The 72,089-nt window shown below is 36.5% G+C and overlaps 5 protein-coding genes across 12 annotated transcripts in view; 2 read left to right on the top strand and 3 right to left on the bottom strand.

Moving 5' to 3' along the window:
• The window catches only part of LOC110093806 (protein RER1B-like), a 3,611-nt gene extending 3,071 nt beyond the window's left edge, over positions 1 to 540 (bottom strand). The window contains exon 1 of the mRNA XM_020818803.2: positions 1 to 540. This exon is cut by the window's left edge and continues 28 nt beyond it. Coding sequence (XP_020674462.1) covers positions 1 to 322 — 322 coding nt within the window. The 5' untranslated portion in view covers positions 323 to 540.
• A 7,012-nt stretch (positions 541 to 7,552) lies between these two features.
• Positions 7,553 to 7,935, bottom strand: LOC110093782. The gene has a single exon (XM_020818767.2). It carries the CDS (start codon positions 7,891 to 7,893, stop codon positions 7,615 to 7,617), a length of 279 nt encoding a protein of 92 aa, XP_020674426.1. The 5' UTR covers positions 7,894 to 7,935; the 3' UTR covers positions 7,553 to 7,614.
• A 10,294-nt stretch (positions 7,936 to 18,229) lies between these two features.
• Positions 18,230 to 39,910, bottom strand: LOC110093797 (SNF1-related protein kinase regulatory subunit gamma-1). The gene is made up of 7 exons (XM_020818791.2): positions 39,562 to 39,910; positions 39,295 to 39,464; positions 39,021 to 39,110; positions 38,413 to 38,574; positions 37,853 to 37,935; positions 37,574 to 37,765; positions 18,230 to 18,797 (listed from the first exon to the last, which is right to left on the bottom strand). The coding sequence occupies exons 1-7, from the start codon at positions 39,767 to 39,769 to the stop codon at positions 18,398 to 18,400; spliced, it is 1,305 nt and encodes a 434-aa protein (XP_020674450.2). The 5' UTR covers positions 39,770 to 39,910; the 3' UTR covers positions 18,230 to 18,397.
• A 9,386-nt stretch (positions 39,911 to 49,296) lies between these two features.
• Positions 49,297 to 53,894, top strand: LOC110093783 (mannan endo-1,4-beta-mannosidase 1-like). Of its 8 annotated transcripts, none has more exons than XM_020818770.2 (6): positions 49,297 to 49,694; positions 50,062 to 50,539; positions 50,666 to 50,860; positions 51,851 to 51,976; positions 52,869 to 53,074; positions 53,349 to 53,894. In XM_020818770.2, the coding sequence occupies exons 2-6, from the start codon at positions 50,222 to 50,224 to the stop codon at positions 53,770 to 53,772; spliced, it is 1,269 nt and encodes a 422-aa protein (XP_020674429.1). In that variant the 5' UTR covers positions 49,297 to 49,694; positions 50,062 to 50,221; the 3' UTR covers positions 53,773 to 53,894. The 8 variants fall into 8 exon arrangements, with proteins under 8 accessions (XP_020674429.1, XP_028551414.1, XP_020674434.1 ...); XM_028695581.1 differs by having other exon boundaries at positions 49,297 to 50,210; positions 50,282 to 50,539; XM_020818775.2 differs by having other exon boundaries at positions 49,297 to 50,215; positions 50,282 to 50,539.
• Positions 53,895 to 57,893: 3,999 nt separating this feature from the next.
• Positions 57,894 to 64,661, top strand: LOC110093800. Its single transcript, XM_020818794.2, has 2 exons — positions 57,894 to 58,241; positions 63,150 to 64,661. The coding sequence occupies exons 1-2, from the start codon at positions 58,235 to 58,237 to the stop codon at positions 63,776 to 63,778; spliced, it is 636 nt and encodes a 211-aa protein (XP_020674453.1). The 5' UTR covers positions 57,894 to 58,234; the 3' UTR covers positions 63,779 to 64,661.
• Positions 64,662 to 72,089: the final 7,428 nt, after the last annotated feature.

Below are 72,089 nucleotides of genomic sequence, written 5' to 3'. Positions count from 1 at the left end.
TGAAGGGCTTGAACTCATCCGAAACTCTGGTTGGAAGAGATGCTCCTTCCATGCCCTCGATCACCGGATCAACAATTGGAGACAGAAACCCTATCAGTAGATTCAGCAAATAGATCCCGAGGCCATATGTAACGATGTAGAACCCCTGAATCAAATAAACCCGCAAAGAATAGATCGCAACAATACCGAGCGTCCCCAGCCATCTGCTAACCGGATGAGGAGTGGAGCGGTCGAGGTAGAACTGAAACGACCTGGAGAAATCGCTCTTCCATTTCGCCAGGTTAGTCGGTTCACCTGGGTCTCCGCCCAGTGCTCCTTCCATCAGGAGCTAGGGCTTGATACTCTAGATCTAATCTAAACAAGAGAACGATCCAAACATCGGGCAATAACTCGATCTGCAGATGCAATATCTACCAATTCAGATTCTCAAATGATCAAATAGATCGGGTCAATTGGTGAGGACAAGGCTTACGGCATAGAATCCATTTAGCGCTAAGTTTTGGGGCCTTCGGGGCGCAGAATCGCAGAGTGATATGCCGGCCTCGTGTTGATTTTTATTTCCTATCATATAAAAATATAAATTTAATTTTTTAACTCTTTTTGGGGAAAATTTTTTTAACTCTTGTTACGTCTTAAAATATTCACGGCCGAATAGAAATATAAAATTTAATGTCTTAATTTTGTAAAAAAAAATTAACACATAAATAGGTGAAAGATTGAGGTATGCAACATTCATATAAGACATCAAAATTTTTATGTGGAACCCCTGAAAAGGGGAGCAGGGTTTTACACAGTTTAAATGAACCCACGAGCGTTTGCAGCTTATTACAAATAAGGCATTTCCTTAGGGGAAAAGTGTTGGCTCTATGTTGCCAATATACATTATATAAAGTGCATTATATGGTTGACATGTTCGCTTGGCCATCAAGATCATATTCGACGAGCGATCTAGGTCAGAAGAACTGTAGTTGGGCGATAGTGGTCGGAAGGATCATAGTCATGCGATAAAAGTTAGAAATGCTGTAGTCAGGTGACAGTGGTAGAAAAGACCAGAATTGATGGGCGACGGAGGTCAGAAAAATCGTAGTCGGGTGATAGTGGTCAGAAGGACCATAGTTGGAGGGCGACGGAGGTCACACAAATCATAGTCAGGTGACGATGGTCGGAAGGACTGTAGTCGGTCAACGACGGTCGGGGTGACTATAGTCTGGAGATGTTGGTCAAAAAGATTGTAATCCACTGGAGACGGGAGTCAGAAAGACCGTAGTAGGGAGACGTTGGTTGGAAGTATCATAGTAGGCAGGGGACGGAGGTAGGAAAGACCATGGTGGGGAGATAATGGTCGGCAGGACCGCAGTCGGGTGATGGCGATTAGAGAGATCGTGGTCAGGTGATGGCATTTGGAGTGACCATAGTTGGACGACTGTGGCTAAAGTTTGCATATATGGGTGATGGTGATTTGTCTAAGGGTGGCAGAAGTCTAAAAGTCTGTAATAGGATTACGGTGGTCGGAAGTATCATAGTATGCAGGTAGTGGAGGTTCTAAAGATCATGGTCGGGTGACAATGGTCCAAATGACTGTAGTCAGCGGGCGATGGAGCTCAGAAAGACCATAGTCAGGCGATTGTGGTCAGAATGATCGTAATTACCGGGCAACGAAGGTCGAAAAGACCATAGTCATGTGGCGGTGGTTGGAAGGACCGTAATCGAGCAACGACGATTGGAGAGAATGCAACTTGGAGATGTTGGTCATGGAGACCGTACTCGACAAATAATAGTGGTTGGAAAGATTGTAGTCATGTGACACTAGCTGGAAGGATATTAGTAGGAGGGCGACAAAGGTTGGAAAGATCATAGTCAGGTGATAGTGGTTGAAGAGAGTGTAGTCATGCGACAGTGTTTGGAGAGACCATAGTTAGATGACAGTGGTCAGAGATATTATAGTCATGCGATGGTGACCAATCTAAGGGGGACGATGGTTGGTCGGAGGGCGATGGAGGTCGAAAAGACTGTAATCAAGTGACGGTGGTCAGAAGAACTGTGGTAGGCAGTGATGGAGGTTAGAAAGATCATAGTTGGTTGATAGTGATCAGAAGGACCGTATTCGACGAACGACGGAGGTCAGAAAGACCATAGTCATGTGACGGTGATCAAGACTGTAGTCAGGCAACGACAGTCAGAGAGACTATAGTCTGGAGATATTGGGTAGAGAGACCGTGGTATCTAGGCTATAGAGGAAAGAATGTAAGCGAACAATGCTGGTTGGAAGGATCTAGTAGGAGGACAATGAAGGTCAAAAAATAGTAGTCAAGCGATAGTAGTCGGCAAGACCATAGTCTGGTAATGATGGTTTAAGAGAGCGTAGTCAAGCGGTGATGTTTTGAGAGACCGTAGTTTGGCGATAGTGGTTAGAGATATCATAGTCGTATGATGGTGGCTAATCAGAGGGAAACGGTGGTCGGTTGGATGATGAAGGATGTCAGAAAGATCGTAACAAGATGACGATGGTCAAAAGAACCTTAATAGGCAGGTGACATAGGTCGGAAAGACCATAGTCTATTGACAGTGGTCTGAAGGATCGTAGTCAGCGGGAGACAGAGGTCGTAAAGGCCGTAGTTAGGTGCTGGTGATCGGAAGGACCGTAGTTGGTGAGACCGTAGTCTGAAGATGTTGGTAGAAGAGATCGTAGTCGGAGGACGATAGAGGTCATAAAGACTGTAGTCATGAGGCAATGGTATTTGGGAGAAGATCCGATGTCGATAACATCCAGGAAGAATTCTCATGATAATCGGAGAATGGACGAAAGTCTGACGATGGCTGGTGGTTGGCAAGAGATTCGGTGGCAGCTGATGAACAAGAAGAAGTCTAGTGACGGTTAGTGGCCAGGAAGAAATCTGGAAGTGGTCGATGGCAAAGGAGCTCTCCAAGTTTTCTCTTTTCATTTCTCTCCTCATGTGAAGAATAGAGGGGTTTTTTTTTTTTTTTTTTTTTTTTTTTTTGCAGTGCGTGGCTAGTAAATATTGAGAAGAACAAGAGCATGTTGGGAGTGCTTCATCGGATGGCTCATAGTGATCCCCTTAATTATGTAGCATTTATCAAATATTTAATTACCCTAGAGATGTCAAAATTGAATGATCTTGAGCTTGTTGGATTTGTCTCATCGAGTCGCTCTCTTCGACCATAAGCATGTCATATTTGGACATCATTAGGTCATTTAATTAATGCTCTGAAGCGTTCAGATAGGCTTTGGTCCTTTGATTTGGTCCCATTTGGGCTTGAATTAGAACGAATTTGGTGTCGTTGGGTTCGTCTCTACGAGATGTTCAATTTGATTATAAGTTTATTGATATCAGAGTTTGGATGATATCGATTTTAATTTTTGAAGCATCGACCTTATATTTGCATCGAGATTAGTGTCTGGTCAAGATAAATTTTTTGTGACATATCAACTGTTATCCCACATGGTGAGATAAACACTTGGTTTTATTGTTATATTATTTAAATAAGATCAAATTAGTCATTCTATAAAATCTTTTAGAGCCCAATTTAAAAATTCAAAGAATTAAAAATGAAAGTTTTAAATAATTGAAAATTATTTTGTCCTTCTAAAAATAAGTGGGGCACATTTTGATCCCAACCTCTTAGGTGATATGAAAAAAAAGTATGGCATAAATAGTTAAAGTAGGTTATTTCTTCGAGCCATTAATTTAAGTCATATATTTAATAAAAAAATATCAAAATATTGTAATTAAAATTCAATCAAAATGAATTTCATTATCACTTAATTTATATTTATATTGAAATTAATGTTACCTATAATATTTAAACACTATACTAATTTTAGTGCATATCCAAGAGTAATGTAGCACATTCAGATCAAGTTTTGATCAGGATATTCAAACTTAATTTATTTATACTTTAATATTATAATGCATTTTCTAAATTAAAAAAAAAATTATAACTTAATTTAAATTATAACTACTAGTAAGTTTGGCGAGTTAGAATGAAAGAACCAAGTGAGAAAATTAACTAAGGCTTCATTTGGGACAGTTTTTTTGTTGCTTTCCAAAACAACTTTTTAGTACAAAAATTTCTTGAATTAGAAAATTTTATACTAGAAAGCCGTTTTGGGAAGCAGTACGAAAGCTATCCCAAATGAAACCTAAGTATGAAGATAGAGTGAGAAGCTTAAATATTGCGGCGAACAGTTAAAAATAGCATGAAATCTAGAACATCTCTTAACCTTTTATTTATAAAATTAAGGAGATTATAGATAAGGCTACACCTATAAAAGAAGATAGATGATATGTCAAAAGTACATGTTGACATAAACATATGGATTGAATTGAATGTTGCACAATAGTTTTAATGCAAGCCAGAAAGTATATATGATTGCCTACCCAATATGTCCATATTATTTTTTCTTTATTTTAAAATCTTAATTAGACATCGTATTTTTTAGGGGTCACGTGCCTCTGCTGACCCTTTTGAATCCGCCCATGGCCATGCCAAAACTATGGGGGCACATTTACCCTAATCAAATAAATCAACATGTTTTTGTCAATCCATATCTATCATTGATATATTAGTAAAAATTTATCTTGATCAAACATGGCTCTCGAGGAAAATTTTGAATTGAAAACTTTAAAAAATTAAATATGGGACCATTCGAACTCCGATTTCAGTAAACTTATATTCGAACTTAATGTCTTGAAAAGGCGACCCCAACGACATCAAAATTTGTCCCAATCCGAGCCCAAATAGGTTCATATTGATGAAGACCCGAAACACATTTGGAAGGTTCATATCATAAATTGGACGACCAAATAATTTCCAAATGTGATATGCTTATAATCGAATCGAGCAATTCAACGAGCCGAATCCAAAGGGCCTAAGATCGTCAAATTTTGATATCATTAAGATGCTCAAATGCTCAATAAATAGTCCACAATTAAGGGAATTGATATCGACCGTCCATTCAAAACACTCTCAACATGACTTTGATCTTCTCTATATTTACTGGTCAAGCCACTCTCTGAAAATTATAAATAGACATCTCATTCTTCACTAAAAGGGGACCAAACAAGGAAAAGAAGAAAGTAGGAGAAATCAGAGTTCTTTTTCCACCAAACTCCTTGACCACTACCCAACCACAAACCATCGTCAGACTTTCCCCAGGCTTACTCCCAGCCACCAACTACCGTAAGACTACCTCCCGACCACCAACTTCCGTCCGACCACCAACTAACGCCAGATTTTATCCCGACCACTAACCTTTGTCGGACTTCCATCCGATTATTGTTCATTACTAAATTTTAACCCAACAGTTGACTATTGTAATATTATCATCATCAAGTTCAAGAACAAGCAATCATTTGTAATCTATTCAAACACTAGTAGATTCATTTCAACTGGACTTGCCCCATGACTTTCCTTCCAGGATTTTCTACATAAAAAATTCTAGTGTTTATACTATCTCTGTTTGTGAGCTGGATACTTGTGCAACACTAAGACCAGTGGTGAAGCTAGAAATTTCGTTTAGGGGGACCTAACGAAAGCCATTCTCGAGGTCGTGACTCGTGAGTCTTGAGAGAGGAGTAAAGAGAAAAACGAACCATTGATGCCTTTCATGTGTCCAGAAAATAATATTGGTGGCTTCTCTAGATTAATAAATTGCTTTAAAAGGAAGAATTACATAAATTGGAGCATGATTTCTCGTTGGTAAAATTGTTGCTCTATAAAGCCACTAAAACAAATAGCTTTAAACCCCTCTAGGCTTTCAGTTTTAGCTTTAGTATGGAAGTGGAGAGAGGAACTGAATATACATAGTATTGAATTAGCTTGGTGCGCTGTCATGATTGCGCGGCTGCAATATTTCCGTTGCGCAAAAGCGAGTAAAAGCAAAACCCTTCATAGTAATTAATTAAATCATTAGCAGTGCAAAAATAATTAAATATTTGGGTGATAATTTAATGTTTAATAATAAATATTAGATAATAAATAGTTAGTTAACCATAAAAGTTTTAATAAAATCATATTTAAATAGTTAAATATTTAAAAAAATAATTAATCAAATAGTCTTTCAATGTCAAAAACTATTTTCATCATTCTTTCCACAATGGAAAGTCATTCCTCCCTCTCCCTTTTAATATTTTACCCCATTAGTATTTCTCTCTCTACACCTTGAAGAATTACATGATTTGAGTAGAAAGTGGATTGAATACTTGAAATGAAAAAAGTCTTAATAAATAAAATGAAAGCTGACAACTTTTTACAGGAGTTGCTATAACGCGCAGCTATCAACTTTTTACTCATCAAATATCTCCCATGTATGACGACCAAAGAGTTTCCTACTTTACCGTCGTGGATATTTCCGGACGCAAAAATCATGTCATTTATTTTAGGTGTAGTTTTTTAACTAATAATTTTTATGATAAAAAAATATTTTAAAAAATAATAAAAAAATTGCCCCTCAGCTTAAATACTGATGGAAAATAAAGGCCAAGTAGGTAACCTATTAATTGAGAACACATTAACCCCACCTGCAATATTATGTGTCATATACGATCTCATCCCAGCCACCACGCAGCTGTACAATATCTTCCGATTAATTAATAATATCCGGCCCATTTCAACCACGTGACTAAAACTACTGTGCTTTAGACTTTTTCAGTCCTTGTGGTTATCGCTGATTACATGTGTGTCATATAGCTGTTATTTTTAAGAAGGAATCTGGTTTTTTTTTATTATATAAAAATTAATATGAATGATCTTTCGTCAAAAATCGATTTTAAAGTTACTTAAATTTATTTTAAAATAGTATGAAATATTAATTAATTAATTAAAATTAATATTTTTATTTTCTCATTTTGAAACTCTTATTAAATGTATTTAATTTAAAATATTTGATTCAACAAAAATCATTTTATTAGATTTTTAACATATTTAGTATTATATACTTAATTAATGGTATATGGTCAAATATTTTACTTTATTACCATTATATTAATTAAAATAAAATATACTATAATATTAAATAAGATCTAATCTTCAGTCTAAACGACTATCAATTCTTAGATATAATCTATGAGTAAAAAAAATCTCTCTCTAGTATATGACAAAAGTCAAATTTCATATTCGAATGATTTCTAATATGTTTCTCAATTATTTTTAAAAAAATGATTATATTATATATATAATTATATATATATATATATATATATTCTCTTCTACATTTTTTTAATAAATTATGCTATAACTTTCTTGAAATAAAATTAATATAAGAAAATAAAAGCACATCCTGCAAACAATCAAGATTACTAGTTTTATATAGCACCAAAAATAAAAAGATTAATTATTATGTTCATATTCCGGTTGTTGTACGGAGGTGAATCACAACACTCTATGTCACTCGTTTCCTGGTTATCAGTGCTCAATACCGCTATGTACTGAGTGGCATGGTGCATTATGATTCACCTCCGGACGATCCGAAATCCGCAGAGAATAATTTCTCAAAAAAAAAGAGAGGCCCTTATATTAATATTCCGTTTAATTAACAAAAAAAAAAAAAAAAGATAGCAAACTTGTACAGTTTAATTATGCGAAATTAGCAGACTATTTGAAATATATGACAGGGCTATCAGAAGAAGGCTCCCATGTCCCGGCCTCCTTCATGTACTCCAGATACCTCATCATCTCCGGCTTGGCCGCCGCCTTCTCTTTATTTGATGCACCGAAGAAATTTAACACCGGATGGCCTTTAGAGCTATGGGCAGCAGCGCCGGCGGCCTTCTTTGGATCGGCGGTGTTCTGCTCTTCTTGTAAAGGATCAGACCGCGAAGCCAAGTTTAGGCGGCGGTAGCTTCGTCGGCACTTCTTCAGGGAACCAGACATGGTCGGAAGAATTAGAAAGCTCAGATTTTTTTTCCTCACCGGTGGTTGGAGGCACGATGGAAAGAGGAGAGTTTATAGTCGGCCAATTGGTGCTGACTATTTAAATATAATATTTATTAGCACCATTGAAATCATTACATTTTTTATATTATGTCGGAACTATTATTTAAATCACTCAAATTAATTTATTTGTGATCAACGTTATCTAAATCACGCAAGTCATTAAAAAAATGGCTTAACAGCTAAAAATTTGCTACATAATTGTCCATATTTTTTGTAATTTATCAGTATGGGAAAGTAAAGAAGTGTGAGACGACTATCTATGCAAGTGAACTATGATTTTATTTGAAATCTTTTTTATTGATTTTTAAAATATTTTTTTTTTTGTGTAAAAATTATATTTTAACACAAAAAAAATTATTTTAAAAATCAATAAAAAAGTTATCCCAATGAAATCATATTTATGAATAAATGATATGTAGATATATAATATCATATCATTTTTTTAAATTATTTTTACATAATAATTATACAATTAGATTTTGCATGTAATTACTAGGAGTCTATTTACAGCAATTTTTCACTATTTTATTTGTCATATTATAATCACATTTCAGTTTAATTTGATTACTTTTTTTTTTACTTGATTTTTTGCAAAACTTGTGCGATAGGAAGCTTCTAATATACTAAGACATTATTTAACATATATTTTTTGCTGTATTTTTAAGCAATTTTTTAGTATAATTTTTTTTAATACAAAATTTTTACTAAAAAATTGCTTTTAAAAGCAAAACAAAACCTAAATTTTTATCCAATTTTCAAAAGAACATTGAAATCAAGAAAGTAAGTTGGATTTAGAGTAGTCTTCTTAATTTTAGTAAACTATTAAAATCAATAGAAAATCATAGAAACTTAAAACTACATTTACATGCATTTTAATTTAATTTACTCTGAGAATTCAAAGAGTTTTGCATGTTACTAAGAAACATGCGGAGAAAGTTTGGGTTGGATCTGTGGAATTGGGTTATGCTCAAACGGTAAATAAGTTGGATTTAGAGTAGTCTTCTTAATTTTAGTAAACTATTAAAATCAATAGAAAATCGTAGAAACTTAAAACTACATTTACATTCATTTTAATTTAATTTACTCTGAGAATTCAAAGAGTTTTGCATGTTTGCGTCAATGCATATCCTTCAATTTTTTTTGTTAATCAAAATTTTAGTTCTTTAATTAGATGATTTTATCAATGAAAACTAAAAAAGCATAGCGTTAATACGTCATGAAACCTCATCTGTACTGTAAAGAAATATAATAATAATATGTATATATTTAAATTTTAAATTTCCCACATTTTAAGCATCTCCACGCTGCCATAAGTAGGCTTCGTGCTGGCACCGGCAAAGATGTTGACATTGATGAGTGCGGCTAAAAACATATTAAAGAAATTTTAAATCGGATTACGAGATAATCAAATTTAATGAATCACTAAACATTTTTGTACTTTTTTTTATTAAAAACTAATGGTTTTATTTATTAACGCTATAAACGAATTTTTTTGTCAAACTATTGATGAAATTTTTATAGCAAGCGGGATATATCGCATTTTTTCTATGAAAATTTTGTCGATAATACATGTATATTATACATCAAAAAATTCACCATTAATTTACTGATAGGAATTTTGTCATTCATTCTATTGAAAAATTACTAATGCATAATCAATTAGTAAATCAATTTTTATAAAATTTCACTATTTAAATTAACTTAGTATTTAAATGAACGAAAATTTTTTCTTAATGTGCAATGAATTAGCGACAAAATCTTGTTCGCAATGAGAATTTTACTTACGAAATTATGTTGCCGGTAATAATAATTTATGTAATTGTTTATCATAGGAGGTACGATTTTTATCATCTATTGTTGATAACTATATGAAAAATTTGAAATAAAAACAATAATGATCATCATGAATATTATAAATAACTCCCCACTTAATTCACTCAGAAAAATTTGATCATATTGAAAATAGCTTGAATGCTCTAAGAAATTTCAAGAACCTTCTCTATAACTTGTAAAATGGCTCTAGAATCACCTTTAAGTATTCCATAACTATGCTAAAGCTCATTTTAACTTTACTTGCCATCTCATGTAATTGTGAATTTGCATTGTAGCGACATTTAAGAGCATCATTGTAACCTTTGCCCATTATTTTTATTCCCTAAGAATTTGCTCCTCAATTATTTATAAATGAACCTACAACACTCATATGTCATATTTACAAACTAAAAACTTATGTGATAGTTATATTTAAGTATGTCACATTTCTAATCCTTCGGTATCCACAGGCACAATTGTAGCTAAAGCTGTAATTACAAATCTCATTTTAGTTTTCATCATTATCTACCTCCTATAATCTTGATTGTGCTACACCACAATTATTAACACTCCTATCAATAAACTAATTAAGGAGTTGAACCTCTTAACTTTGCATTAACAACTCTACGTCTCTACCTATTTAGAGAAAAAAGATATTAACGAAAGTCTATCAACTATATAATATCTTAAGGAATGTTTATCAAATAAAAAAATTAAGCTTTTATTCTTTGCTTTACTTAACTGATTGCTAATGAGAATGATTGAACTAAACAATTCAACTTTTATTTATCTATTCTGAAATTCAACTCAAGTTTCATTTAGGACAATTTTCTTACTGTTTTCTAGAGGAATTTTTTTTAATGCAAAAATTTCATAAAAAAAAATTAGTGTACTAAAAAGTTATTTTTTATCCCAAACGAAGTCTCAACCATGCCTAATATTATGCTTTGTAATATTCAGTCAAATCATAGAGTGTGAAAGTGTAGACTGAAAAAATAGAGCTAATCTAGAAGCCTCATATTTATAGTACTGTTGAGGACAGCTCGAGAGTTGCAAAGGTGGTTGGTGGAGATACTGATCTAGATGGATGGACAAAAGCCATTGATTTGGAGACAAAAAGTTTGACTACCGGTGGCAAAACTTGATCTACCCTTGACTTGAGGGAAACAATGATTGATAATCCCAATAAGTTTAAAGATGGATGGGCAAATTTTGAGAAGGAGCATAGTTTAAAATTGTATTAGGAATAGGAGCATGATATTAAGTTAATTTGAAAAGGAGCAGAAACGCACTCATCCTTTGCGTTTTGCGTTTTATGAAGAAAACGCAAAGCAGGACTGCGTTTTCTGAAGAAAACGCAAAGCTACTTTGCATTTTCTTTGAAAATGCGATAGTAGGTGGCGTTTTCTTCATCCAAATCAAATCTAGGGGCATTTTAACATTATTTGAACTTAAATATGTTAGTAAAGTATTTTAATATTATTTAAAAATTTATAATTTGATAAAATATATTAAATATATAACAATTAAAGTATATTAAATTTAAATAATATAACTATGGTTAATAAATTATAATCGTAGAAACTTAAAACTACATTTACATTCATTTTAATTTAATTTACTCTGAGAATTCAAAGAGTTTTGCATGTTTGCGTCAATGCATATCCTTCAATTTTTTTTGTTAATCAAAATTTTAGTTCTTTAATTAGATGATCTTATCAATGAAAACTAAAAAAGCATAGCGTTAATACGTCATGAAACCTCATCTGTACTGTAAAGAAATATAATAATAATATGAATATATTTAAATTTTAAATTTCCCACATTTTAAGCATCTCCACGCTGCCATCAGTAGGCTTCGTGCTGGCACCGGCAAAGATGTTGACATTGATGAGTGCGGCTAAAAACATATTAAAAATTTTTAAATAGGATTAGAAGATAATCAAATTTAATGAATCACTAAACATTTTTGTACTTTTTTACTAAAAACTAATGGTCTTATTTATTAACGCTATAAATGAATTTTTTTTTGTCAAACTATTGATGAAATTTTTAAAGCAAGCAGGATATATTGCATTTTTTTGATAAAAATTTTATCGATAATACATGAATATTGTACATCAGAAAATTCACCATTAATTCTTTACTGAATAGAGTTTGGTCATTCATTCTATTTAAAATTACTAATGCATAATAGATTAGTAAATCAATTTTTATAAAAGTTCACTCTTTAAAATAACTTGGTATTTAAATGAACGAAAAATGTCTTAAGGTGCAATGAATTAGCGACAAAATCTTGTTCACAATGAGGCCTACGAAAATATGTTGTCAGTAATAATAATTTATGTAATTGTTAATTATAGGAGATACGGTTTTTATCATATATTGTTGATAACTAGCTATATGAAATATTTGAAATGAAGATAATAATCATCATCATGAATATTAGAAATAACTCGTCACTTAATTCATTTCTTTGAATGCTCTGAGAAATTTCAAGAACATTCTCTATAGATTGTAAAATGGCTTTGCAATTACCTTTAAGTCTTCCATAACTATGTTAAGGCACATTTTAACTTTGCTTGCCATCTCAAGTAAATGTGAATTTGCATTTTAACGACATTTAAGAGCATCATTGTAACCTTTTCCCATTATTTTTATTCCCTAAGAATTTGCTCCTCAATTATTTATAAATGAACATATATGTCATATTTACAAACTAAAAACTTGTGTGATAGTTATATTTAAGCATGTCACAATTCTGATCCTTCATTATCCACAGGCACAATTGCAGCTGCAATTACAACTATCATTTTAGTTGTCATCTGTATCTACCCTTTATAATTTTGATTGTGCTACACCACAATTATTAACACTCATATCAATAAACTAATTAAGGAGTTGAACCTCTTAACTTTGCATTAACAACTCTACCTATAATTTAGAGAAAAAATATATTAAGGAAAGTCTTTCAACTATATAATATCTTAAGGAATGTTTATCAAATAAAAAAATTAAGCTTTTATTCTTTGCTTTTTCTTAACTGATTGCTAATGAGAATGATTGGACTAAACAATTCAACTTTTATTTATCTATTCTGAAATTCAAATCAAGTTTCATTTAGGACAACTTTCTTACTGCTTTCTAGAGGAATTTTTTTAATGCAAAAATTTCATAAAGAAAGAGTTTGTGCACTAAAAAGTTATTTTCTATCCCAAACGAAACCCCAACCAAACATCGAACATCTAATGTCTAATTTTGTGCTTTGTAACATTCCGACAAGTCATAAAGTGTGAAAGTGTAGGCTGAAAAAATAGAACTAATCTAGAAGCCTCATATTTATAGAACTGTTGAGGACAGCTTGAGAGTTGCAAAGGTGGTTGGTGGAGATACTGATCAAGATGGATGGACAAAAGCCATTAATTTGATGACAAAAAGCTTGACTACCGGTGGCAAAGTTTGATCTACCCTTGACTTGAGGGAAGCAATGATTGATAATGCCAATAAGTTGAAAGATGGATCTAAGGTGGCAAAGGCTTTGCACTGTGTTATGATGATAACGGCGACGACAACCATTCAGATTGAGCGGCAGAGAGCTGTGTGAAATTCAGATTTAAGGATTCGTTTGGGATGACTTTCTTACTGCTTCGTAAAACTATCTTTTAGAATAAAACTTTTATACTTAAAAAAGTAATAAGAAAATTATCTCAAATTAAACCAAAATTTGGAGTATATTTTTTATTCTAATTATAATATTGATTGATATTCTCTGAGCAGACAAGTGGGCCCTTACCTTGATGTTGCCAGGATGCTTTTCTGACTAATGGGGATATTGGGAGGATCGGGAGTTGGGTCCCCCATTGAATCAGTTTCTAGAAGGATAATATTTTGCTAATAATTCAAAGATCAAAATAAATCTTTAAGAATATTAAATGACGTGCATTGAAGGCAATGCTAATGATGTAAGAGGCATTTTGAAGTTTTTTATGAGTTGAGAACTTAGATATTTACATCAAATGTATTATGATTGTAATTATCTATGTGTGCCTTTTAATGTATTAATATAATATTGGTTTCTTTTAATGAGTCTTGATGTCTAATTATGTTCATGTATTGTTGAGCCATATTAAGAGTATCTACAACCGAAAAATTCATTTTCGACTTCAAAATATAGTAAAACTTCAAATCAAATTTCATTTCATAACATAAAAAATGAGTATTCTATGTACATTCTTTTTCCAACCGAAAAATGACATTTGTCAACACTGTGACACCAACTAGATATCACACGTACTATTCACATAATGATAATGGCGCAGGTTTTCGTGTTATGTTGGAGCAGCTCACGGACAACAAATGTTGGTTTAGCATTCAATTTGAAATGGTCTAAGGTGATGCAACATGTCACACGTTGTGTTGTTTATATATTTTGATCACCTTTCTATGTTATTTGACCAACAAAATATATGTTCACTTCTACATTATAAGTAAACTTAGCATAACACTTTTTGGCATGTCACATCACCATTCTCTACGTATTGAGTCACTCTTTCCCATCTTTTCTTTCTTTTTTGTCAATGTCACAAGCTATATGATGCTTTGGAATTAAATCATATTACCTACTTGCCTCGAATACTCGCTCTACTTTGTAACTTTGACCTTGAAACCTTCATAAATGAACTTGGAAACATATAAAGCCTCTTCTAATTTTATAAAACTTCAATATCATCCCATTCTCATACTTTTGCCAATCCAACCCCATATAGTTTTGGATTTTTTTGCACATTTTTATATAACATTTTTTACTGCTTGAAGTGAGGATCATGGATATTAACTGAAGACTATTTTATTTAGAGTTTCTAAGCATTATTTGTGCGATTTCCACTTCAAGAGGACTTCCTTTGAATTGAGTTTACAAGCTTTGGAAAACAACTTGCTAGAAATGAATGTGATCACTATATGTAACAAAAGGTTGTTTATTGAGTTTGAAAGTCATCACATTGTTTTGTCATTGGTTGATTTAAATCCTCCATAGGCTAGATCATTCTTGTTGCGGGCTATAATATATGCAGTGATATAGTTAGAATTTTTCGTCTAAGCGTTGTACAGATATCCAGCACACAAATAGAAAATTTCAAAAACACAAGATTTTTTACGTAGAAAACTTTGGAAAAGGAAAAAAACACTGGGTCACGTCCAATTAAAGTGATTCAACTAGTATTTGAATAGATTACAAATGATAGATTCGTCCTATTAAAGAGAATCATATTACAACAATGAACTGTCGAGTTGAAATTTAGCAAAGAGCGGAGATCGGACGGAAATTCAGCGATGTTCAGTGATTGGGCGGAAGTCCGGCGTTAGTAGGTGATCAGGCAAACGTTCGAGGTCAGTCAATGATCGGGCGGAAGTCCGGTGTCAGTTGATGGTCGGGTGGAAGTCCTACATCAGTTAGCGGCCAAGAGGAAGTACAACATCAGTCGGTAACTAGGTGGAAGTCCAGTGCTAGTCAGTTACCGGGTGGAAGCCCAGCGTTAGTTGGTGGCTGGGTGGAATTTCGGCGACAATCGGAGGCCGGGCGGAAGTCTGACGGTGGTCGAGGAGTTTGGTGACAAGAGAACTCTAGTTTTTCTATCTTCATTCTCTTCCTTGTTTGAGTCCCCTTACCATGAAGAATGAGGGATCTATTTATAGTTTTCTAAGAATGACATGACTAGAAAATAGGATAGAGATCAAGGATAAGTTGGGAGTGGTTTGAATGAACGGCCGATGTTAATCCCTTTGATCGTGGACCGCTTACTGGGCATTTGAATGACTTAATGATATCAAAATTTGACAATCTTGGGCTCGTTAGATTCGTCTCATCGAGTTGCTCGAATCGACTATAAGCATGTCACTTTTGAAAATCATTTTGTCATCCAATTTATGATTTGAAACTTCTAAATGCACCTTTGGTCTTCAATTTGGACACATTTAGACTCATATTAAGTCGAATTTGGTATCCTTGGGTTCATATTTACGAGACATTCAGTTCAACTATAAACTTGCTGAAATCGGAGTTCAGATGGACCCAAATTTAATTTTGGAAGTTTCCAACTTTTTGCCTCAAGATTCGTGCCCGATTAAGATTATTTTTTGATGATATATCAGTTACACCTCTATTTTTTAATGTCAAAGTTTGCTGAGTCCGAAAATATATATCACAGCTTTTTGGGAAATTTTTTGTTGGATTTGAAACTCCAAAATAATCTGATCTTAGGCATAGAGATACTAATTGGCTTTAAAAATGTTAAAATTGAGCCCGAAAAGTAAAAAAATGATCATGGGGACCTGAATAATATCCAAATTGGCTTGTCCGAGCAGATAATTGGGCCCAAAAATGGGTTGGGATGGACTCAATTTGGTAATGTCAACTGACTCTCTTCCGCGCGCCTGCCCGGCTACCTGTAAATTGCTGCCTACCTGCCCACGCTTGCCTGCCTTCGCTACCCAGCTTCCTGTACAAAGCCGCCTGCCCGAGCTGCTGCCCACGCTAATCGTCGGTGCCCATGCCTGCCCAACTATAGTCCTGATGACCAAACAAGCATGTCAACACCGATTCTTCTAACTCTCACCATATAATACACTCGATATTATGTATATTTGCTACATCAAGCCAAGACCTTCTCCCTAAGAAAAGACCTCATTTGTAATCAACTACAAATACTGTTGAATTCATTTCAACTGAGCAATGCCCCATGATTTTTCCTCATTTTTAGGAGTTTCCATGTAAAAATTCTATGGTCTCTTATGAACGTCACACCCCTCTCTTTTATCTATTTGTATAATGAATCTTCATACTAAGCTAGGATGTTAAACTTTATATTTCTCTATCACCGTGAATATTCCAGTCCTCAACAATTCTCAATAAAATCAAGATTTTATGAATTTTAACGAGATGATGGATAATCTGCAGACAAAGTTCTTTTTCTGAATATAATAATAATCTTATAAGGCACTAGACAACTTCGATGGAAACAGAATTGCAGTCCACTGACAGCTACCTTTTATATCACTAATTACAGGGACTTAAAAGTAGCAATTTGTATATACAAAAATTTTCCTGTATTAATTGCAGATTCACTTCCTGTATATCAGCATGATTCCTGTTTACCCCTCAACTATGAATTTGGAGCATGTTATTGGATACTTCATATGACTTCTGCATATCTGAATATGGTCTCCTAGCTTTTCCGGAAGTGATTAATACTTCAAATGACTATTGCTTTCGTAAATCTAGAAATTAAACAAAGATATCAGAAATGAAGAGAGTATTGCTTGCAGAGATGCAAATTCCTTTCCTTTTTTACATCACAATCCATGCTTATAATCTTCAGTTCAAGTCTAAATAACTTACATTTTCCAACAGATTCTAAGCCGGTCTCGATCCTCTGCCAAATAAACTAGAAATGTTGCCATAAAAGCTAATGTTTGTCACGAACCATTACTCCATCTTCCACATGGCAGCCAGACTCTGTTGTACTATATGTGAATTATAGTATCCGCTGCTGTTTCTTTTCTGTAATGTAATTATCTCTGGCTATGGATATATGTATGTATGGATTGTTACGAGGAAACCGATAGAAAAAAAGAAAAAGAAAATGAATGATCGATCAGATGAATCCTTTCACTACACGGATCTTGGGTCGTTATAGTAAGTTTGCTGAAATCAAAGTTCGAATGTACCCAAATTTAATTTCGAAAGTTTTCAACTTAATTTTTCCTATAGATTCGTGTTCGATCAAGATACTTTTTTGATGATATATCAATTGTCCCCTATTTTTTGACGTCTAAGCTTGCAGAGTCCGACAATATATATAACAACTTTTGAAGAAAAAAAAATTATGCTATTTGAGGGATTCCCTGTTATCTTTTGTTTTCATACTTTAGTTTTCTAGTTATTATGTATTTCCTTTCATACATTTATGTTTTCTCTCACTTCTTTGTATACCCCTTGTTTTATAATAGAATGGGCTAAGCCCTCAATTTTTCCAAAAAAACAAACTTCAAAATAATCCGATCTTGGGCGTAGAGATTCCAATTGGCTTTAGTATTGTCAAAATTGAGTCTGAAAAGCCAGAAAAAGGTCACGGAACCCCAAAAATATCCGAATTGACTTGTCCGAGCCAAAAATTGAGCCCAAAATGAGTTGGGACAGACTAGCCGCCAGCTCTCTGCCGCACACATGCAGATTCACTAATTACAGGGACTTAAAATAGCAATTTGGATTTACAAAAGTTTTTATGAATTAATTGCAAATTCACTTCCTGTATATCTACATGATCCTGTTTACCCCTCAACTATGAATTTGGAGCATGTTATTGGATACTTCCTATGACTTCAGCATATGTGAATATGGTCTCCAAGCTTTTCCGGAAGTGATTAATACTTGAAATGACTATTGCTTAGATAAATCTAGAAATTAAGCAAAGACATCAGTATTGCTTGGAGAGATGCAAATTCATTGCCTTTTTTACACACAATGCATGCTTATAATCTTCAGTTCAAACCTAAATAACTTACATTTTCCAACAGATTCTAAACCGGTCTGGATCCTCTGCCAGATAAACTGGAACTGTTGCCATAAAAGCTAATGTTTGTCACGAACCATTACTCCATCTTCCACATGGCAGCCAGATTGCTCTAGAGCTGACTGGAAGAAGCCGCCTCCATCAATCGTGGCATCCATGGATGGAGGAGAGAACTTGGACATAATATCTCTAAGTGTGATCACACTCTGTAGCTGGCCTGATTCTGTAACCACGAAGGAGCACTCGCTTTTTGATTCCAGCATATCCTGCATTACATGTTTGAGGGAATCAGAGGAGAGGTTTGTTGTTGGAGTATCCATTGGAGGAAGTTGGTTGTTCTTCAAGAGAAGGGGAGCAGAGGACACTTGAAGTGTACTACTTTCTTCATTGATTGATGAATCGGAATCCGGGATAGTTCTTCTGGTGTAAGATTTGATGAAGTCTCCAACCTTGAAACTCCTGCAATAACGTAAACCATTTTGAGTGTTGTGACCAAAATCTGATTGGCTAATTGGGCTCGCCTAGTTCTCGAGTAGGTAGAATCATATAACCAGAAGATAATGAAATTGCAGAGAGGAAGCACAGAAGATGCATTCAGCAATGGTTTTTCAGTAATTATCAATCAGCAGGGAAATCTTTTGCTCAGGAGGCTAGCCGCAGGTCTATGCAAGTCGAAGGAATACTAGATGTAGAATTGTTATCACCTCCCTCAAGTGGACAGTCAAATGAGTGATTATCAACTTGCCACAAAGAAATTCAAAGAGACAAGTTGTTCAAGATTTTATAAAAATATCAGCTAGCTGATGTTGAGAAGTGGTGCATTGGCCAAAAATCTCTTTGGAAAGAATGCACTCCCTAAAACTGATGATAAATTTCAATATTCTTTGTATGAGCATGAAAATCTAGTTTAGTTGTAATTTGAAATGGCTGAAATATTAAAAGATTTGGATTTTTCTTAAACTCAGAAGAACAAATTGTTACTCTTGAACGAGTACTAAAGCATGTATGAGGGATTGTACCTCTTATTCAGGACAGTATTTTGTTGGAGCTTACAAAAGAGGAATTAAGCATCGCCAATACAAGATAGTTAAAAGACTCTTTCAAAAGAAAGAATTGGAGCCTCAGTGAGATGAGGAGCAAATTTTCTCCCCTAAGAAGGCTGATTTATGGTTGAAGAGGGAGCAACGGAAATTACAAAATTTGTAATTGTGCACAAGAAAGAGGCGCATATGGTGCCTCCGTTAAGAGATGTCGCACCAGGCATCCCACACCGACAAGGACGGACATCGTTGGCCCAACTATCCCAATCGGCCTGGACAAACCTTTTTCAACATTTTAGAGGTTCTTAGAATTATTTTTTTTAAGTTTAGTATTCAATTTTAGCACTTTCAAAGTCCAACAGAGCTCGATGATCAAATTTGAGCCAATTTGAAGAGTTTAAAGTAAAACTTTTCAGCACCTCCGCTCAAATTGATATGCCGATTTCAAGAAAAGATGAAATTATAATTAAAAAGATATTTATTTGGTTCATGGCCCCAAGAGAAGGTCTATGTTGCTATTCAGGAAATGGTAATGTCCTGTAGTTTTTTTTTAAATTAAAATTTAAGCTATAAAATTTTTCACATATTTAACATATATTTTTGGATGACACAAACTTCAACATCCAAAAATAGGAGTCAGTTGATATGTTTCTAGAAAATTCTTATGTTCAACACAAATCTCGAGATAATATTTGAAATGAAAACTTTCAGAATAAAATTTATGGCCACCTAAATTTCGACTTTAACAAAATTGTAGTCGAACTGAAATTATCAACAAGACGAACCCATCGACACTATAAATGATCTAATCTGACTCCAAATGAGCTCTAATCATGCACTTGAAATTTATTTAAAAACTTGAAGATATTAATTGAAGCATCAAAGAGTCTTCAAATCTTGTGTGTTTATAGTTAAATCATGTGGCTCAAAGAAACGAATCCAATAAGCTCAAAATCATTCAACTCTAACATCATTAATACACTAAAATATTGAATAAGTAATATATAATTAAGTGGATCAATATGGATTGTTCGATAAAATGAATTGGATTTAGGCCAAATTTACCAAATCTCTCTCACAAGAAGGCTTTAAATAAGGCTATATTTTCTATAGAAGGGACATTTGATAGTTATTAGAGCTAAATAACTCTATAGATTTTTCCAACAATCATTATTGATAACTATCATTAGCAAACATCACCACCATCACTAGACTTCCATCATTTGACTATTATCACTTGATTATTAACATCTAACCATATAGTTGAGCTTTAATTGTCCATTTGTGGACACTTGATTTCTATAATCCCTACAATAGAAATCCAACAATTATTCTCAACTATGTAAAACCTCATCTTCTTCAATTATGAGGAAAATATAATTCTTGTATTTTCTATTATATTTTGGATTAGTGAAATTGAGCTAGGCCTCATAGTTTTTTCCATTCTTAAGTTTTCCACATAAAAAAATTGAAATATCTCACAAATTTAATTATTGTGTGCTAGATTTTTATTCAATGCTAAGATATAAAGCACATATTATACTACTGTAAATATTTCAACACACACACACACACACACATATATATATATATCCCAAAAAAATCCCAAGATTATTCATGTGTGTCCAATTAAATCCTAGAGCATCTCATTGCTTTAATTTAGTCCTATGACTATAAAAAATTGATTCAAAATGATCCCTCAAATTATAATTATGATATAAAATTGATCCTAATTTAGTTCCTTGACTTTATAAAATTAATTCAAATTTAGCCTCGAAGAGATCATTTTGAATCAATTTTATATAGTTGAGGGAACAAACTAGAGCAACACGAAACTCTGGAACTAAAATATTTGCCATGTACATATAGTCAGTATATATATACATATAATGTTATTATCAAGTCGAGTTTGATCGAGCAAGTCTTTTTCAATAGCAAGTTCTTCTTGACTACTACTTAACTTAATGTTTGGGATAAAAGTAAAACACCGCAATGAAACAAACAAAAAAAATATAAAAGCAGCGAAAATAAAAGAACACCAGGATTTAACGTAGAAAAACCCAAAATCAGCAAAAAACCAAGAAGCCACACCACACAAAGAAATCACTATGAAAATTGGGAGAAATAAGTACATATTTCTTTTCTCTCTCACCGTCTCATTGCTTCTCTCCTTTTCTTGCATTGTTCTCACACTCTAAACAAAAGAGAAAGTCAAGTAAGTAACACCAAGAGATGCCACCCTTAAGAAAAACGAGAGAAAATTGTACAATCCGCCTCATAGGGTTGCGACACTCAAACATTTAATCTCAATCCATCAAACGATGCTGCGGCGCTCAAAGCTGTAGCGTTGCAACACTATACAGTATTGTGACACCGTATCTAGAGTACTGCGGTGCCGACTCTAGAACACTGCGGTGCCGACTCTAGAGCACTATAGCGCTGACTCTAGAGTACTGCGGCACTATACTCCCTGTCATTTCTTCCAACAAAATTGCAACACCGGGGCGCTAAGGTACACAGTGTCGGGCCGTTGTGTTTTTTTTTTTTGAGGAAGAACCCCTTACATCCTCCTAGCAAGCACGAGAAATTAACTTGAATTTCAAGGCAACATACAATCTGATTGATCAAATTTAACACAGAACTAACAATCTCCCGCTTGAAAACTAATTGCAAACAATCATTCTCCTGATATGTAATGCCAATCATAGTATATGTAGTATGGCTCACCCCTGCTCTCATCCTCCATGAAGACCAACTGAAGATACATATAGCTTCAGTTTATCAACTGTCACTGTCTTCGTCAGCATGCCTGCAAGATTCTTGGTCATGTGTATCTTCTCTAAAGATAATTGACCATCTTTTAAAAGCGACCTAATGGAATGATGCCGAAGCTAGATGTGCTTCGTCCTAGCATGGAATGTCGCATTCTTGGCAAGTTAAATAGCACTCATGCTATCACTATGCATCTTCTCATTCCTTTGTCTCTTGCCAAGTTCTATAAAGAAACTTTGCAACCAAATCATCTTCTTGCTAGCCCCTGTTGACCTCGTTTTTCACTCAAGCACTCTCGAGCACCTTCGATCAATTCGATCAAACCTCGTCGAGCCCAATTCGAACTCGAATCGATCCAAATGGATTTCAATTAGACTCGATTGCACTCAATTTAATTTATTTAATTGCATCGAGTTTAATTTGATTCAAATTGATGTCGATTCGGGTGCAATCTTGTCGGCATGACTAGGTCGAACCGTCTCGAGCCCAAATTGACCTAGATTTTGACCTGGAATTGAGCCCGGTCTTAGCCCGAATCTGAGTCTAACAAGCTCATTTTGATCCGAATAGATTCCAATCTACTTTTGACTTCATTTGAATCATTTCCTAAATCTAGTAGTTGCATCGAACGGCTCTGATTTCCTCAAAATCCAAAAATCGACCGTTGCCGCAGGATTCAGTCGCTTTGAGTACCCTGGCCTTTCCTCTCTCTCGGGATGGCGCTCCCTCTCGAGCTCTCGTCCAAAAAGAAGCCCTAGGCGAATCCCGACCACTTCCTCCTCCCTCACTCCCAGCTCTCCCATCTCCGTCCTTCTCCCGTTCGGATCGGACCAAGAGGACGCCGAACTCCTTCCTCTTCTCTCTCAGTTCGCAGCAGCCCAGGAGCATCCGATCGACCCCCCTCTCTCGGTCTGGTTCTGTTCGGACACCCAGGCGGAACCGGCCCCCCTCCCCCTCTCTCGTTTCTCTCTCGGCTTCGCACAATCCAGAGCCGAACTCCCTTCTTCCCCTTGCTCCCGCTCCAGAGACCGAACCCGTGCAAGACCGAAGCCCGTCCGACTCCAGGTAGAGTCGATCCCCTTCGACGAATCGTCTCGACGCCTGGACCGAATTGAGCTTCATCCCTTTTACAATGTAAGTCTCTTCTCCTACTACCCTCTTCTTCCTTCTTTTTTTCTTCATCTTGTTTTTCTTCTTCTTAATCTCCTTCTTCCTCTTCCTTAGCTTTATTTGTACCTCATTCCCATCTAAGATCTTGTGACTGATTTAGTTGGTAGAGAACCATATTAATGCAGCGATGCAAGTTTTATGGTGTATACTTTTACTATGGAATGCATTCATTCACTATGCTAAGTTCTATAATGGCTTGTGATGAACCAATGGTAGCAGTTGATGTTAACAAGATGTGTTAATTTATAGTTCTCTCAAATGAACTAATTTATCTTGTCTTAGAATGGATAATTGGTATCTTAGATTTACTCTTGCTCCTTGTCATGTGACTTTGAGTTTTAGGTGTAAAACGTGCAAAGCCATAAGAACCATGTATTTTCTTTACTAAAACCTTGCACACCAAGTGTTTGGTGAATTGTCTTTAAGGAAAGATTGTGATGTTGGGTTGGTGATTCATGAAACTTGGGTTTGCATATGAAGCCACTTAACCAAATGTTGTGTAACCATATTTAGATGTAAAAGTTTCACATATTTCCCATGAGTTTGGATATGTTTATGCTTGTGAAATCTCTTTATTGTAGTATGCAAGACCTTTTTTTTTTTAACTAGCGATATTGATAACAAGTTTTGATGAATTTCATGTAGCTTTTATGGTTGTTATGCTATTTGGAGAAATCTACATGCCACCCTCTCATTTTTCTATAAATATTCATGTGAAAGAGGTCTTGGCCCCTTTATTGTGAGATAAATTTATGGCTCATTAGAAAAATTATATGTTGAATGTATACCAAAATATAGTGATGCATCTATGTGTGAAATGTCTTTTAAAACATATGGTTTGTTCTTTTGTTCTCCAAAATGAGGACCTATCCCATGCATTATCAAGGTACTTCATGGTACACATTTGTGCTAATATTCGCCTATAGCTTGATGTATTTAGTGGATGCTATTTAATTCAATAGTCGCATTCTCTCATGATCCATAATTAGTTGATGGTTTATCACTTATGATTCCATGATTAGGTTGCCTCATTACAAAGTTTAGAGAGAAACGATATTGAGTATTCATCTTTTTTTGTATTTTACCATAAGCGATCATTTGTTACGAACTATGTCATTCTCTTTATTCATCATGGTGGCTCCTGCGGCGGAGATGTTATCAACCAGAGATTTGATGGATGTCAGATATTGAGCCATAGATTGATTCTTCATAGAGATGTTATGGAGCTCGTTTTTCAACTGTATAACCCTGGATCAGTTTGAGGCTTGAAGCCTCTGTTCCAATGTGTACCATATGTAGGAGCAGGCATCCAAGTGCAGTACGTAAGGGAGGATGGAAGGAGAAATAGTTGAGCATAATGCTGCAGCCAGATTTTGGTCTATAAACTGCCATTGAAGATATACTGGGTTGCGGAGCTGGCTGCCGTCGGCCTGTAGAAGAAGGCGGGAGGGAGGTAAAGTTGCAGTGTCGATATGATTGTCAAATCCGTTAGCCCTCAGGAGCTTTAGGATTTGAAACTTCCATATCGGATAGTTGTCGCTGGTGAGGGAAGCCGGTACAATGGTTTTGATGTGTGACAAAACCAGTTTGAGAGGTGACGGAATGGTCGCCTGTTCAACTGGATTTGTCGCAATTTGAATTGCCGCCTGAGATGAGGAAGACTAAGACATGGTTGAAACTGCTAAGGAAGAAGAGTCCTCAGACCTGCTCTGATATCATGTAGAAGTTCTATGTTCTCTTCATCACCTGCAAGAGAGAAAGCCAAACACAGAAGAGAGCAAACAGAGAATGGAAAACTAAAGATGATTTCAATGCTTTCTTCTTCTACAGTGCACAAGTTATATAAGCCTTGGGAGAGTACACGTGTAAAGTATAGATAGGGACTGGTGTTGCTTTTAGCACATGGGTAGTTATTTTGCAGTGGATTTGCAGTGGATATTCCTTGGTTAGGCACTAACAATGGTTAGTTATTTGCAGTGGATATTCCTTGGTTAGGCACTAACAATGGTTAGTTATTTGCAGTGGATATTCCTTGGTTAGGCACTAACAATGGTTAGTTATTTGCAGTGGATATTCCTTGGTTAGGCACTAACCATGGTTAGTTATTTGCAGTGGATATTCCTTGGTTATGCACTAACCAAGGAATATCCACTGCAAAATAACTAACCATGTGCTAAAAGCAACACCAGTCCCTATCTATACTTTACACGTGTACTCTCCCAAGGCTTATATAACTTGTGCACTGTAGAAGAAGAAAGCATTGAAATCATCTTTAGTTTTCCATTCTCTGTTTGCTCTCTTCTGTGTTTGGCTTTCTCTCTTGCAGGTGATGAAGAGAACATAGAACTTCTACATGATATCAGAGCAGGTCTGAGGACTCTTCTTCCTCAACAGTTTCAACCGTGTCTCAGTCTTCCTCATCTCAGGCGACAACTCAAATTGCGACAAATCCTGTGTTTGGCTTTCTCTCTTGCAGGTGATGAAGAGAACATAGAACTTCTACATGATATCAGAGCAGGTCTGAGGACTCTTCTTCCTCAACAGTTTCAACCGTGTCTCAGTCTTCCTCATCTCAGGCGACAACTCAAATTGCGACAAATCCAGTTGAACAGGCGACCATTCCGTCACCTCTCAAACTGGTTTTGTCACACATCAAAACCATTGTACCGGCTTCCCTCACCAGCGACAACTATCCGATATGGAAGTTTCAAATCCTAAAGCTCCTGAGGGCTAACGGATTTGACAATCATATCGACACTGCAACTTTACCTCCCTCCCGCCTTCTTCTGCAGGCCGACGGCAGCCAGCTCCGCAACCCAGTATATCTTCAATTGCAGTTTATAGACTAAAATCTGGCTGCAGCATTATGCTCAACTATTTCTCCTTCCATCCTCCCTTACGTACTGCACTTGGATGCCTGCTCCTACATATGGTACACATTGGAACAGAGGCTTCAAGCCTCAAACTGATCCAGGGTTATACAGTTGAAAAACGAGCTCCATAACATCTCTATGAAGAATCAATCTATGGCTCAATATCTGACATCCATCAAATCTCTGGTTGATAACATCTCCGCCGCAGGAGCCACCATCGACTCCGAAGATATAGTGTTATATACACTCAATGGCCTGCCTCCCTCATACCAGGCCTTCAAAACTGCAATCCGAACAAAGCAAGGCCCACTCAGTCTCGATGAACTCTATTCATACCTGCTCACTGAAGAAATCACTTTTGCCGCTGATTCGTCCAAAGCACAGCTCTCTCCTGATGTGAACACTGCTCTCTTCACCTCGCGCGGTCGTGGTCATCGCGGCAGGGGAAGATCACCTAGTTTTCAATACACCGGAGGTCGATCCTCTACATCCTCACCCACTGTCTGTCAAATCTGCAATAAAAGAGGTCATACTGCAGTACAATGCTGGCACCGAATGAATGCAAACTACACTCTTGCACCATCCAAATGTCTACCAAAGTCTTGGTTGCCGACACAGCTTAACCCACACAGGATTGGTACATTGACTCCGGTGCTTCATCTCACTTCACGCATTCAGTGGACAACCTACAACAGCCTACGTCTTACCAAGGTATGGATAGCATTACTGTTGGCAACGGACAAAATCTCCCCATTGCAAATTCTGGTTCTGATATTCTTCCTACTCCTAGCAGTAAGCTTCTCATCTCTAACATTTATCATGTTCCTCACTTAACTCATAATATGTTATCAGTTTCTAATCTCACTAACGACAACAATGTTTCCATTTCGTTTTCTCAATCTGGCTTCTCCATAAAGGATCTGAAGACCAAAGCTACACTTCTTCAGGGACCATGTCGCAATGGTCTGTACACCATTAAACTTCTAGCCTCTAACCACCAACAGTCCGCTCTCTCCGTCAGTCGATCCAACTCAAACAAATGGCACAATCGCCTGGGCCATCCCAACCGTTCCATTCTCACTGTCATCTCAACTCAAAACAAAGATCTGCACATTCTTATATCTAGTCCAGTGTGTGCGGTCTGTAAGGCCTCTAAGAGCCATAAACTAGCGTTTAAGCATTCCTCTGTTTCTACTAGTGTTCCTCTTGTTGTTTTATATCTTGATGTATGGGGTCCCTCCCCCGTTAGTTCAAATCAAGGATACAAATACTATCTTCTTATTGTTGACGAATACTTTCGATTCACTTGGTTATTTCTCCTGTGTGCCAAATCCGAAACAACCAACATTATAATAAATTGTAAAACCTTAATTGAAAACCATTTGCCATTTAAAATCAAGTGTCCGCAAACAGACGGAGGAACCGAATTTGTAAATACTGAACTCTCAGCATTTCTACAGAAAAATGGCATTATGCAACAAATTTCTTGTCCTTATACCCCAGAGCAAAACGGCATCGCCGAACGAAAGAACAGGCCCATACTGTAAACTACAAGAACTCTACTGCACACAGCCACATTACCCTACACATTCTGGCCGGATGCAGCTATTACCGCTGTGCACCTCTTTAACCGTCTGCCAACCCCTGTGCTAAACCTCAAGTCTCCGTTGTTGCTGCTACACAACCAAACTCCTGACTATTCCCACCTAAAAACGTTCGGCTGTGCTTGCTATCCCTGGCTCCCACCCCCAAAAGACACAAACTTGCTCCTCGAGCTAGCAACTATATTTTCTTAGGCTATCATGATGCCTACAAAGGATACAAATGTTTGGAAAGGTCCACCAACAAAATTATCATCTCGCGCCATGTCACCTTTGATGAAGACAGTTTCCTAGGTTATCTAACTACCTATGCTCCCACTGATCCAGCTTCCCCTTCATCTGTTACACTACCTCCCTTTCTCCTTGTCCCAACTTCCACACTTCATTCTAACCCAATTATACTCCCTACTAGCCCACATGATCAGCCACCTACAGAGCCACATACTCTACCACAACCCTCTAATCCCTCACCCGCTCCCACATTACCCTGCCCTCCACCAGAATTCTTAAAACAACATTCGATGACCACCATACTTCAAACTGGCCGACTGAACCCAAACAGATCCTTAATCTGTTTCATCAACTAAATCCCACAGTCAGTTCCAATGCGCCAGACCCCGCCACCTTTAATGAAGCCAACAAACTGTCTCACTGGCGCGAAGCCATGGCATTTGAATTCCTGGCCTTGCAACAGCAAGGGACGTGGACACTTATACCTCCCCCCCATCATACAACCATCCTGGGATGTCGGTGGACCTATCGAACTAAATACCACTCCAATGGAGAAGTTGCCAAATATAAAGCAAGACTTGTTGTTCAAGGACACCGCAAAGAGCACAAACTTGATTATCATGAAACTTTTAGTCCGGTTGCTAAAATGCCTACAATTCGAGTCTTACTCACTGTTGCTCTTCACAATCAATGGCAAATACATCAACTGGAAGTTGCAAATGCCTTCCTCCATGGAGATCTTCATGAAACCGTATACATGGCTCAACCAAAAGGTTTTGTTGATACGGCTCATCCTACCCATGTGTGCCTCCTAAAAAAAGCCATATATGACCTAAAGCAAGCTCCACGTAATTGGTTCAATACATTCTCCCGCCATCTCCTATCTCTCGGCTTTCGGCACAATCAATCTGATCATTCTCTTCTCACTCTACATCAATACTCTACTCATATCTATCTACTTATATACGTAGATGATATTCTTCTCACGGGCAATAACTCTCAAGCCATCTCGCAGCTCATCACTCAAATCACTCACAAATTTACTACGAAATATATCGGCAATGCTCACAATTTCCTTGGTATAAACATTCAGCAGTTCCCCACCTCATACTTTCTTTCTCAAGCCCAATACGCTAAATCTATTCTACTCAAAGCAGGACAAGCTTCCTGTAAACCCAGTGCAAATCCAAGCTTCACCAAACTGCCTGGTAACACCATTTTCTGATCCTACTCTTCACAATCCCCTCACATACAAACAAATCACTAGCTCTCTACAATACCTCACGATTACCATGCCAGATATTGCATATGCGGTTAATGTTTTATGCCAACATATGCATGATCCTAACCAGCAACACTTTCATCAACTTCGGCAACTGCTGCGGTACATACAGGGAACTATACACTTTGGTCTACCAATTCTGCCCGGGAAACTGCACCTCAGTGCCATGACCGACGCCGACTGGGCAAGTGATACCATCACTCGTAAATCCACTTCAGGCTACTGTGCATTTCTCGGACACACCTTGATTTCGTGGAGTGCAAAAAAACAGCACACGGTTGCTATATCCTATACTGAAGCAGAGTACCGCACCATCGCCTATGCCGCGGCTGACATTCTATGGCTTCGGCATCTACTTCGTGACTTCAACATTTCCTGTGAAGGGCCAACTCAACTGTTCTGCGACAACATGTCTGCCATAGTGCTCGCGAACAATCCCGTATTCCACGCGCGCACCAAACACATTGAGATTGATCACCATTTTATTCGTTATCATATTCAAGCTTCTCACATTCAACTGATTCCGATAAGCACAGTGGATCAAATGACAGATATCCTAACCAAACCTCTCTCCACAAAGAGGTTTCAGCTTCTTCGTTCCAAATTGTCCGTCCGGCCGGATCCGTCAATTTGCCGGGAAGTATTAGCTACAGCCTCCATTAACCAAGGAATATCCACTGCAAATAACTAACCACGTGCTAACAGCAACACCAGTCCCTATCTACACTTTACACGTGTACTCTCCCAAGGCTTATATAACTTGTGCACTGTAGAAGAAGAAGGCAATGAAATCATTTTCAGTTTTCTATTCTTTGTTTGCTCTCTTCTGTGTTTGGCTTTCCATCTTGCAGGTGATGAAGAGAACAGAGAACTTCTACAAGGAGGCTAGCCGCAGATCTATGCAAGTCGAAGGAATACTAGATGTAGAATTGTTATCACCTGCCTCAAGTGGACAGTCAAATAAGTGATTATCAACTTATCACAAAGAAATTCAAAGAGACAAGTTGGTATAGATTTTATAAAAATATCAGCTAGCTAATCTTGAGAAGTGGTGCATTGGACAAAAATCTCTTTGAAAAGAATGTGCTCCCTAATAAAGTGATGATAAATTTCAACATACTTTGTATGAGCATGAAAATCTAGTTTAGTTGTAATTTGACATGGCTGAAATATTAAAAGATCTAGATTTTTCTTAAACTCAGAAGAACAATTTGTAACTCTTGAAGGAGTACTAAAGCATGTGTAAGGGATAGTACCTCTTATTCAGGATAGTATTTTGTTGGAGCTTATGAAAGAGGAATTAAGCATCGCCAATACAAGACAGTGAAAAGACTCCTTTAAGAGAAAGAATTGGAGCCTCAATGAGATGAGGGGCAAATTTTCTCCCCCTAAGAAGGGTGATTTATGGTTGAAGAGGGAGCAACGGAAATTACAAAAATTGTAATTGTGCACAATATATATATATATATATATATATATATATTTGCGCCTCTAAGAAAGAGGCGCATATGGTGCCTCCGTTAAGAGGTGCCGCACTAAGCATCCCACACTGACAGGGACGGACGTCGTTGGCCCAACTAGCCCAATCTATGTTGTTATTCAGGAAATGGTAATGTCCCGTAGTTTTTTTTAAATTAAAATTTAAGCTATAAAATTTTTCACATATTTATCATATATTTTTGGATGACACAAACTTCAACGTCCAAAAATAGGAGGCAGTTGATATGTTTCTAGAAAATTCTTATGTTCAACACAAATCTCGAGATAATATTTGAAATGAAAACTTTCAGAATAAAATTTATGGCCACCTAAATTTCGACTTTAACAAAATTGTAGTCGAACTGAAATTATCAACAAGACGAACCCATCGACACTATAAATGATCTAATCTGACTCCAAATGAGCTCTAATTAAGCACTTGAAATTTATTTAAAAACTTGAAGATATTAATTGAAGCATCAAAGAGTCTTCAAATCTTGTGTGTTTATAGTTAAATCGTGTGGCTCAAAGAAACGAATCCAATAAGCTCAAAATCATTCAACTCTAACATCATTAAGACACAAAAATATTGAATAAATAATATATAATTAAGTGGATCAATATGGATTGTTCGATAAAATGAATTGGATTTAGGCCAAATTTACCAAATCTCTCTCACAAGAAGGCTTTAAATAAGGCTATATTTTCTATAGAAGGGACATTTGATAGTTATTAGAGCTAAATAACTCTATAGATTTTTCCAACAATCATTATTGATAACTATCATTAGCAAACATCACCACCATCACTAGACTTCCATCATTTGACTATTATCACTTGATTATTAACATCTAACCTTATAGTTGAGCTTTAATTGTCCATTTGTGGACACCTGATTTTTATAATCCCTACAATAGAAATCCAACAATTATTCTCAACTATGTAAAACCTCATATTCTTCAATTATGAGGAAAATATAATTCTTGTATTTTCTATTATATTTTGGATTAGTGAAATTGAGCTAGGCCTCATAGTTTTTTCCATTCTTAAGTTTTCCACATAAAAAAATTGAAATATCTCACAAATTTAATTATTGTGTGCTAGATTTTTATTCAATGCTAAGATATAAAGCACATATTATACTACTGTAAATATTTCAACACACACACACACACACACATATATATATATATCCCAAAAAAATTTCTTAGGTTTTCCACATAAAAAAATTGAAATATCTCACAAATTTAATTATTGTGTGCTAGATTTTTATTCAATGCTAAGATATAAAGCACATATTATACTACTGTAAATATTTCAACACACACACACACACACACATATATATATATATCCCAAAAAAATCCCAAGATTATTCATGTGTGTCCAATTAAATCCTAGAGCATCTCATTGCTTTAATTTAGTCCTATTACTATAAAAAATTGATTCAAAATGATCCCTCAAATTATAATTATGATATAAAATTGATCCTAATTTAGTTCCTTGACTTTATAAAATTAATTCAAATTTAGCCTCGAAGAGATCATTTTGGATCAATTTTATATAGTTGAGGGAACAAACTAGAGCAACACGAAACTCGGAACTAAATTGTTTGCCATGTACATATAGTCGGTATATATACATATAATGTTATTATCAAGTCAAGTTTGATCGAGCAAGTCTTTTCATGAGCAAGTTCTTCTTGACTACAACTTAACTTAATGTTGGGGATAAAAGTAAAACACCGTAATGAAACAAACAAAAAAATATAAAAGCAGCGGAAATAAAAGGACACAAGGTTTTAACATAGAAAAACCCAAAATCGGCAAAAAACCAAGAAGCCACACCTCACAAAGAAATCACTATGAAAATTGGGAGAAATAAGTACATATTTCTTTTCTCTCTCACCGTCTCATTGCTTCTCTCCTTTCTTGCATTGTTCTCACACTCAAAACAAAAAAGAAAGTCAAGTAAGTAACATCAAGAGATGCCACCCTTAAGAAAAACGAGAGAAAATTGTACAGTCCGCCTCACAGGGTTGCGACACTCAAACATTTAATCTCAATCCATCAAATGATGTTGCGGCACTCAAAATTGTAGCGTTGCAACACTATACAGTGCTATGACACTGTATCTAGAGTATTGCGGTGCTGACTCTAGAGCACTGCAGCGCCGACTCTAGATCACTGCGGCACTATACTCGCTGTCATTTCTTCCAACAAAATTGCAACACCGGGGCGCTAAGGTACACAGTATCGGGCCGTTGCATAAATTTTTTTTTTTTTTATTTAGGAAGAACCCCTTACATCCTCCTATCAAGCACGATAAACTAACTTGAGGTTCGAGGCAACATACAATCCGATTGATCATCACAATCAAATTTCACACAGAACTAATAATCTCCCTCTTGAAAACTAATTGCAAACAATTATTGTCCAGATCTGTAACACCAATCATAGTACATGTAGTGTGACTCACCCCTGCTCTCATCCTCCATAAAGACCAACTGAAGATACACATAGCTTCAATTTATCAACGGTCACTGCCTTCATCAGCATGTCTGCAAGATTCTTGATCGTGTGTATCTTCTCTAAAGATAATTGACCATCTTTTAGAAGCGACCTAATGGAATGATGCCGAAGCTAGATGTGCTTCGTCCTAGCATGGAATGTTGCATTCTTGGCAAGATAAATAGCACTCATGTTGTCACTATGCATCTTCTCATTCCTTTGTCTCTTGCCAAGTTTTGTAAAGAAACTTTGCAACCAAATCATCTCCTTGCTAGCCCCAATGATAGCAATATACTCAACTTTTGTGGTTGAGAGCACAATAATCTTCTATAACTAGATAACCCAACTCATTGCAGTCATTCCCAAAGTAAAAATATAACCTATTGTGCTCCTCTTACCATCAAGATCTCCAACAAGATCTTGATGGTAAGAGGAGCACAATTATCCGGACTCAGATCTTTCATTTCAAACTCTTTTTATAATTGTTCCTTCGGACATCTTATTTTATTCATATCTGACCCTACATCTAACTTGTAATCCACATACAAAAGCAGAATAATATATTAGTAATCAAAATGTATGAAAAAATAACAGTGATATGCCTAGCACTTTGTGTGTCCATTATCTGATATAAACCTGTCAAATATCCTATACCACTATCTTGGTACCTGCTTCAGTCCATATAAGCTCTTCTTAAGCCTACACACCAGATCTTCATTACTTGTGATCATATATTCCTAAGGATGCACCATGTACAACTTTTCATCAAGGTCACCATGAAGAAATGTTGTCGTTACATCCATCTGCCCTAAATATAAATCATCCACTACTACCATGCTTATTACAACTCTGGTTGAAAGTCATCTTCACCATTGGAGAGAAAATTTTAGTGAAGTCCACTCATTCCTTATGCTGAAAAACCATTAACAACAAGTCTAGCCTTGTAAAACTTGTTACCATCAGGTTCTTCTTTCAGCCTATAAATCCACTTGTTCTACAATACTCTCTTGCCACTTGGTAACTATTTACTCCAAGTATGATTCAACTCAAGTGAATGCATCTCATCATCTATGGCTTGCTTCCACTTATTTGAATCATTAACTTGAATGGCCTCATCATAACACTTTGATTCTCTATTATCTGTCAGCACTCGATAGCATAAGGAAGGAGAATACATTTGTATTGGCCTTGAGATTCTGTTGGATCTCTTAGTTTCAGTAGCAGGAGTTTGAGGTACTATCTGTGCTTCATTAGTTTTGTCTTCTTAATCATCATCATCATCCTCTATCTCAACAGATTTGGAAGAATCTCTGGGAGCCTCATTTCTATCATTGTATATTTCATTTTTATTCAATTTGACATGCCTGCTCCTGATGAATTTCTGATTTTGATCATCTCTGAATTTATAACCAAATTCATCTAAGCAATATCCAATAAATATACACTTGATAGATTTTAGATCAAGCTTACTCTTAGATCCTGCATCAATATGAATATAGATGAACAATAAAAAACTTTAAGGTGATATAAACTTAACAATTTTCCATTCCAGGCTTCCTCAGGTAACCCCTCATTCAGAAGAATTGAAGGACCATGATTGATCAGATAAACAACAATATTTACTACCTCTGCCCAAAACTACTTGGGTATACCAGCATGTAATCTCATGCTCCTAGCACGCTCGGTGATAGTTCTATTCATGCATTTTGCAACATCATTCTTCTATTGTGTTCTTGGAGCAATAAACTCATGCCTAATCCCATGCAAAGCACAATACTCATTGAACTTTTTATCACGATACTCGCCACCATTATCTAATCTGAGACACTTGAGCTTCAAACATATCTTAAGCTCAACTATGGCCTCTACTTCTTAAAAACATCAAACACATCTAACTTGTGTTTTAAGAAGTACACCCATACCTTCCTACTGCGTTCATCAATAAATGTGACAAAATACAAAAAAAAACCTCCTATAGAAGTAACCGGAGCAAAACCCGATACATCAATATGCTCTAACTCCAACTTCCTTGACTTGACCTTTGAACCAGCATTTAAAAACTTACCCTATGTTTCTTTCCATATATAGTCTTCACAAAATCGAAATTTATAAATTTTAAACCAAAAAATTTACCTCTAGTAAGAAAGTGAATGCATACTTTTTTACTCATATGATCAAGTCTTAGATGTCAAAGACCTCTATCAGCATATGAATCAGCATATCTTTTGTTGATAACATTCGAGGTGCCTTCAATACTGCCATAAGCTTTAACTATAGTCCATTTTGCCACCTTTCACAAATCTCCTGTGAGTCACATGGCCCGAGTTTGCAAGCTGACTCATAAAAACTAAGCTCCTCTTCAAACAAGGAACGTGTCTAACATTCTTGAATTTTCAAATTGACCCATATAGCATTATGATATTATTAACTCCTTATTCAACAATGTTGTCAGGCTTGTTGTGTCCTAGATAAACTTTACCAAAATTATATTGATCATAGTTCTTGAATGTCTCCTTGTTAGGACTTGCATGAAAAAAAGCACCTGAATCTATAACCCGAGATTCAAAATTGTCAAGAAATAAAATTAGAGAATCTGATTAATACTATTCTGCAGATACATTTGTAGAGTGATTTTGTCTTGACCTCTAGCACTGCCCTTCTTTGGAACTGTACATTCCTTCTTCAATTGATCCTTCTTTCTACAGCTCTAGCACATAATTTTGCTCTACCTAAAGTAGACTTTTCTCTCCTTGATGTAGATCTCCCTCTACTAGGATTTCTCTCTAAATCCCTTTTGATTGCTTCAACATTCAGAGCAGAATTTGAAGATTCACCGTTTATCCCCTTACAAACCTCTTCATTAAATACTAATCCCATAATATCCTCATAGTTCAACTTTGAACTTCCTGAAGAGTTACTCATAACAATAACAAGCCCATCTCAACTTTATGACAATGAAGATAATAACAACACTCTCACCTCATCATCAAACTTGATGCCAATTGAACACAATTAACTTATCACAGTATTCAGATTATTCAGGTGCTCTGTTATTGGAGTACTTTCCAACATCTTCGTGTTGAATAACTTCTTCATCAAGAACACTTTGTTTGAGGCTGATGGATTTTCATACATCTTAGTCAATGCGACTATGAGCTCGAAAGTAATCTTCTCATTTATAATATTGAATGCAACATATGAGAAAAGTGAAAGTCATATTAAACCTAGAGCAGTCCGGTAAAGAACTTCCTGCACCTTCATATTCATAGAATTCAATTTCTTGGTGATTCTTTCCAATGATAAATACAACTTTTTCTAATGCAACAAATCTTCAATTTGCATAATCCAGAATGCGAAGTTCGAACTATTGAACTTCTCAATCTTGTATCTTACTTCGTTAGTCATTACTCTCACTCGAACTAAACAACCAGGTTATGATACCATTTGTTAGGGATGGAAGTAAAACACCACAACGAAACAAACAAAAAAATTAAAATCAACGAAAATAAAAGGACACCAAGATTTCATGTGAAAAATTTTGAAATCAAGCAAAAACCACGAAGCCACACCACACTAAGAAATCACTATGAAAATTGGAAGAAATAAGTACATATATCTCTTCTCTCTCACTCTTTCCTTGCTTCTCTCCTCTCTTGCATTGTTCTTACACTCAAAACAAAAGAGAAAGTCAAGTAACACCAAGAGACGCAACTCTTAAGAAAACTGAGAAAGAAAATTGTCTAGTCCGCCTCACAGTACTGCGACGCTAGTTTGGAGCGATGCAACGCTCAAATCTCTAATCTCGGTTTGTCTAACAATGCTACGACGCTCAAGCACGAAGCGCTACAACACTACATAACTTTGTGGCGCATAATCTAGAGCATTGTAGAGCCTCGCTCTCAGTCGTTTCTTCCAACAAACTTTCCTACATCGTGGTACTCGGGAAAACAACGTCAGGGTGCTCGGGAATACAACCCCGGGGCGCTCGGGAACACAACGACAAGATGTTCAAGAATATAGCAACGGGGCGCTTAGGAACACAACGCCGGGGCGTTGACATACACAATGCCGGGGCGCTCAGGTACACAACGCCGAGGTTTTGCATACAAAAAAAATTTAGGTGGAGGACCCCACATCCCTCTAGTGAGCATGCGAAATTGAATTGAGGTCCACGGCAACAATACAATCCGATGTAATTAATTTATACAAAGTTAATTACAAATAATTTTCAAGTTATGCAAATGATGAAAATGAATGAAAAAATGTTAAAAACTTACTTTCTATTTTGGTATAGTTCATCATCCTCCAGGAGAAGGTAAATGTCACTTCTCCTCACAAATCCAATCAAAGTTTTTGTCACTCTTCCGATCACAGGGACTGCATCAAAATGATTTTCCCAAAGAATATGCAATGCGTCTGCAACTGTTTGATCACCAAATATGCATACAAGAGCACGATTCTTTTCAAATCTGAGCAAGATAAAAATAAGTTCAATAATTCTTAGCTATAATATTAAACTCTAGAGCGAGATTCAATGAGAAAAGGCTTTCCCTTACCCAAAATCAGAAATTGGCATGTCTGCAATTTGATCAAACCAATCTAGTCCACTCGACTGAAGAAGCAGCTGTAATACTGCATTCTAGCGCAAAAGAATATATTTACAATCTTCGAATATATAACATCCCTTTGACTCTTAGATCAACAGACTCTTAGATCAACATTAATATTTCATTGGATACACCACCCCAAACCAAAACCCACACACGCACTAAGCCTCGGCTGTAATTCAAAGCTGACTCCTGTGCATTTCATAAATAAAGAGCACTGATTTGTATTGACAGATACCAGATCTTACATTCGTCGCAAGCTTGCAAATGCCAACACAAACTTTGCAAAACTAACTCAAAGTTAAAGATAAGCTTTACTAAGGTTTACAAATTATACTTACAGTTATCAAAATAAAGCACATACCACTTTCGCCAAGATATTGGGATTTCAAAAGCGTTCCATGGCTTAACAAAATCAATTTCTAATGGTGCATATCCGTGGTCCTTAGCGGACATGTAGTTCCCAAGCATGTATATTTATGTATTTCCTTAATCATGGATTGTATTACCTGGGTGATAAAGCTGACAACACAAGAGTTCGATGATTCTACAACTGGTACAACCTTCAGCCTTCTATGTTTGGAGAAGAGTAATAAGACTCGAAGGAGAGAATCACCAGGGCTAGCGGGAAAAAAGGGCTCCCATAGGAAAAACTTGGCGAGCTCACCAACCTGCTTTTTAAGTAAGTGAACAGTATGTTAAGTCATAGTAAGATCAGATTTCAAGTTTTAAGAAAGTACAAGATAGATTAAAATTAAGGCACACATGGATTGTTATATGATTGTTTTGCAACATTCAATCCATCACATTTTATAAGAAGACATAACATCTAGTGGCGAAATTTGCAAAGGGAAAAGATTTGAAGAACGAAACAATAGTTGGGATAGAGTTCATGGTAAACAAATCAGTTCATCGTTTCTTAAGGAACTTCTCAGATTGAAACAGCACTTCAATGTTCAAACAAGTCCTTGAAATCGCTTCAAAGTTTTCCAAAAAAAAGAATCATGAAAGAATAAGACAATCTAGGTTAATACTCATTCAAGTCCATCCATAGCCACCCAGTTGCACAAAAGTTGAATTAGATCTTTCATCACGGAGGAATTTGGAAAAACCGAACCTTAGTCTGTCCAATCTGTGAAATTTGTTCCAACATCGAGAGAAAACCATGGCTGTCACTCTTTGATTCAGCACTGGCTTTATCAAACTCCTATAAAAAAAAAACTATGTCAACAAACCTTGCTGTCGAGAAAAGCTAACAATGAATGATTCTACTAAAAATGAAAAATGAATGTTCAAAGATTCTCCAACTCTCCCAAATAAACTTTTCATCCTAAACAGGCAGTTAAGGGAATAAAAAAAGGGATTAAACCGTTTCAAAGCAATCAACTTACCTCGAGCGACCACAGGACCATGCTGGAAAACTCAATGAACCCGATATCGCGGTCAATAAAATTACCCCGATCCGACGACACGGAATTAACAATGGGTGCGCCAAAGACATTTCTTTCATACAAAGATCTGATTGCATCTTGGATGCAATCATCGAGTTTCAGCTCCAATACTGCAAGGCTAAACCAATATCATTACACAAACAAACAAACGGACAACAAACAAACAGACAAAAAACACTCAATAGTTCAAAATCAAGAATCTCAGACCAGAGGTGTTGAGGAAGTTTGTAATGGGGTCGATGGAGATGTGATCAAGGAAAGATTGGAGGGCAGAACCAGAGGCCATTGAATCCCGACTACTAGTACAAACACAGGAAGCATCTTCAAATTGCGATGTCGGTGAAAGAACAATGACCTCCTTTTTATGCCCGTCAGTAGAGTCGTTCAGAATCGTGGATATGCTGCTGAAATCCATGGCCGTGTTCTGGCGAAGCAGTGCCTAGCTATCTGCTGCAAATTTTCGCAAACACCTTGCGCGAGTCCCGGTCTCTCCATTGCTACATTTGAGTGATTCTGGTCCAGGAAAGGTAGCAAGGCATGCAGTACGAGCCGTCGTGTTGCAACGCGTGGCAGGTTAGGATGCAAGTAAAGCTGGAAAGCTCTTCCACGTGGATTGATAGCAAATCATCGTTTTTGTTGGCATTTACATGCTTAACACAGAATTTTAATAATAAATATATTTTATTTTAAATAAATTAATTTATATTTTATTCTTCATTTTTTTATGGAATGAACACAAAATTACAACTTGAAAATACATATACTATTGGTTTATCAGAATAATTTAAGTCCTGACAATCTTTAAAAGCACATTTTGTGAAGCTGTTATTTTTTAGCATTTTATAGTGACATAGATGTAGTTAGATTTAAGCAATTAAATAGTTAAAAAATCATTTTTTTCCAACATAGAAAGGATTATAACACCGACCACAGTAGACGCCAAAATACATCAAAATAAAAGAAAATAAAGCAACCTAGATAAATCAGACAGAAAAAAATGCAATAAATGATTCAACAGTCAACAACGGACTCAGGGTGGCAGCCCCCTGCAACCAACCTGTAGTCAGGCACGGACCATCCATTAGTAACAACCACTCATTAACAACCCACACATGCAACCATCAAGCACAAGGGCACCACCAAGGTTGCCAACAAGTCCAGGCCAAAAGGGAGAAAAGCAGAGGGCCGCCTCATGATCGTCCTAAAAGTCAATAATGCCCACGACAAAGAAAGAGAGAAGAAAACCCAAAGCCTATTTCTTCTTCGATTTACTGTTCTATCTTTTACCTCTGCCACTAGAACTACACTTAACATCATAAACACGGGTCATCAAAATCATCACCCTCACCCAAAGAAGAAGAGGAAATGTTCTCATCCAACTCCAGCCAATCCTATTGAAGCAAAACAGAGTTATTCAAAGGGTGGGATACATAAGCTTTCAAATCTACATTAGACGTAACAGAAATAGGAATATCAACATACCCCACATTCCCCATCGAGACATTCACAGAAGGAGACACATTCGACTCAGCATTAACAGGTAAAACAGAAGTCAAATAAACAGCCGAACTTTCAACCTCCCATGCCACAAGCTCTAAAGAAATGGCGCCATCAGAAACAACCAACGCCCACGAAGGAGCACTAGGTAGATCCTCACCAGATATGACCAATCCCGGAAGCCACCTCATCCGAAAAATCACCAGAATCAACTACAGCAACCTCACATGAATGGCTAGCTATAAGATTTAGACCACAATAATTTTCACTCATAATTCCATTCACTCCATCACAACAAACATTCTTAGGCGGATCTAAAAAAGCGACAAAAGGAGCAAGCTCCTTCACCACTAGAACAGAGTCACTAAAAGCTATAGCAGAGTCCAATGTCACAGCATTAACCCCCAAATAATCAGCAACACTCCCAACAACAACACCAACACCAACACCAACAGGACTCAAAATATTAGCAGCATTGGCATTTTTCATCCTACATGTATCAAGGTCAGAAGAAGCCCCCACCCAAACACACACATCAGAAGACGCATGCACAAGAGCTAGTTCTGCAATGATAGGGGCAAAAATAATAGTGGTAGGGGGAAGGGAATTTGTAGGAACTGAGGGATCAATAAGATCCAAAGGAGAGTTCACAACTGGAATAAGTCAAGACACCACAAGAGGCTGAACAGAAGCAACAACCTGCCTTAAATGAGGAAACAGTTTAACACATTCAGACTTCTTATTCCCCGTAGATTTGCAATGAAGACAGTAACTTGGAAAATCCTCTAAAACAACTTTCTGAATGTATCCTAATTTCTCAAGGCCAAGCTAAACTGAATCAGGATAAGTTTTAGAAATGTCCATTTCCACAAGGATATGAGTAAATGATGGCCACGAACCCACAACAGTTGCATTGTCGATATGAAGAGGACGACCAAATAAAGGCCACATACCAAAAAGTATGCGAGGAGAAAAAAGATGACGGCGAAGCTCCGAAAAGGAAATCCAGATAGGGACAATCGAAAACTCCTCCGATAGGTCTTTGAATGACGTCCATTTAATCACTTTCATAAAATAACCAAAAACAAAGTATGATCTATGCACAAAAATCCTACCTTAGTTGAGATCATTAGAAAGTTTGATTAAGACATTGCTCTGATCCAAAAGAATAACAGAAAACTTACCTGATAATTTGAGGTTGAAAAAAAAAAACCTCCTAATCAAGTATAATGTCGGACGCCGCAATAAAAACACTAAAATGAAATCAAAAGGCTTAGCAAGATGAAGAACTTCATCCTCTGAAGTCCATAAAGTCGGCAAACCTCGAATCATAGTGACTTGCAGATCTGGAAACTCCTTAGACGCATCAGATCCAGACAAAACCTCCTTGAAAGATTATGAGCGATTCTTACAATCCAGAAAGCCAGGGTCTAAACGCTTAACAAAATTCATCATAGCACCAAAGAAAGAAAAAAAAAGCAAACAAAAACAACCAGACGAAAGAATGGACGGAGAAGAGACCAAAAAAAACTCCACTCAGCTCGAAGGCGCCGAAGGCGCCGGAGCGAAACCACCTTCAACAATGGTTAGGGCAAAAGCCCTAGTAGGACGAAATAAAGGAACCCGCCAGCGTAAGAACTTCTATGTATCATGACCATCATTTTAAGTAATTCAATACTAGAACACTCACCAGAGACTCATAAGGGTCAGTCCAATTGTGTTGCATTATAGAGATAGTGACTATATTAAACTGTATCAAAGTTCTAATCTGTTGTGTTATATTTATTGTGATTGTCTTTAATGTATTACTGCAAAATATTATAATTGATTTCATTTAATGCTAAGATTCTTATTGTAATTTTATATTATACAATGTTAATCTTATAATTTGTTGTGTTATAGCTAAGATTTTGAAAATTGAATCAAATATTGAACCAAAAGAAAAAGAGGGCGAAGGTTCAAAGTTTCAAATAAGATTGATTGTAGGTTTCAAGCATTGAAAAGCAAGACGAAGAATTACATGACCTTTTAAAGAACATGGTTTGAATAGGTTTGCCCATTGTCTGAATCTAGTTCAAATATAGTTTGAACACAGTTCGTATGTGGTTCAAACATTGTTTAAATAAGTTTTAAACTAACAAGGTTTGAAAATCATATTACAAATTTGTATATTGTTTGAAACTATTTGCAAATCTAATGCTTGACCTTATGTTTAAAAAGGATGTTCAAATCTTATTTGATCAAGGACCGAGACTTAATTTAAGGTTCAAATTTTATTCGATTTCAAGCATAAGGTTCTCCTTTCATCCCCTTCATATTGTAACCTAAGACTATTGACATTAGAATGGACAATGAATGCATTCAAACTTAAAATAAAAATAAAATAAAACAAAATTATCGATGGAAGTGATCACTATGAAACCTTACAATATATGGACCACTTGATGCATAGAGCATTTTATATAGAAAACTAAAATAAGTAAAAAATGATGGGGCCTTGTCCAGTTAAATGATTGTACTAGTATTTTTTATTGGTTGCAAATGATACCCTTTCTTGTGATTGGAGAAGGCATTATATATTGTAGTAGGCATACAATGTTTATATTTTATGATTGTGAAAGTTGGGGAGAAATTTAGCATTGGTGTTTTTTTAAATAACATATTATTTGTTCAGTTGTACCTATTTGAAAGGATACCAAGGAACAAGAAGTATATCATAAATTCTAGTGCTAACATGGAGAATCATAGTTAATGTTGAAGGCATGCTTCTATCTTTCGAGCGATGACAAACATTGACATTATTGGCAAAGACGAGTGATGAAGTTAGTGAATGTTAGTATAACCATGTGATAATGGTTAGAGGAACATAGTAAATGAATAGTGGTTGAAAGACAATAATCAGGATATGAGAGGCAAAGGATTTCCATCGGGCAATAATAGTCGAAGAACTATAGTTTGGTGACGACAATCTAATGATCACAATCAAGCAGTGATGGTTGGAGGGCCATAATTGGGTGATGGGGTCGGAGGATTGAAATAGGGTGATGGCTTTTAGAGGACTAAAGTCAAGTGATCTGTATCAGAGAACCATAGTTGGGTGATGGTAGTTAGAGGATCATATTCAAGCATTGTTAGTCATGAAACCATAATAGAGTGACAATGATTGTAGAAACATAATCGAGCAATGATGTTGAGAGGATCCAAGTTAAGCACTGATGGTCTAAGGACCATGATGGAGTGATGGTGGTCAAAGGACCATACTTAGCCGATATTATTCAGAGGTTCATTATTGAGAAACAATGGTTAAAGGGTCATAATCGAGCCATGGTGGTTAGATGATCAAAATCAGATGATGGTGGTTAGAAGATCATAGATGTGAATGGTGGTTGGTAGACCATAGTAAGATAAAGGTGGTCGGAGGATCATAATCGAACGACAAAGGTTGGAGGATTATAGTTTGATGATAATGGTTGGAGGGTCATAGTCATGACATGGTGTTTAGATAATTCTAGTTGGGTTGTGGTGGTTAGTGAATCATAGTTGAGTAATGATCGAGGATCAACGGACTGTAGTTTGTAATTGTGGATGAAGGGCCATCGTTAGATGATGGTGATTAGAGGACATTAATTAGGTAATTGTAGTCGAATGATTTTAGTCTGGTGACTGTAGTTGGGTAATTATAGATGGATGAGAATGGTCGGAGGGCCATGGTCAAGTAATAGTAGTCGGGATATTGTTGTCTAGCGATGGTGGTTATGAGATCGTAGTTAGATGATGATGGTTGATAGATTGTTTTGGAGGGTACTTGTTGGAGAATTGTAGTTGGGCAATTGTATTGTAGCTGAGTGACGGAGGTTAGAGGATAAACAATAGTGGTATGGTGATAGTAGTCAAGCAACATGACATGGTCAAAGGTCTGAAGTTGAGAGATAGTGGTTAAGTGAACATACTTGAGTTACCATGGTTGAAGGACCAAAGTTTTGGTAATGTTGGTCTGAGGATTGTTGTGGAGTTACTATGGTTTAATGGTGATGGTGGTGATTAGGAAGTGGCACAACGATAATGGTCGAGAGGTAGTACAATGGTGCGGTCATATGGTGGTTTGATAATGGCAGTCAAGCAACTGTCTAACAACGATAATTAAGTGGTGGTTTAATTGTGGTAATCACATGATGGTCTATTGGCGATGATTGGGCAATTGTTCAATGATAATGGTCATGCAATTGCCCGACAACGATGATCAAGCAACGGAGCTCCAGGATTCTTTAAGTTTTTTAGCTCTATTAAATCTCAAGTCAAAGTCTTATCCCCCCTTCATACTCACAACAATTGGTATTATAGCCTGTTGAGAAAGGAGGATGTCGATGTAAAAATTTTAGAAAAAGAAATTCACTTATGAGAATGATTTAGCCTTTTGCATATCAAAATGAAAGTGCTATTGGTTTATCATGATCTTTTAAATGTCATCACCATTGAAGGATTTGTTGTAATGACTAACAGAGCAAAAGCAATAGTGCTGCAACTTAATTTCCTTTCACTTGGTGATGAAGTGTAAAGGAAAATTGATAAGGAGGAATCAACAATTGAGGTATGACAAAAGCTTGAATCTCTATGAATTCAAATAGTCTAAAATTATTAAATTTCATCATTATTAAGATATTTAAATGCTAAAAGAAGAATCAATATTCAAGGGAATCATATAAGCCATTTGATAGGTATTTCAAATTTTAACTATATGTATGGGACATACCACTGAAAATATTATAAGTAGATCTCTAGTGTCTACATGAAGCCTGTGGCTTATTTAGAGATCGAGGATTTTTAGAAGTTTACGAGAAGAACAATAATTTAGAACAATCAGTAATTTAGGGCAACAGGCTGGAAGTGCAAAATAAAATTGGGATCTGAGTACAAGAATTTAATTTAATTTATCTTGAGAGAAGTAACTATAGAAATAAAATTGGGATCTAAGCCGTGCATAGAGCTTTATTATAGATAATTCAAAATGACAGAGAATCAACTTACAACATGCCAAATGCCTATTTATGAACCCATTTCTACGAACTTTGAAAAAACTCGGTACACCTCGGTATAGGCGCGATTTTGCCTACAACCGGATGTTCCTCTGCATCCGATTGGAGGACGTAATAATTGTTCCATTTCTACATAGCCAACCAAATAGTAGGCTTAAACAAAACAAGTTATATAAATAGCAATGTGTACTCATATTCTAAAAAGCATATAATCATGAAAGGTAATCAGTAAAAATCATTACTGATCAACATACCCAAGAAACCATATACCATAATAAATTAAGGCTTCGTTTGGGACTGCTTAGTTAATGTTTCGTAAAATAATTTTTTAGTATAAAATTTTTTTAAACTAAAAAATTTTTTTAATAGAAAATTATTTTAAAAAGCAATAAGAAAGTCGTAAGACGTCCCAAAGGAAACCTAAATCAAAACCATATATTCAACAAAAAATAAAAAATATATCCGAAAAGAATTTTGAAAATTTAAAGTATTTAAAACTTTACCTTAAGTTTTGAATGTTAGTATATATAGAAATAAAATATAATACTAAATAAATCAACTCTTGAGATAATGAGTTAAGTTGGGGTTGGTTCATTAGCTCTTTGAATTCAACACAAAATTTTTTATTTATATTGAAAAAATTTTTGTTTATTGTGATTTGAATTTTTTACCTATTTCCACTAAATAGAGTGGAAGAAAATTTGACTAGGATCTTTCCATGCAATGCACAAAGTTTCTTCGCCATTTGATGAAGAATGTCTACAACAAAAAAATCAATGTTATAAAAAAGAATATGATATTTTAGTTTCATTAAGTTGTTCAAGAGTTGTGATTCTCAGTATAGTTCAATGATGACCTATTTTATGAATCATGTATTATGATTCGATCCAAGTCATTAAAGTGTAGCACTAGAAGCATCAAAAACACTATATTACAAAAAGGGTCTAACCACTTGGGTTCATTCCAGAAAAAAACTATCATTAAGTGTAGTAGACCTATCACCATGAGCAAGTTGAAGACCCTAAGCTAGAGAGTTTTATTTATGTTTTTTTACTTAATTATGAGTGTGAAAACTTTATTTGGTATTGCAATGGCATAAATTTAAGACTTAGTATTTGAATTATGGATTTTGTGTGTTCAACGAATAATAGAATTAAAGGCAATTAAATAATTTAATTAAGTGATTCATGCATAGAGTGAGTAGTTGGCCAAGCCAAGTTGCTAAGAAGTGTAAAAGCAGACCAAGCATGAAAGTATGGAGAGTTTATAAAGACTCTTGTTACATCCTAGAATATTCGTAGCGATAGAGAAATATAAAGTTTAACGTGTTAGCTTTGTATGAAGATCCATCACATAATCAAATAAAAGAGAGAGTGCAACATTTATAAGAGACACCAGAGTTTTACATGGAAACCCCTAAAAAGAGAAAAAGTCAAGGGGCCTGGCACGATTTTGAATGAATCTAGTAGTATTTGTAGTTTATTAAAAAAGTGGCACATCCTTAGGGGGAAGGCCTTGGCTTGATGTGGCAAATGAACATCATAAAGTGTGTATTACATAGTGAGAATTGAAGAAACAGTATTGTCATGTTTGTTTGGTTAGCAGGTCCATGGTCGATGGGCGACGGAGGTTGGAATGATCATAGTTGGGTAACGATGGTCGGAAGGACCATAGTCGGCAGATGATGGAAGTCAAAAAGACCGTTATCAAATGATGGAGATCAGAAGGACCATAATCTGACGATGGATATCAGAATGTTCATAGTCGGTGGGCGACATTGATTAGATAGACCGTTGTCTGGTGACAGAGGTCAGAAGGACCTTAGTCGATGGGCGACATTGGTCAAAAAGATCGTTGTTTGGAGGACGGAAGGATCGTAGTTGACGACCGATGGAGGTTGAAAAGATCGTGGTCAGGTGATGGATGTCGAAAGGATCATAATTTGAAGATGGAGGTCAGAATGATCGTAGTCGGTGGACGACATTGGTTAGAAAAATTGTTGTCTGACAACGGAGGTCGGAAGGTCCTTAGTTGACGGGCGACATTGGTCAGAGAGACTGTTGTTTGGAGGTCGGAAGAACTGTTTATAGTTAGTGGCATGGTGTAAATCCAAAGTCAGTTGGTGGCCGGATGGAAGTTCGGCGTCAGTCGATGCCCGTGCAAAAATCCGGTGTCAGTCGGTGGCTTGGCGGAAGTTTAGCGTTAGGCGACAGTCGATGGTCTAACTGTGGTTGAGGAAGAGTCTAGTGGTAAGAGAGCTCTAGTTTCTTTTTCCTCCTTCGCTTCCTTGCTTCCTTGCTTGGGTCCCCCTTCCATGAGAAATAAGGGATCTATTTATAGTTTTATGATAGTGGCATAATCGGTAAATAGAAGGGATATCAAGGGTATGCTGAGAGTGGTTTGAATGGACGACTGATATTAATCCCCTTGATTGTGGGTGTTTGAATGTCTTAATGATATCAGAATCCAACAATCTTATGCTCGTTGGATTTGTCTCGTCGAGCCACTCGATTCTACTATAAGCATGTTATGTTTGGAAATTGTTTGGTCATCAAATTTATTGTTTAAACCTTCCAAAGACGCTTTGAGTTTGATATGCACCCATTTGGGCTTGGATTGAGTCGAATTTGGTGTCATGGATCCATCTTTTCGAGACGTTCAGTTCAACTATATGTTTGTTGAAATTGAAATTCATATGATTCTGTATTTAATTTTGTAAGTTTTCCATTTGATTTTGTCTCAAGATTCATGCCGATCAAGATAATTTTTTTTTTATGATATCAACTCTTATGAAGGATAACAAGCTACTTTAACCCTCACCAAGTGGAGAAATTATTACGTGCGAGTCCGGACACAGAGTTACGACCTGACTCCAATAAAAACCTAACACGTGTCCTTGTACACAGTGTGTATAAATTTTGTACACAATGCGTACACATTATGTACATTATGTACATTATGTATGTAAGTTTATACATATTATATACATAATTTTGTTATTTATGCATAGTATGTACAGTTGTACACACTATGTACAAAGACGCATGCATATTTTTATTTGAGTCCGGACATATTTGGACTCCGCACATAATAATTTCTCTGCCAAGTGGGCTCTCCAACAAGCCACTCCACCAACACCACACGATATGGAATGGATACATTTAAGGCATTTGTGAACTTGAAATAGCATGTATATAGTGGAAAGGCAAGAGCACCCTATGTCACTATTTGTTAGCTTGGGGCAAGTTGACACTGGTTTGGGGAAAGGTGACACAATTTTTTTTTTTTTTTTTTTTTGACATTTAGGTCATTTAAGTCAAATTCACACACACAACGCATACACAAAGACTAGAACTTTAAACCTTTTGGTTTGGTTGACACAATAAATGAGTTGGTTCAAAATGATTTGGCGAATATGTTGGCAGGATGGAGATTACCCTGAACTGGTTGGTAAAGTGGGCGTTCAGCAAGTATTCGATGTGCTGGATGGAGATCAGCACCACACTTCCTCTTCGTCAGGAGGCTCCTCTTCTACTCCACTCCGCCTTTCCGCAAGTACGCAGATCCTCGAACACGGTGAGTCTTTCTTTCCAGTTACGAATCTCCCGCTTCAAAATTTGAATCAAGAAAGATTTCTTGAAAGGGTTACTGCCTAATTCGTCGAGGCGTCTTCTTGCTGAGCTTTGATACCAAATGACACGGGAATATGACTCCAAATTGAAGAAAACAAAATAGAAAGAAACAATGAAGATGAACAACCACCACACAGAGATGTCACCATTCCAGGATACACAAACAGAACTCAGCTCTGTAAATTCTCTCATTTCTTTTTCAAAAGTTTTCTTTACAAAAAAGGGTATATATACCACGTAAATTGCACAGGACAAGTTACAACCTTCATGCTTATAACCTTCGAAGTGATTATATGTGCTATACAATGCTGAAATTAAGAAAACAGAAACCGAAATTTGCTGCAGCTACATATCTGCCTTTCTATTTAGATATCACATGAATATATAACTGTACACTGACGCGTTAAATTATTATACAATTATGTTATCCAACTTTTAAGACTTCGAGCACCTAATAATTTGTGACACACAGACATCAATTTTAGTATTCTAGACTTTAGCAATGAAGCGGTTCGCAGGCGCATTATTAATTTTTGATTGATCAGCGATAAGACTGGAGTAGGCGCCACAGTAGAGAAACAATCTTCGGTACTTTCACAAGAAGGTGCGTTCAGATCCCCACCTCCTTCATGTTCTTCTATATAAGAGAGAGTAAAGAAGGCCTTTTGAAGACCAAGATTGCTCCTCACAAAGAGTAAGGTAAGGATGATTAGAGTTACTCTTGTAGGAATTTTCCTTAATTTTCTTTTGGATCACAATCAGCAGGCTCAAGCAGCTGGTAGCTTCATCGGGACAAATGGAGTCCATTTTGTGCTTAATGGAAATCCATTCTTTGCCAATGGGTTCAATGCATATTGGCTCATGAACATGGCATCGGATCCCTCTCAGAGAAACAAAGTTTCCATTGCCTTTAAAGAAGCTTCGATCAATGGACTCACTTTAGCCAGAACTTGGGCTTTCAATGACGGTGGTAGCAATGCCTTGCAATACTCTCCTGGATCTTACAATGAACAAATGTTCAAGGTTCTGGAGATTTTGAAAGACTGATCTCTTCTTCTTCTTCTTCTTCTTCTTTCCCCCTTCTTTATTTTTGTTTTGCTTGGGTGGGTTAAAAAAAAAAAAAACTTGATTTGCTTTGCTTTGATTTAGGGCTTGGATTTTGTGATTTCTGAGGCAAGGAGGTATGGCATGAAGCTTATTCTTAGCTTCGTGAATAACTATGACGACTTTGGAGGGAAGAAGCAGTATGTGCAGTGGGCACGGAATCAGGGAGAGAGCATTGGGTCTGATGATGAATTCTTTACTAATAATGTTGTTAAAGGATATTACAAGAATCATGTTAAGGTATGCACACATTCAAACCAGATTTTTTTTATTTGCTAAAGTGCTCTCTACTGTGATGTTTTTTTAACCCTTTTGTGCTTGGTTGGTGGGGTGATATGGAATGTGCCCCAACCACTGTTTGACTAAGGTATCTGGAATTTTAATAAGAGAGAAAAGAACCGATTAGGTGGAGTGATTATTTATTATTTTATTATTTTATTATAATAATTATTTGAATCACAATTACTCTCTTCTTTTCATAATAAATGAGCCAGTTTGTGAGCCAATTCAAATCTAAAATTAAGATCAAACTCGATTAATTAATCAAGCTAAGCCTAAGTTACAAATGACGCGAGCTCTCAACTCATTTACGCCCCTAAGTTTGTTAACATAGACATCTAATTTATGAATAATTACTAAGGAAAATGCCTACCTATGGTGCTTTCTCATTTTGTTAGAGGGATCAAAATTTCCAAAAGTTATACTTATATCATTCTCCTTGGAATTTATATTTTATTTTACGTATTATTGGATTGCCAGTGTGCCTATTTGGGACCCTGAACATGCTTCAATAACTTGTAAAATCTTATGTACATTTGCCTACTTCGATAGAGATTTTCAAGCTGTATAAAATACTTCCTATTCTTCTCTTAAAAAAGTTATGCAGTAAGATATCTTTTCATTCCTATTTTCTCTCCGACATCATTGCAACTTTCAAACATGCGCATTTTCTTATCTTTCTTTTTGTGTTTTATCCTTAGTTTCTCATGTAAGTCTTCATTTTTTATCTTGTCATCCTACTAATATTTTTGAAAATTCCAGATTCGTTCAGCAATAAAATCGTTTCATATTTTTATTTTGTTTTTATCACAAAGAATCACATACCTTTTGTTGTTCTTGGTACATATATCATTTTGAGCTTGTCTTTTTCATCTTTAGGAAATTTTAATCTGCTTCAAAATTTAAATACTACAATTTGATTCTAATCACTCTACAACCTTACCTTGCAAGAAGACCTTGCTCACACGACATAACACCTTAACTGGAGTTGCTTACAAGGATGACCCCACAATTTTTGCATGGGAGCTCATGAATGAGCCCAGATGCCTTTCAGATATGTCTGGGAAAACTTTACAGGTAGCAACCACTTCTTTACTATCTCGTTGGCTTTTATGTGCTTTATAGCTAAACTTTTAAGATATTAAATTTCCAGCTAATCCTAGCCATGAAAAGATTAACTTATTTATCAGATTGATCAAAGCTGTCTATGAAGCACATTCTTTCTTATTATCACTTAGCAACTGTTTCTTATGCATGCTAAGGGAATTCTATCTTTTTTTTTTAAAACGAAGCCTCTATCAAATCCCATATAGTATTGCATGTTAGTTTGTTCTCAGAACCAGTCTGGCCACAAAGATCTAGAATAATGTTGTTCATCACTTGAGAACAGTGCCATAACTATATTTTATTTGGGTAGAAAGGATAAAAAAGCCGTGATTTTACCTTTTAACATTGAATTCATCTTTCTTAGAAGGATAGAAAATTTTCCTAAGTTATTTTATTTATTGTTTGTTGGTTACATTACTAATTACAGATTTACGAACTCCATGTATAGAGCAATTTTAAAACTAACATGGTGCCTAAACTCGATCTTGAGACCTATACCCTTAGAAGCAGGAGAGCTTGCAACTATGTTAGAGCTCTTTGGTTGCTTTGTATTCATCTTTCATCAGCATGAAAGAGAATTTATTCCTTCTTGAAAGAAAACTAGCAATGCTTGGTCGTCTTTGGTTTTTCTTATATGAACACTTGTAATTCTTGAAAACTCAAACAAATCTGTCCAAAGGAATTTATTATTTTCTGTCTTTCGAGAAGAGATGGGACAGTTCTAAAACTCAAAAAATGCCTCTGATAGCTGGTAAACAGCATGGCATTCCCCTTTGTATGGAAAATTAATTACTAAGTTGATAATCTCATATATTGCATGAGCTATACTCGCACTTATTCAGCTATTGCTTTTTAATTCCAGGCATGGATCACTGAAATGGCTGCTCATGTAAAATCCATAGATAGAAATCACTTGCTTGAAGCTGGTTTGGAAGGATTTTATGGGCCCTCAACACCTTCTGAATTGCAAATAAATCCTGCTGGGTTCCAAGTGGGAACCGACTTTATCGCCAATAATCAGATTTCAGGAATTGATTTCGCCACACTCCATTCATATCCAGACCAATGGTAAGATTCTATCCTAACATAATAAATAACAACGTTGATGCGAATGAGACGTATCAATCCAACCTGCACAACGCTTCTTTTATATTCTTGGATCATTTAAGCCCAGTAGTCCTCTATCATTCATTTGAATGAAAGCTTTGAGCTCTAGCAGAACGATTGCATTGCTTCTTTGTTGATGAGCCAGAAGAAGCAATGGCTTTGATTTCAAAATTTAACATTTTATCCTGCAATTCTTCTTCATTGCTTTTGTAATTGATCTTTTTCGCATTATTAGGATTGCAAACTCCAGTGATCAATCCCAGCTTCAATTTTTGAACAACTGGCTTGATGCTCACATAAAAGATGCCAGCAACATTCTTCATAAGCCGCTTCTTGTAACTGAGTTCGGCAAATCCTGGAAGGATCCTGGGTACAGCAGATCCAAAAGAGATGCTCTTTTTCGAACAGTCTACTCTAAAGTATACTTTTCTGCAAGAACAGGAGGAGCAGCAGCAGGCAGCCTCTTCTGGCAACTCCTTGTTGAAGGACTGGACTCATTAAAAGATGGATATGAGATTGTACTGAATGAAACTAAGGTGAGAATTATATCTAGACCGTGCCAGCAGCTTTGGCACTTTGTAAAATTGTTAGCAAAGAAAAGGAAACATTGTGAGGCTAGACAACGCAAAGGCCATGTGAAAGCCTGCAGCGGGTGGTAGGCCTAAAGTACATGATGACCGAGGTTCAGTTGTTTCTGCTCTTAAAAAAAATGCACTTCATATCATTCTATTCTTATATTTGACAGTGATACCATTTTAATGCAGCTAGTATTTCTCTTTAAGATGCTTTCAATCACCATTGGAGAAGAAATTGTTGCTTGTTGCTTTTGAATATATGAACAATTGAGAGTTCTTCTTAGATAAGAACTATGTTATCGAGTACAATTAATTTGAGATGCCTTTGATTTTGTTACTCTGTTTTGCTAACAGTTGATGGTGAATAAGGATTGCTTGTTATGAACAATTTTTCTCCTTTTGGCAACACATTTGCTGCTAACACGAACGATTATTATTCTAATTGCGCATGTTAGTATGAATAATTTACTTTCTAGTTGGCTAACACTGGTTGAAACTTACTAAGTTTTAAGAGGGGTTTAAAGCTTAAGAAGGTGATAGAAAGAGAGGTGATTGATTGTTATGAGAATGAATAAATTACTGGTTGATAAAGTGAGATTTTTGGTTGAATTAGCTTTGAATGCATTCCACACAATTACAGAAGTAAAAGAAACAAATGATACATAATTTCTTTTAAGGAAAATTAAGAAAAGGAAAAAAGTATAAGGCTTAACTCATTTTAAATAACTTCTATTACTAGTATATTAAGTTATAAGAAAAAGATCAAAATGATCCATCAACTCTTTGTGAGTGATCAAAATAGTCCCCAACTATTTTGATGGAGTCCTCAAGTCTTTAAAAAGGGGTCAGTCTATTTTTATATTTATTTTAGTGTAATGATGACGGGAGAGAGTTCTAACGAGATTAGGTTTCGGTTGAATTTTCAGAAGGCATATTAGGTTTTAGATAACACACTACCCAGAGATTTCTCATTTTGTGAGGACTTTTTTATCTGAGTTCTAGTTTCTTATATGCGCAAGCCCCTATAGTTAATTACCCCTCCTAATAATAAGAGAGAATTTTCGATTAAGGCTAGTTATTAAAGCGGTCACATATGTTATGAACCTTTTTTTTTTAATTTTTTTACATATGTTATGAACCTATCGTATAATAACAATAGTTTTAGGGTTTGAATTTTTTATTTGAATTTTGAAATTTAAGAATTTAAGGTTTATCAACATAAACTTAAAACTGATGGTGGGGGTAATGATGACGAGCCCAATCAAGATCTCATGGTTCTGTCATCCCGGACTACCATGATCCCTGATATACTTAGTCAGATGAGGTAGTCGACCCAACCTCACAAAAGGTATCTTATCGACAGCCATGTGTTGCTTCGTCCAAGAATACCTTGTAGACATGGGTTAGTATTTGTCTAAGGGGATATATCTGAATCCACCTTAGCTGACAGAGGACTTTATGTCCATCGAATATACCCTATGATTCATAACTCAAGGATTTGAAGCCTTTAGGGAACATACGGGCTTTGGCCGTGATTGTAATATAATGGTGCCATTTTGCGGCAAAATCACTCGATCAGATCTCACGTGCCATGTCCCTGCTGGTAAGAGATTATTTGAGGATGAATCATAGTGATACACCCGACACACATTCGTTCTTTGTGAGCTGAGGTTAATTTCAAATTTATCACCCCCGACAAACGGTTGCGAAAGGTGGATGATTTTTTGTTTCAGTTTTAAGGTGATTTATTTCTTTTCAGAGATTTATACTTTTGTTGGATTTGAGATTTGACCCCTTCGGTTGAAATTTTCTGTCAACATGGCCATCATCGGGGTGACATTAAGATCACTTGTATTTTCGTAAGATTTTGAGGCGCATTTTATACTTCAAGTAATGTCAATGTTGACCTCCATTTTCTCAAACCTTGGGTCAAAGGGCTGACCTGGTCAAATTGATCAAGTCAGGCCCTAAGACCACCTTCTTTAGGTTCAATGGGTTAGACCAAGTCTCTTGAGCTCAGACCCATGCCTTGGGTCAACCTGGTCCAAGTCAACCCGGGTTGACCCAAATTGACCCAAATATCTTCTTCTTGATTCAGATCTAATTCTAAACTTCTCAACCTCAATTCTCACCCCCACTGAACCTAATGGACCAGACCCAACCCATTAGGCCTAGGCATGTACCTTTGGTCAACCTGGTTGGCCAGGTCAACCTAGTTTGACCCAATTAGCCCCATTGGGTCAAATTAAGTTCAAATTCAATCCAAGCTCATCCTTGGCTCAATCCCTTTACTCTATGGACTTAAATGACTAGGTTGACCAAGTCAACCCAAGTTTTCCTTGGTCAAAATTGACTTATTTAGGTCAATGTAAACCTATTCAATGCATTTAATCATTCCCTCTTGGTCTCTTAATCAAACCATGGCCAAAATAGCCTGACATCCCTTTTCAAGTAGGGTATAAGCTCATGTGCATTAGTTAGGTCATAGGTGTTAGTATTGAGTATAACATTGGGTGTCTCGTAGTATACCTAAATAGTGGATAAGTTCCTTCTCTTCAGGGACTATAAATCTTACTTAACCACGTCACACATATGACGTCACTTCCATCTTTCCCCTTCATATGCTTGGAGTGTGTGATCTTCTTTCTCCCCTCAATGCCTTAGTCCCTCCAGATGTTGGTATGAATCCTGCATGTTGACTAAACCATTTGAACCCTTTCTTTCCCTTTGAGTAGGATTTTCTAGTCTCCCCTTTGTGTAACAATCCATTATCCGGGAAGAATAATATTGAATCCTTAATCGAGAGTTTTCTCGAGCCGTAGGCTTGAGATGTAATTAACCACAGGGGCTTGCGCATGTGGGAAACAAAACTTCACCATCAAATAAACCCCACTGGAGTTGATGTATTGGGTGGGGGAAACCCGTTATTTTGATCAGGTCGTATATATTACTATCTATCATGGTGCGTAGGCGAAAACCGCTATCCTCAATAGTTAGTCGTATGTATAATATAATCTGTCATTCTATTGGGCCTTCTGTAAGGAGCACGGAGGCCTGCAATCATCTCTATCCCTCGAGATGGTGCGGTCGTATACCCTCTGCACTCTGCAGTCGAGCGGTGTTCTTTCTGAGGTCCACAGGTTTCTGGCGACCACGGTGAGACTCGTTTCTCTCTCCATCTTTGGATCTTATATTGTTCTTTCTTGTGTGTACTTTATAATTGGTACTCCTTAGATAAGGTTCGTCCTACTCTTAGTTAGGATTTGTTTCTTAGTTAGGTTTCCTGCTTAGCTTGGGTGGTTCCTTTCCTTCCGGCCTTCTAGGTCATTCCGTACTTATCGATTCTTTTCTTCCTGTCGGGTTTCTGTGTTCGCTCGGCTCTCTCACCTTGAGACCAACGAGCAGACCCCGACGCCTTCCTACCTTTCATAGATACTTGATACCTGAGGGTGGATTAGTTGTTGATAGTAGCTTAGATGAGGAAGGAGACTTCCGACGTCAGACTACTAGCAAGTAATTACTACCTTAGGTTGGATTTAATAACCTAATTGTATTTAACATATACCAAATGATTTTTTGATTGGTGATTGTATGATTTAAATTTGACTTTTAAAATAGCTTTTGGATATAATATAATCACAATCATTTTAGAAATCATTCTTCATCACCATTTTATTTTTTTTATATCATGCGAGGATCTTTTAATTGTTTAAAATTATGTCCAAGTCTTTGGTTCAATCAAGTCCAATTTCATTTAGTTTTAAGTCACTTGCTTTCACTGAAAATTTTGACAGCCTTCCGGCATCCTCTCCCTGGCGCCAAAAGGTAAAGAGTGACTCGACTCGGCCAGAGTGAATTAACAGCGAGGAGATTGGTTCTTCAAGACTTTAATCCCTCTGTCGGATAAGCTTGACGACTGAGAGCTTCGGGGGACCGGATAAACCCGGGACTTCCTTCAAATTGCTAGTTTTCATATCTATTTAAAAATCCTCCTTTTTTATTTAATTAATTAGAATATCAATTGATTAATAATATGATTTTATTTAAATTAGATTATTCAATTTATTGATTATTAATTATTGATTTAATTAATTGAATATGTTTTTTAATTTTTCCAAAATTTTGGAAATATAATATACTTATTATAATAAAATATAATAATATATTATTATTATTATATATGTATTATATAGAGAGAGGGAGGGAAAAAATCGGGAGAGAGCCCGATCGGGCGGAAGCCACGCACGGCGAAGGCTAGAGTCGGCTTCGCTGGCGGCGGCGTCTCAGGCGGGAGGTAGGCGACGTCGGCTCAGGCGGTTGACGGCAGGAGCAGGTGTTGGCAGTTTGTGAGAAGATTGGAGGCTGGCTAGGGCACGGTTTAGCCTCGCCGTGCAGAGGAGTCGGTGGCTAAAAGCATCGGTTGTCGGCTTAGGCTTCTGGTGCAGGAGATTTGGAGGCCGGAGCAAGAGATGTAGGCAGTAGGTGGTTGGGTCGGACTCGGAGAAGGAAGCACGGTCGCGAAGGTCGACGGGCTTCAACGGGAATAATGAAATGTAAGTTTCGAAACTTGATTTCTTCCTTCTCTGTGTGCCTCTGGTTCTGAGAGCGTCTGTGTGCGTGAGAGAGCCGAATGAGAAGAGGGATCGTTTTTGTGTCGTGAGAGGTGGTAGTTTTGAGCGTGATTTGAGATCGTGGGTGGTTTCGGTCCGATCGTGGTAGTTGGGGTCTGTGAGTCTCCGGCAGTTGCAGGTCAACAACTCCGTGGGTTCTACAACCTCAAAAAAAGGGATAAACTTTAGCTGGTTATCAATCACCTCTATGGGTTCTACAACCTCAAAAAAGCATTACATCAACATATCTTAATGCAAAATATATTATGATGAATATCAAGGCTTATGAATTTATGATGATATTAGTAGAATTCATAATATTACATATGTTACAAATCTTGACATAAATTTAGGAGTTTTGAAAGTCATTCTGATGGATTTTACATTTGGATAGCCTGAAACAACTTTTTTGTTGACAATCTCGCCATCAGGTTGTCGGTATCATCATATTGTATGTCATGTTTAAGGAGTTCGCTCAGTAGAAGACTCAATTCTCTTCATAGTGGTGAAAACTAAATTGACATAAAATAATATATTGGAAGTCCATGTAGTAGCTCTTCATCTTGGTGCATCCACCCAACAACTAAAAATTAAAGCTCTTGAGATTTGTTTTTTTTGTTTTATTTTTTATTTTACTTTATGATTTGTTTTTTTTTATGTTTAAATGTGAAATAAAAACATATTTGATATATTAAATAATTAATACTTTTGTTTTATTGAGTATTGAAAAAGATCAATTTCAAATTTGGAAGAACTGTCAATTTTAACCTCTAATTCATCCACCAGAACTTATATTAATTCATTTATATAAATCACTACAACAAAAGTAACTATAAATCATATACAACAAAGTTTAAAATTATATTCATTTCCTCAAAATTCATGTACAAAAATCAGAAGGTCAAATAATACATCATTCTATCTCTCTTTCCAACCTCAACTTTAAAAGTATAAAACTAAAATTATTAAAAAAAAAAAAAAGCAAAACCTGGAACCTGTTCTTCTCCACTCCACTAGGTCCCGGCCCCTCCATGAAAAATAGGTAAAATTGCGGAGTGAGCTAACAACTCATTAGGTTACCGGAACATATCCCTGCAATCAATGTAAGGCAATATAAACAATATGCATGTAATCGTTCAATCAATATCAGTATGTTCATATAACTATAAAGCATGTAGCAGCTAATGTAAATAAAATCATATCATATGATCATTAATAATCAGGGCAAGCTGTATATCTTATGAGCAGTGGTCAGTAAATAATAATCATATAAATGATCAGTATGCTATAACATTTCTATATCCCTCGGTTACAAAATAATTTATATCTATATATTAGTTTAGGGAATCTGTAAACCTGTCATATTCATATGTATATTGTATAGTATTTTTGTTATGCATGTATCTCATGTTATATATCCAATGTATTGTATTAAGTAAATCATGTAGTTCATATTATTGATTCGTGTGTGTATGTTTGTGTGTGTGTGTATATATATATATATATATATATATCATATTATCAAGTATGTCATATGATTCATGTGAATTTTATATTCTTGTATTGACTTTATCACTCATATCACATGCATGTATCAGTCATATTTATCATATATATATTTTATTATATCATGTCATTTATAACATATGTATATGCAAATAATGTAATCAGTGTAAGCAAGATAGGACACCTGGCTATCTGTAGTATTTTTCTTGTATTCAACCTTGCAGGGTAATCTTATAGGATTCAATCTCAATCATATCAGTAATGGTTCTACGAATCAGACGCATGTCACATATCACAAGTCAGTCAGGTGGCTTCCATGTAAGAAGTCGTCACTTACTACATGTCGGCGTATCATATCATATCAGTCAATCTCCTTATACCTCCATTTTTATATCATTTAGGATTACTCCACAAATCTTATTTAACGGAAAGTCCATTAGACCCACCCTCCTGTACAAGGTAACATATTTCTAACCAATTTGAATCAATCAATCATTTTCAATCAACCTTTCTTGCTATTAACACATATTTCACATCATATGAAGCATAATAGTAAACATTATATATATATATATATTAATGTAATTATCAGTACACTCATCAGTATACATGTATGTCAAAAATACATGTTGAACTAAAGGAACAATAAATACAGTCATATCATATATGTTATGTCTAAATAAAGTATATTGATTTCCGTCTATTTTATAATCAATACAATTCTTCCAACTTCAATTAAAATGACATACAAGTAAAATCACTTGATTAAATTTTAATATTAATCAATAAAAATATTCATGATGATGATATATATCACATATCAAAAGTTACATAGTGGAAATCACTATAATGAGAGATATTGCAATTAATGAAAATAGATTTAAATATTTTATTATTTTAAAAACCACTATTTTGACCTGGCATCAAGGCGCTCAACTTCCCAGCATTGTTGCACTCGCTGCCATAAGGCCCAACGCCATAGTGCTCACTCAAAACCCTATGTCGTAATGCTCCCAGCACTACTGTTCCATAAAGCACATCACCGCACCCCATAATTTTTAGATGTTTCAAATTAAGTTATAAAATTCAGGCTATTATATGGAGGGCATCAATGATGCTCAACGGAGACATTGATCGGTTTGTCAGTGATTACGGGGAGGCAATTTTTTTCATTTTTTAGATGTTTCTAGATGTGGAGCCTTGAATATGAGTGGGACCACATCCCCAATAATATCTAACATGAAGAGATAATTATGGACTTATTGACACACCGAGAGTGGTGATTGGATGTCACCAATCCCAACCGATTTTCCTTGATTTTTGGTGCAAACAAGCAGGGTTGTGGACAACGACGGTTGTTGCATGGAGACCTCAATGATATTAGTAAGATTGGAGATATGTTGATGAATATCATACATATTGGTATTCACATGATGACGAGCAATAAAGCCATTATTACTTGAAAGTCGCCAATGGTTGGAGAACCAAGGGTGAGAATCTCCCATCATTGCTCCTTTCTTCGGCATAGGATGTGATAGTTTAGGCCAAAAGACCACAAATGGTGCCAAATAGGGTTGTTTATGAATAAAACTTGTCATGTTGAAGTGGTAATGGGAGCACATGTGGCAATGGCTTCTAGAAAGAGATGGGAATATTCCACCCATGTGTTAACTCTATAAGTAGACAAGAAAATTCATTATAATGGGATTCGATCAAGAGAGGAAAATAAGAAGAGTTTGACACCAGAGATTTTATAATGGTTTGATTGAGATGAACTAAATACTATGCTATTGATGAGGAAGAAATCCTAGCCAAGTGAGAGTTAGAATTTTTTTTTTGTGCAAGGGAAAATTGACGCTCTATCTTTTGAGTTAAGAAGAAAAGAAAAAAATATTTTCTCTAGGGAGATGGAGGAACTAGATGGCCTTCTCCTCCTTTCTCAGTGAATTATGGATCTTGCTTCCATTTGTTGTGTGCTAGTCTCTTTTCTTTATTGTTCTCCTTCCTCCCCTTTCATGCCTTTTTATCTATATGTCTACTTCCCTTCCTCTTTGCTCATTTATCCTTGCTTCCCCATGCCACCTGATGGATGGTATAATTCCATAAACTAGAGTAAGGCATGTGGATAATGATGGTGGGTTTAACATAAGAAGATAGGGGCTACTACATGAAACAGGCTGGCAAGGCTACATATGATCGTGTTAGCAAGCGATGATGTGGACTAGGCATCTATTGTGGGGATAGAAGTTTGGTTAGTATCAGAGGAAGCGACGATCTAGGTGGTATTCTAACATATCATGATGTTCCAAACTATGATCCGTGCATGGGTTGTGATGATGTGATACTTTTTTTTTTTGTCCTTTGATGATATCAGAAGGATGGAAAGAGCTATGGAAGAATTGATATGTGTCAAACGATTTGGCCTGAGATCTAAGGTCTCCTGAGGCGTGCACAACTAGCAAGGGGCTAGGAGACAACCAAGGCCTCCCCTCCTTAGGATGCCCATCTAGGCGGATGAAAAAAAGGTGTGAGTGGGATGATGATTGGGTAAACACGTGCTACATATAAGATTATAATGATTCCTTGGTGCATGTAGGATTTTTGGGGTTACACCTCGGAACATTTTCTCCATACAAATCCCATTAGTATTGTAGTAATTTATGAACTCTATTCCATTGCACTCTCCACCCTTGTTAGATCGTAGACATTTAATTTTTGCACTATTATCATGTTTAATTAAGTTTTTTATTCTCTTCTTTCCAAGTTATTAAACATATTATTCTTTATGAAATAAATACATACATGTCTAGTGCAATTGTCTATGAAAGTGACATAATACATCGAGCCACCTAGAGATGGGATTGGGGATGGTCCCTAGCCATTTGTATGAACCAATTATGGCTTCTTGTTTTTAAGTTATCTTCTAATTTTTGAAATCTATCATTTATTTACTTTCCTAAAATATATATTTCACAAAAGCTAGAATCAATTGAATTTAAACCTAAAAATTTATTTTGAAAATGATAGATCTTTATGTCATTTTCACTTATGTGGCATAATATTTGATGCCAAATACTAATCTTCAGATTCAAACATGTTGTAACTTTCTCTATTTCTATATCGATTGTGGTATCAAGTATCTTGATTATTTCATAGAGCAATCACCTTTCGAACATGTTGAGACTAAAAAAAATGTGCATAAGATGTACCTTATAAACAATTGATTCTTGCAAACCGGATTGCATCTTGAGACTGCATGCCTTTCGTCCTAATTGTATCCTTTTGTTCATGTTTTCCATTATTATATTTTATTCTTACTGCGACTAACACCCTTCATTTCTTTAGTGTTTTCAAGGGCAGATGCTAGCTCATCCAAGACTCACCCAGCTGCCACACGCCCAATCGCACCCAACCTCAACCGTGCACTCATTGATGATGCTGCCGTCTATCTGGTTCAGTTGGGTGTCAGACCAACTTTCTTTGAGGAGGAGGTCTATCTGTCTGCCGGTTATACTGATCCGATCTACGCTGGCTTACTTCGTCCATTCTCTGATGCTCCAGATGTTGACCGTTGTGAGCAGTTGCTTCAACTGGGTGTTAATCACAAGTTCTTTGCGACCTACAGAAGCATGCACATGAATCAGTTCACTTGCTTCCTGCACTTCTTGAAGTCACCCTCAGGTCAGGAAGCTCTTGCCAAGATGGCGCAGCGGAACAGATTGGCGAAGCGAGGAGGTGATCTCCTTTCTGCTCAAGAGGTCGGAACTGTCTCCATGCTCGAGGCGCAGATCAATGACATATCAAACGAGATCACTGACTATCATCGACGTGAGGAGGAAGAGGCCGCATATCATGAGTTGGCGCTATGCGAGATCAGTGCACGTACAACTGTTCACATTGAGGAGATCAAACAGAGTAACCCACCAGGAGGGTTCTACCAGCCTCTGACGGTTCCCGAGTTAAACAGAGCTTGATGGGGCGCGTATCTAAGTGCCACTGCTCAGCAGAAGAAAGTACCTGTTCCTATATCTGAGAAGAGTTTGATTGAGGCAGTGCATACTTACTCCGATGTGGTCCGCAAACGCCATATGTTGGAATTTCTGAAGATTGAGGGGAATACTGAGGCGCTGAACGCCTATATTGTTGAGAAGATCGGTCAGTTTGAAGCCGCCAAGGATGCTCGCGCGGAGAGGCGATTTCGTGGCCTCCTGGAAATCGTGGGTGCAGACATTCCTGTTACGATATCCACTTCGACAAAGAGAAAGGCTTCCAGAGAAGATCCCGGTGGGGAAGATATCCGCGACATTGAATAAGAGTCCTTGGAGACCGTTGTTCCACCTGATGCTGGGGAAACTGTTGAGGGAGAAGCGGCAGCTGGGGGAGAACCCCAAGCCGAGTATCGGACGCTTCTCCGAACTTCGACTGTTCAGCACGGACATGATCCGAAACCATCCAAGAATCGGTCTGATCACAGAGGAAAGAAAGCTGGATCTGCGAGGCAAGAAGTAAATGGGTGGCGGGGCTGAGGAAACTCATTGGTGGTGGTGAGATGGTGGACTGGCATAAATATTCGTTCAAGTTCCGGGGTGGTGGTTGTTATGCTGATGCTATGCGTCTCCTCGCTGATGCAAACATGGAACCACCAGGCCGACTTTTGAATCGCCACTACACCCTTGAGACCGCCCGTGAGGTTCTTCAGTTCCCTTCCGGCCTATCCGTTCCGGATGGGCCTGACTGTTGCAGGATGAAACATTTCGATAATGATGCCACTAGTGGCCCTCTTTTATTTGCCTTTGGTTGTAAACGTAAAGCAGGATTCTGTGTTATATTATCTCGCTTTATGTGGACGCTTTATGATGATTATGCTAATAATTTTTCTGATGAATTTGGCTTACCTTTCTTTGCTGGAAGGGTAGGTTTTCGTTCAAAACTTGTTCCTTTTGATGATGCAGTTAAGAAGCTTAGTGAGGGAAAGCCCATTGGAAGGTGCGTCGTTATGCTGGATGCATTGGAGCAGGCGGCCTCTTCACCTCTTTACAATGTTCTGTCCAAAATAGCTCATGGGCAGCTGAAGAATAGATCCTCAGGCTTTCGGAACTCAAGAGGTTTGTGCAAGCACCGACTGGATGTATATGTGGGAAGAAATACAAGGGGCATCCATCATCGTGGAGCTTGATTGGAAGAAGTTCGATTGCGAAAGACCTGCAGAAGACATCCTCTTCTTCATTGACGTAGTCATCTCATGTTTCTCCCTACAAACGTCGAGAGAGGAGAGATTATTGTCTGCTTATAGAATCTGCATGATCATTGTCTGCTTATAGAATCTGCTTGATCAGAGCTTTGATTGAGAGGCCCTTCATTATGGACTGGATTACTTCTTTATTGAGCTCGATTTTTTAATTTAAATTAAAATTTTTAGATTTTTTTTTTTATAAATTTTTTATTTTTAATATAGAATGAATTTAAAAAATATTTAAATGTATTATATAATCTTGTTGCGGGCTAGAAAATACGCGGCGATAGAGATTTAATTCCGCGTCTTAACGTTGCACGGATAATTAGCTCACACACAGAGAACACAAGATTTTTTACGTGGAAAACCCTAAAACCCTTGAAAAAGGGAAAAATCACAGGGTCTAGCCCAGTTGAAAATGATTCCACTAGAATTTTGAATCGGTTACAAAGGACTGAATCACGTCCAGGGGTGTTTAGATTACAACTAGTTACTGTTTTGAAAGGAGTCAGGTATTATAACCTAGTGTCACTTGAAGATTGGGTGGTTTGGCCTTGAGGTAGGACGCTCGGGTCTGAACGTCGGGCGTTAAGCAGGACATCGGGATTGAAGTCGGACTAAGGCCAGTGGTGCAATGAAACTCCGGTGAGGCTTCGGTGGTGTTCGGCGAGGTTCCTGCGGTGGTCCGGACGGTGGTCGGTGAAGACTTCTGCGGTGGTCCGACGGCGTCGGGCGGAGCTTCACTCCTTTCTCTTCTTCCGTTTTCTTCTTCTTCTTCTCTCTTGCTTTGGAGGTCCTCTATTGTGTAAGAATGTAAGGGCTCTATTGTTATGTTTTTGCTAGGGCTATAGCGCTTATGTAATATAGGTGTTGAGATCAGGAGCGAATGTGAGTGGTCGGATGGACGGCCGATCTTGAACCCTGACATTTCGTGCTCTTCGCTTCAGTTGGCATACTTCATTATGTTTCTGTAATAGCCTTTGTAGTGATTTCGCTCTGGGAATCATGGTGGTTGTATGGTCGCATCTTTTGTCATAGTCGATACAGGTTCGTGCTCGTATAAAGATCTACGATAGTATAAAAAGTCTACTAGTGTACGAATTATCGTGATTGAGGACGGTCTGTTTTGGTAACTCGAATAATTAGTGAGTTTGTGGATACTTCCGCGGGGCTCTTACTGTCCATGATTTGGACCCATTTGGGCCTCGGATATTGGTCGAACTTGGTGTCCGTTGTGTATCTCAGTTAATATTCCGGAGGCACGCATTGGCAGTTTTGAGCCGTAGAAGCTCGATGCACTTATCCAGAGTAATACACACAGTGCTTCTGGTCGCAGTATTTACTTTTTTGAAAGTTATGATATCTCTGTACTGTTTATAGACTACTCGAGATATGCAGGTGAGGTCGGTCAAGGATAATTAGCTTATATGATGACGTTCAATCTAATGATATAAATTATTTTAAAAAATATTTTTGTGACACGTTGAACGACTTTAAGTACAGCTTATAGAGGTGTCAGCCGAGCCATACAAGCCACGTCAGATTGAGCCTCGGAGCTTGAACTAGTGGCTCGATAAGTTACTATGATTCATCGTTTAACTGTCGAACTCGAGCATCCTGCATTACACCCTATTATGAAGAGCTTGACATTTTTTTGTGAGGTTTTCACCATCTTCTAATAACCAATGACTCATTTTCCTTGCATTTGATCAACTTCCCTTCATCTTATAGGTAGACATAATTTGCTTCATTTTAGTGGAATTTATAAACTTTCTTGTTTCATAGAAGATAATCTTTATATCTCTTACACTCAACTTGAAACGTCAATTAGCATTTTAGCTATTCTCCGCACTACCTCATTTATTACCTCAATCTTAATGTTTGATTTGACTTTGCCTTCAAGTCATAGCTTATATTCTTTCTATTAGGAAATGAATTGTTCCCTACCCTCATGGGCATAACCCACTTTCCAATCGCCATATCGCTCATCTCCTAGTGTTGTGTTGTCCCCTCAACGGAGAACTACCATGACCATTCTCAATAGCCCTTTATAACCTTAAGGGGCGGATCCCCCTTAAGTTCAGGGGGCGCAATTACGCCTAAAAAAATTTAGAAAAATTATTATTACTTGATTTTTTCTAGACAAATTTGTCCATTTCCATTTTTTTTATAAGTGTTTATTTATTGAGCATAGAACTTTTTGGTAGGTGGCACAAGTTAGGCTACCCCCTAAATAGTTTTAAATACACTACATACTGTGTGATATAAAGGTTCGATATGACTAGCATAACATATAAACAATCTTTGTGGTATAGGTTAGAGTGTTAATTTTCGTATAGATATGTCTCACCAAGATCAGAACACTCGCTTGCGGATAGAAGAGCTTGATGCCCTGTGATCTAGATTAGAACTGCCCAAGCGCCAGCAAAATTCTTGAAATTTATCGGAGAGCAAGGAATGTCTAGATGCAATTGATGCGATTGACGTGGCATCCTCGAGCATTCAGGAGTAGGGTGCAGGAATTCAGTACTCGGTAGGTGACTTGTAGTCGAGGCCATTCCACTCATTTTCATTATTAAATTTGACTCCCTAACAAATAACATTCTCTTACATCCCAGCATTTCTCGGTCCATACAGAATCCCGGGCGGTGGTGCGGTTGCACGGGTTCTCGATAGGTGCAACTCCACCGACTCTGAATATCTGGAAGGAAGGCACGGTGCCCGCGATACTCGCCGTCCTACTCGGAGGCAAGCCGTAGCCAACTTGGATCCCGCAGCCATAGATGGTAGTGGAGCGGTACGAATGCATCAACGAATATGAACAAATAGGGATCGAGCCAAAAATTCAAGGGAACTTCACCACAATTTTGTAGAAATTAATGATAATTATTTCTAATGACCATTTTTTGTCTCTATTTTTTTTGCCACTAGTTGACCAATTTATTGTATGTGAAGGATCGAGCCAAATTCGAGGCAACACCAAACGTACATTACTTATAAATTTGCTTCATTCTCGATGCGCATTATCGGTCTATCTTTCTATCGGCTTCTTAAGTCTTAGATTCCTCTTAAACTAAATGTTTTCAATCTATTGTGCAAGTATGAGGGAAATCTACAGACCATGCATTATTAAGAGAAAGATCATTCCATAGCAAGCAGGCAAAGATCTTGCAAAAACGGGGAAAATTGTTCATAGCAGCATTCTTGTGCACATCAACAAGTTGAAAAATATGAAACCTAACAAAAACAATGTTAAAATCTGAAAATATCTCAAATGCTTTTGTAGTTGGTAAAAATCTCTAAGCAAAATAAATCACTCAATTTGCTATTTTCCAAAAGGAACAAGCAACAATTGTTTTCTCTAAGGTGAATTGACAGCTCTCAAGAGAAGTACTAATCATCATAAAATGATTATCACTATCAAATTAAAGCGTAGGTATCGAAATGAGTACTTTTTTGTTAGAAGTGCAGAGCAACATTTCATCATTTGTTTTATCATCTTTTAAACCTTCCACCTGCCTACCAGCTTTATCATGATCTTTACCATCTCTATGCGCTCACAATGATTCCTTTATTTTGAATGCAATTGTGAGAGGAGCCCAAGCCGCGACTCTGGCTGGATATAATTCTCGCCGTCGTTGGAGTTTCATTAAGTAGAACCTCATATCATCTTCTTTAAAAGAGTCCATGTGCCTTCAACTAAGGAGCTGCCAAGAGAGGCTTCCTGCTGCTGCTCCTCCTGTTTCTTGCCGAATCGTAGATTTTAGAGTACACTGCTTGAAAAGATCATCTCTTTTGGAGCAGTTTATACGCCAGGATCCTTATCCGGTTTTGCCAACTCAGTTACAAAGAAGCGGCTTATTGAGTAATGTTTGTGGTAATCGTTCTTTATGTGGGCATCAAGCGTGTTCTGTTTTCAAGCATTTGGAGGCTGGGGATTTGATCACTTGAGTTTGTTAACCTGACAATGGCCTCAAAGATCAATCATCAATAGCAGAATAAGTTGGATTGTGAGGACAAAATGATAAATTTTGTAATGAAAACTACTGCAGAATATTTTTCTATTGGCAAATTATGATATAAGTACAAGAACATATGTGCTCCACATATGATCTACGCATACCAAACAAAAGTTATGCAGGTTGGATTTTATACTTCTCATTTGTATAAAATTGTGAATTATTATGTAAGTGATAAGATACTTTACATTTGGTCTGGATATGTATGGAGTGTGGCGAAATCAATTCTGGTAAATCTGCTTTATTGGAGATAAAGTCAGTTCCAGCTTTGGAACCCCAGGATTTGTTTTGCAGGCCAGAAGATGATGAGGGCCCTATAAAACCTTCCAAGCCGCTTCAACCAGTTGATTACTATCTTGGAAATTTTTTAAAAAAATGGCGGCCATTTCAGTGATCCATGCCTGGAATGAAAAGCAAGGCTAATGAGGAAATGATTATAGTCATGTTTTACACAAAGATTTCAGAGGCTTACAGCCTACAGGGACGCGGCTTATTAACAGGATTATTCTGAGTTAAACAATCCATCTCTAAAAATAGAAAAGCAGTATTTTTTTTTGGAGAAATTCGTTGAGCTTTCAAAATTTATTTAATGTAAGAAATAAAGATGATTGACAGGGCAAGCTTTCCAATGCAAGTAGTGATAGGCTTGGTTTGGGATGGCTTTCTTACTGTCATATAGTAGGCTTTTAGTACAATTTTTTTTTTTTATTTTTGTATTAAAAACAGTTTTAAAGTAGTAAGAAAACGTGCTCAACGAAGCCATAGCGTTATATTCATGGTGGGATGAAAAAAATTTATCTTTTCCAAGCTGATGATGATGCATCGCATCGTTATCAAACCTCTATATTAAGGCTTATTTTAGGACGACTTTAGACACGTACAACCTTTTTCAATGCTTTCTAGAGACTTTTTTTACTTTACAGTAGTTTTTCAAACCAAGTAAGAAAAGTCATTCAAACGCGAAGCCTAAGGCTTTAGGCTTTTTGGGGCATCTTTTGGTCGCGTACTTTTTTGTTGGCTTTAGAGAATTTAATATACTAAAAATTGCGCTTTTTTAAAAAATAGTAAGAAATTGTCTGCAAATGAAGATATTCAAAAGACTGTCCGCCACCCCTGTTTCTAGGACATGTATTCGGCTATGGGGGGGCGGAGTCCAAACGGTAAAGAAACCGTATCGGATGTGAGTAATAGCACGTTTGCAGCACTGAGTATATATTTTATATATATTTTTAGTTTTTTCCTATACAGTGTGTACAAATACTTGTGTACATCTCGTGTCCGAACAATTCTTTATCAACTGGACTCCGCATGGAATAATTTTCTCTAAGGGTATAAATTCTCAAATTTGCATCTAACGTAATATTTTGTTTTAACTTCCCTGCTTACGCGAATTTCAAGAATTCTATAATTGTCTATTTTTTAATAATAAATTTTATTTGAATCGATTGCTTCTTATAGATAAAACATAATACAAATTTTAAATAAAAAATAATGAACTTTTCACAAACGATAGAACAACATTATGTTTGGTCATTGTGGTTTGGTGATGTTTGAAGCTGAGTCATTACGTTATTTTTACTGAGGGTTCTTCAATCTTTTTTTAAGGTGGAATTCCTTGGCATGAATAGGAGACAGTTTGTTATGAGATGAAAAATAAAATGTTTATCATAATTCATAGATACTTTGATCACAATTTTATTTTTTACTAACAATTGTCTTTAAGAAGCCGTAAGAAATGTCGTCCCAAACGAGTCAAATCTCAAGTTTTAATATTTAATTTTTTGGCAACAAGCACTCTGAAGCTATCGACAGTTAAGAAGTAGTTTTTTACCTGTATAGTCCTCAAGAAGCATTCTGAAAGGGCACTTGGGCTCAATTCATGAGCCCATGCAAAGATTGTAGGGTCTTCATTATAAGCAACTCAGTTTTGACCGTTGTATCGTTGATCAGGTCTTCTCATAAGGCCAAGTTGTACAGTGGATTAGCATCAAATTATAGCATTTAAATTTTGAACCCGTATCATATTAAGATTTCCTTAAGATGAAAAAATAAACACCAGGTCTAAATTGGATTATGATTAATAAAACATACATTTTATGTGATTCTTTTTTGATAAAAACAAAAAAAAAAAAAGAAGGGATTTATTGCGAATGAATATTGAAATTTGAAAAAATCAGCAAGTTGGGGAAGAAAAAAATGATGACTTAAATGTGAATAATGGGATAATATTTACAAAAAGAAAGCCAAATTTTGGGATGCTCTGAATTATGAAGAACTCGTGCTCTGTTAATTAAACAACGATGATTATAACACCAAGCAGTTTTGAGTGAGTTATATATTTTAATCAATTATTGCTTTCATTAGCTCCATTAAAATGAAGATGGCTTAGGATTTGATTGGGACGGCTTTTATTACTGCTTCTAAAAAGCGGCTTTCTCCAGTTACAAATTTTTAATTTTTGTACCAGAAAGCCGCCTTTAAGTAAGCAGCAAGAAAGCTGTCCCAAAAGAAACTTTAGGCTCATTTCTAAACAACTTTCTACAAAATTCTAAGTTAAAATTTTTTTTTGTACAAAAGGTGTTTTAAAAGCTATAATAAGCTATCCCAAACGCAAGGCTTAGTCAAATGAGGGCATTAATTATCACCACCACCAACATAAAAAGGGTAAGAAGTCCAGTTAGAAAGCACTTCAAGTTTCAGACGCTTAACATGATTCTTGTAGTTTTCCTTTAACAACGTTATTGCTAAACGAATCATGCATCAGATCCAATGTTCTTCTCCCTGATTCTTTGCCCACTGCACGTAACTGCCTTCCCTTCAAAGTTTCATACATTATTCACTAAGCTAATGAATAGCTGATACCCATACCTTCTTGCCTCGGCAAATCACAAAAATCCAAGCCTAAAATGCAACAGCAAATCCAGTAAAAACAAAATCAAGGAAAAAAAAGAAAAAAGAAAGTCTTTCAAGAATCCAGAACGCTTGGAACAGTTTGCTCATTGTAAGATCCAGGAGAGTATTGCAATGCATTGC

The sequence above is a fragment of the Dendrobium catenatum genome, unplaced genomic scaffold (genome assembly GCF_001605985.2).
Source record: "Dendrobium catenatum unplaced genomic scaffold, ASM160598v2 fragScaff_scaffold_659, whole genome shotgun sequence".
Lineage (NCBI taxonomy): Eukaryota > Viridiplantae > Streptophyta > Magnoliopsida > Asparagales > Orchidaceae > Dendrobium > Dendrobium catenatum.
This window is presented reverse-complemented; position numbering and strand designations above follow the sequence as displayed.

What these genes read in the sequence shown, in the direction of transcription:
- LOC110093797 (XM_020818791.2), bottom strand. Translation starts at nt 39,769, where the DNA reads ATGGATTTCAGCAGCATATCCACGATTCTGAACGACTCTACTGACGGG. An exon ending in CACAGATTGGACAGACTAAG is followed by an intron (nt 38,575 to 39,020) that starts GTTCGGTTTTTC and finishes CTTAAAAAGCAG; the next exon opens with GTTGGTGAGCTCGCCAAGTT. An exon ending in GAACTATACCAAAATAGAAA is followed by an intron (nt 18,798 to 37,573) that starts GTAAGTTTTTAA and finishes ACGTTATTGCAG; the next exon opens with GAGTTTCAAGGTTGGAGACT.
- LOC110093783 (XM_020818770.2), top strand. Translation starts at nt 50,222, where the DNA reads ATGATTAGAGTTACTCTTGTAGGAATTTTCCTTAATTTTCTTTTGGAT. An exon ending in ACAATGAACAAATGTTCAAG is followed by an intron (nt 50,540 to 50,665) that starts GTTCTGGAGATT and finishes GCTTTGATTTAG; the next exon opens with GGCTTGGATTTTGTGATTTC. An exon ending in CATTCATATCCAGACCAATG is followed by an intron (nt 53,075 to 53,348) that starts GTAAGATTCTAT and finishes TCGCATTATTAG; the next exon opens with GATTGCAAACTCCAGTGATC.
- LOC110093782 (XM_020818767.2), bottom strand. Translation starts at nt 7,893, where the DNA reads ATGTCTGGTTCCCTGAAGAAGTGCCGACGAAGCTACCGCCGCCTAAAC.